Below are 63084 nucleotides of genomic sequence, written 5' to 3'. Positions count from 1 at the left end.
AACATCTCTTCCACCTGAGGGAAAAGCTTGTGCTCCTTCACACCCAAATGGCTGTTGGCCAAACTTTTGAAGGCGTTGAAATCGCAGAGAGGGAACTCCAGGTGAACATCTATCCTCCCGGGCCTCAGAATCGCGGGATCAACGTGATCCTTGCCGTTCACTGTGAATACCATCACGCGCTCCTCGCCGCAGCACGAGACTATGCCGTCCATGAAGTTGAGGATCCCGGACAAGCTCACCGCCGTTGATTTCCCCGTCAGATGGCGCTCCAGATCTTCCATCACGATTAGCGACTTGCTCGTCGTTTGCAGCAGCAGCGACCTCAAATCAGAGTCGCCCGATATTTTGGACAGGTCGACGTCGTAGACGTCGTAGGAGAGGAACTTGGCCATCGCAGCGATGAATGTGGACTTCCCGGTACCGGAGGGCCCGTAGAGGAGATAACTCCGCTTCCAAACCCGGCCTAATCGGTTATAATACTGTTTGGACTTGAGGAAGGATTCTAAATCCGACTTGACTTTGTTCTTCAAGTCCGAGTCCATCACGACCGAGTCAATCGTCGCCGGATGCGTGAAGGGAACCGACCTCCACCGTCCGTTTCTCTGCGGCTCGTCATCGACGTTGATGTAAAGTTTGACATCCTTTCGCTGTTCGAGTTCCTCGAAGACCGTATGGATATGCTGGAGGTAGGGGCGCAGAATTCTGCGCTTGTCGGACTTCCTGATCTTGAGAACCAGCGATTTCAACCCAGACCCGTCGCATTTCTGGTTAATCCAGAACAATCGAGCGCCGAGGAAATTGTCGAGGACGATCTGGTTGGGGTCGAGGACGAGGTTGATCTCGTTGGGTTTGGCACCGGAGAAGAGGTTGGTGAAGTCGGAGTCCTCGACGGCCGGGAGAGAACTGAGGTAGGTGTGAACTTTTCGGTAGAGTTGATTTTCCTGCATGTGGTCGTTGAATTGGGGAACTCTGTACAACTGGTACACGTAAAATTTGTCAGCCAAAGTCCGCCACCAATTGTTCGCGATATGCAGAATGGATGTTCTGGACAAGAATCTAAAGATTAAAAAGGGGACTACGATTATCAACAAGAATAAAATTGGATTTAGAAAAAACATGGTTGATGACGCGTATGATTTGTGCCTAACGATAATTACGAAGGAGAAGAAGAAAAAGAAGAGGAAAAAAAAAGGGGGGGTTGGGTTGTTATTGCCGGGAAATTAAAGACGAGCTAAAATGGAGAAAGTAAAGAAGGGTGAGAGCGACGGAGGAAGAGGGCAAACTCCTCATCTGCCAAACGATGGAGAAATGATGGTGCGGGAGCGACAGGGAAAAGGCATCATCATCCGGAAGATGATTTGATGATGATGAGAACAGGATAATAAACCACTAATAGCAGTAGCAGTATAGTATTATAAAGGAATACTAGCAGTGCTAATTATGAAGCTAGTAGCAGTACAAATGAGGGAGAGAGGGTTCCGGAGTTGGAGATTTTGGAGGAGGAAGGAATGAGAGGAAGAAGAACGTATCAGATTCATATATGGGGATGGAAGAAATTAGGGCCATCTTTAAATGGCGTGTTTGCTTGGTTTGAATTTCAGCTCCAGGAGACGGCTATTGCCGGCGCCCTTCCCCCGTTTAATTGGTCAAATCATAATACTAGTAGAATATACTTGTAGTGTGTATATATATATATATATATTGCGTGAGAAACAGAGAAGAAATGAACGAACGCATATATGTCCGCGTCTGAGGGAGGATTTGTGAGATCAGCTCTTACCTTGGACTCTTGCTGCTTTTTCTTTTGTTTTCTGTTTTTTTTTTTTTTTTTTTTTTGCTCTTTTTCCTCCCTTCTTTGTATTCTGTAGTACCCACCGAGCTCCAAATATTATAAAAAGTGCGTTTTATGACGCTAATTTTAGAGCGAGCAATGATTTTAAAATTTGCCTCGCAATAAACTCACCCTTTTTTTTTTTTTATTTCAGGCACCGATGTCACAAAATAGAAAGCCTTTTTTTTTTCCGCATTTGCTTGTAATTATGATTGCATACGGTCATTTGTTATTATGAAAATTTCGTGAGTGGCATGTAACAATCAGCTTATGATTTTTCTATCAAGTGCTTTTAGAAAATTCGTTAACACATTTAATATTTACATAACTTATTTCATATATATATATACTAACAATTAGTATTCTCTCTTACATTTATATATTTTTTTATTTAATCCGATCTACTTTTTTTTATACTTATATTTTTTTTTAATTAATCTTATATTTTTAAAAATATAACACCTCAACTATATGTTACCAAGTGTCTTATTATGGGCATCCGTATTAGACAAACCGTCCACTTATAGAGTACAAGTATCAATTCATGGACCCACTTTTAACGACAACATGTAACCAAATTCTCAGCTTTCACTTAGTTATTAGTTGGATAATAGTCTAATATACTGGTAAAGGCATGAGAACGCTTATTCTATTAATCTGGTGTTAAGCCTTTTCTTTCAATTTTATCTTATTCTATTTGTGGTCAATGATGCAGAACACTACTTTTTTTCAACCAAAAATAAAAAAAATAAAAAAAGAAAAACGAGTAGGAGAATAATTGGGGTGGGACTTTTCAACGGTCAAGAATCCATGGCCATGGATGGTATGCTTTTGATTATTCGACGGATGATACTTCAGTGGTCATTCAATTCAACAACGGAGCTTTGATTTGTTTTAAGTATGGGAACGTAAAAACTGGGGGGCTTCTCTCTTTGATCTTTCTCGCGGTCGCGGGGGCTGGGAATGGGATACCTCATAGCTGTTGGCCTTGGACTCGTTGAATCATTCCCTCCCTCTTTGCAGTTTTACATATGATATGGATGGGAGATTTGTCTGGCTTATACTTATAGTAGTGTATCTTACAAGGAAGCTGCCCTTGTGTATTTAAATACAACACTAACAAGATTGCTAACACAAATGCTACACTTTCTTTTTCTTTTTTTTTAAATTATATATATATATATATTTGCAGTTTACCAATGTGTAAAATGTGGATTTGGGTAAATTTTGAATTTAGTTTCTCTATATATATATATATATATATATATATATATATATATTACCATGAAAATTGATTGGCAAGACAACGGTAAATGATTCGCAGCTAAGGACTAGGTGGGACATCGCTCCGGCGGCCACGACAGTTTCTCCGCCTGAAAAAGTAGTCATATAGAGACAGATATATAAAGAAGAAGACTGGGGGCTCTCTTTTGCGTTTGTTTGCTTTCGGTTGGTTGGTTAGTAGGAGTTGGAAAGACAACTAACCAGTAGTAGTGTTTGTTTAGTGCCTAAATTACTTCCTGTCCAGGAGCTTGTTGGGACTTCGTCGACATCACCTATTCAAGTCCAACAGACTTTTCCATTTTCGACCGCTTAAAACTGTCTGTCGCGTGGATACACACAACCACGCCTCTCCCCATTTTGTTTTTCTTTCTAATAATCATTTTCCCGGATAATTGAAAACTCTCGTGAGATTGAAACCCGCTCTTCTCATGAATATCAGGAATAAGTGGTAAATCCACACCTTATATTAATATTGCGCCAGTTGACATCAAAATTACACAGCTTCCAGCCAAATCAATAGGCAGCTCTGCAGATTTCTTTTGTTCCTCCATTTATGGGCGCAACTATTTTTTCAATCGTATCTCGTATTACGTGATGATTTCTTCCACCAACCCCACAAAAAAAAAAAAAAAAAAGGAACCGGATTTGCACATAATTAATGATCCACCGATGGATTTTCAATAACTTGACCTTCAACAACGGAAGCCGTCAAAAAGCAGACGGTCAGAGTGGTTTTTAGTCCGCATGTTGTGCTGCGTTGTGTTGTGGCGTTTAATCGTCACTACAGCCGAGCTGACCAGATGCCATCGGAGAGTCAAATCAAATGGGGGCGACCGACCGCGTCCAATAACCATTTTTAGTTGTGTTACTTCCCCATTCATATCATAATATATGCCTCTCTCGTTCATGTGGATGTGGGCGGCGGACCATGAATATGTGCCTCTCGAATAACCATTTTAAGTGCTGCGTTGACGTCTCATTTTGGTTTCAAAGAAGCATTTTGCATGTTAATTTTGTGCAGATAAAAAAACATTCCCTGGAGTTGGAAGAGTGCAGAAAACAAGGCGGAAGAAAAAAAAAAATGAGACATCTAATGTAATCGATTACCTATATTTGACATGCACGCATTACCTTTCCTACATTTTCGTAATTGCACCTTTTATCCAAAAGTATGGAGCAAGGCAACTTCATCTGCCTGCCTACTGATAATTGCTTGATTTTCATTTCTGTCAGCCTGCAGAGGCGGTTATCCTTTGCAGCTACACCCATAATAATAATAATAATAAATTAAAAAATCGGCAAAAAAAAATAATAATAATTTCCGGGTGCTCTAATTTATTATGCATCGCCGTCGATCACATCTCATCACACAACTGACATTAATCCTCTTCTTCCAACAACGAGTATTAGACATGAAGGAAAGAAACGTTTTACTTGATGGAATGTTCAATACACAAGCAACAACGAGGACAAATATACTTCCATCGTGGATCATTGTCGCACGAATGATTAATCCTCAAAATAACCACGCCAAGTGACAAGATTCAGTACAATTATTGGAGAAAATACTACTAAATGAAAAGCCAACATTCCCTTCTTCCCTACGGAAAAGACATTTATGCCCGTCCCCCCTTCTTCCCTAAGCTGCCTTTCACTCAAGAACAACATCAACGACCAGATTAATGCCAAAAAAATCGGCCAAATCCCATCGCCATGAAACCTTCCAAATAATTATTCTATTTCTATATCTATACATGCTAAAAGACGCTTAATCGGGGAACACAAATATTTGTTAATGCTCGGCGGGTGTACATTAAGATTCAACCGATTAAACTAAACTTCTGCAAACATATCAAATTTGATTCTAAAAAAAAAAAAAAAATAGTATATAAAAACTATCTTTGGCGGAGTGTTATACAGAAGCAGAAAATCTCTTGCTGCCTCAGCTCAAATAAATGATTAAGGGTCTTCAGCATCATCTGGCTGGATGTTCAAAATCTGAGAAGTCACGAGTTTAGAAAGCTCGCTGATCGCAACTTGTACATAATCTGGATCACCATGCCTTGACCATCCGGATGATTGACAATTAAATCTGGTGTACTCAGTTGCAGCAACCTTCGTTTTTGTTGTTGTGGAAATTACTCTCTCTAAATCTGATTGTGACAATGGTCGAGGCTCCTGAAGAGGTACGCGAATCAGAAAATTAAAAGTACTCTAAACTCACACACGTTCTGCAGACGATCAAATACTGGAAGCAAACGTTACACCACTTTTTCTAGACCAAGTCTAATTTTCTAAATACACTAATTTATGTAAAAGATGCATGGCAAAAATATGGTTCATATATGTTTAATTCAAATACAACCTAAGCTTTAAACCGATGAAAAAAATCACTCATAGGAAGCAACCAGCAAAGACGAAGTTACCGAAGTTGAAAGGTAAGAGGAAGATACAGAATCAAAAGCATGAGGGTTCTTACTAATCCATATTGAGATTAACTGAACTTTTACGCAAGTCTAATATGAACTCATTCTTCTTAGTGAACTGCATCTTAAATAAACAGTGAAATGCTCGAATGACGGACAGAAGATGGACCAAATGTTCAGTGCAGAGCCTTAGAGCGTCTGAACAAGCTTAATGAAGCTAGTGGTAGAGTAATAATTGATGCAAGTTCGGAATAGTACACGAGCCCATGCATTCATATTTATTATTATGAAATCAGAGTGATTTCTTGTCATCACCACACAGACTGCAGTCAAAAGGAAAATGCAGGTGCAAACCAGATAATTGAGCAAGTAAAGGATAAAATCACAAACCAGAGAAGAACTTCCCCCCTTCTCTGCATCTAGTAGATCCCTGATAGGAAAATAGGCAGCTTTCTTACAGAGCTCAAGAAGATCTGAGCCAGTGTATCCATCACATAGACCAGCTATGCGATCAAAGTCAATGTTATCTTCAACCTTCTCACCCTTCAGAATCACCTTCAGTATTTCAGCTCTCTCTCGGCGATCAGGCATGCCAATCTCAAAGGCCTGAGGAAGGCGCCGAAGAATTGCTTCATCCAGCTCAGATGGACGGTTTGTAGCAGCAAGTACCATTACACGAGCATTATCTACAAAATAAGCCGCATGCTATTACAGGCAGAAGACTGATGCAAACAGAAACTGAGAACATCAATAATAAACATGAACAAAGCTATTGGTACAAGATAAAACATTTAAGATCTGGTTCAATTAGTAAACAATTCAAACTCACAACAAGACAGTGGTTGCTTTATCTACGGATGCAATTAATTCTCCCAATCCAAATTTAATTCATTCATCTACATGCAGAAGAATGAAATATTCTCAGGGGTATCCATTAATACCAACATGCCATGAGTTCAACAAAATATCAGCCATGAAAAGAAACAATTTCTTTTGAAATTCAATCAGTCAATTAATCAACTGTGGTAAGTCTTTTTCACAAGCCATACAGAGTTCCTGGGAAACTTTAACATGGACCTCAAGTTGAAATCTCAAACTTACGATCTGTGGTAAAACCATCCCATAAAGCCATAAATTCAGTCTTCATGTTTGTTAGTGCTTCATGGTCAGTAGTCTTGCGCTGACCCAAAAAACTATCCACCTCATCAATGAATATAATTGCTGGCTGGAGCTTATAGGCTAAGCTAAACACAGCAGCCACTGCAAAAGGAAATAGAATTGAAGTTCAATAAAGCAACATATAGAATCAACCACACTGTGACGAGTAAGACCAGTAAAAGTCTCTCAAAAATTAACAAGAAGAGCACTAAGTAGCAAAGTCCATGCTGTAAAATGAAAGTCGCACATGACATAGATGCCCATTTACAAACATTTTAGCAGACAGATAGGATGTAGGGAGAAGAAGAAAGAAAATCCCTTTAAGTGGGACGCTGATAAAGACGCACCAAGTTTTTGAGCATCACCAAACCATTTGCTCATCAGATTTGATATTTTCACATTGATAAAAACAGCACCAGACTCTTTTGCAATTGCTTTGGCAAGCATCGTCTTCCCAGTGCCGGGAGGTCCATACAGCAAGACACCTTTTTGTGGTCCAAGGAGCTTCCCACGAGCAAACAGTTCAGGCCTCCGTAACGGAAGAATGACCAATTCAAACAAGGCTTCCTTGATGGCTTCCAATCCACCAATAGAGTCAAATTCCACATCAATATGATTGGGGTTGATGACATCACAAGCTATCACATCCTACATGCCATTGAAACATACCATGAGTCAAGGGATAAACATAGTGACTGCATTTGATACTGAGGGCATGACAATGAACAAAATGTCACATTCCAAAAGCACATCAATGGGTCGAGGAGTAAGAAAGGAAACAACTTTTTATCAGGAGAAAACCTATCCCGTTCAAAAAGCTAAGGTTCTTACAAACTGCAGAGCAGCTATATAGTGAATGCTCAAAACGTACAAGCTTAATGCTGGTAATATACTGTTAGTGAACCACAGCAGCCAGCTGAGCTACAAAGCCTCTAATTCAGAGTCTATCACAGTTATCCTCGCACAAAAGCAAAGTGGAAAAAAAGTGGCTATCATTTCCTTTCAACTCCATGGCGTGGAAGTTCCTAATTACAAGTCTTGGAGTTGGAAGGAGGTTCAAAAAGAAGTCAGCTGTTGGATTCTTGACCTAAATAAAAAATGGACACATCAAGTTTATGTAACCTTTCGTAATTCATGTTAAACCCTGATGGCCAAAGGATTAAGGTACTATAGAATGGATAGAATTTCTAACTCGTGAAACCGTCCCAGCAAAAAGAATTTCTAACTACCGCAACCAACTGGTTAAATCTTTTACCTAAACCTTCTTCCTTGGGAAGGTTGGAACAATATTAACGTAGAAGAATCAGGAAAAGAGATAATGCTTTTTGGCTGGACTTTTCAAAACTGCACAATCGAAAACCACAGAAGGAGGGAGGAGAGGCTCTGAGCCTAGGAGGTTAATCTTTTGCCTTGTTTTCATTCTACTTTTTGCAGACTAATAATCACTCTCATAATGATCTTACCAAAAATGATAATAATAAAAAATAAAATCACTCTCGTACTGAAGGCCCTTTTTCTCAGCTGAAGGGCTCTCAAAATATATCAATCTCTACACCAGACGGAAGGAATATCATTGCCTAAGAAATCCAACCCAGGGTATTCCAACGATCAAAAGGCTCATTTCTTGTCGGGTACTCAAAATAAATTACTCCAACTCAATATCGATTCAATTTTCCCTAACATTAAAATTTTAAATTCTTCTTATACTTATCTCTCAATTGACCCTCTCTCCGTTTTATATATATTTATATATGGTGTTCAAAATAAACAATATTCATATAATATACGGTTTATGCAAAAGGAGGGAAAGAAAAGGGGGTAAAAAAAAGGACCTCGTAGGGATTTGTTTGAATAAGAGGGCGGCCCAAGCGCTTGGAGATTTCCTTCTTGTGTTCGAGGGCTTTCTTGGAGGCCTCCCGGTTCGGGTCGAGAAGTCGGAGCCCCGTGAATAAGACCAAGCAACTCAGAGCGGCGCTGGCAGCGTACAGTATCAGGTCTTGCACGAATTTCATCTCTGTTGAATTGCTCTTCATCTTTCTCTCCTTTCTTCTTTTTTTTTTTTTTGCTTCTACTTCTGTGTTATACTACTAGTAAATATTACTCCGGATTAGGGCAGCGGATTCACAGTAGAAAAAGACGCAGAAAAGCGCCCTCTCACTCGCTCAGCTGCACCAATCGGTAAACGATTTTCTTTATCTCTTTTGTTTTCCCACTTCGTGTGTAGTAATTTTTCTTGAAGACGAAGAAGGAAGGAGCAGCGAAGAGGAAATTTCGCGATGGGTCTCGGTTATCGAGAACGCCCTCCTCCCAAATTTCAAAATTACAAATCAAGTCTCCCAGTTATTGAGGGAAAAAAGAAGTTGGACCGTCCAGATGAAGTGGGCAGAGACATATGTGAACTTACATCAATGCCCATTGCGTTCCTATAGCGGCACCGGCTTTCAATCTACGGCCTTGTAGAGTGCACTGGATCAGGCGCATGTGAGGCTGAGTGTGGAGTACTATTCGAGCTGGATCCATCAGATGGTTGCTTATTTTCTTCTTGGATTCAGATTGCTAATGGGCCTCATTTATTTCCTTTTTTTGTTGCACATGTGATGTGAGGTGCCTTTAAGAGTGGTATTGTATACGGTGTGTGACTACCAAACTTATGTATAAAAAGCAACTATATAATCACCACATAAAATTGTTAAGAGACTACAAAAGAGCGGAAGCTGAATAATTGTTGGGTTTGTTTCATTTGTCACTAGGTTAACCAAACCATAGTTGGACACCGTTCCGATTTTGACTTTGGAGCAAGCATTTTCCCATCCTCCCTGGAGTGACCCTTACGTCCTTTTTTTCTACACATAAAACCTGAGTACGATTTGGTGTAACCAAAAAAAAAAAAAAAAAGTGTCATTATTTTATTTGATAAAATGTAACCTTTAATATTCACTATTATCTATTCATATCTTATGTACTAAACTTTCCACTCATACAACATGACTATATCGCTACAATAAACACCCATGTATAATATATATACACATATCCCAGAAAGAAATAATAAAACGAGACCAGTAGTCCCCTCAAAATGGAGGAAAAAAACAAGGGATAATTTCAGAAAACCTTAACTGAGGTTTCTAACTATTTCACTAACTTCTCTTCATATTTTAAAAATTACATCAATCGCCCTCAACCAGTAATTAAAAAAGTAATGTTAGGGGAGAAAAAAAATAGTATGATTTAGTTGCATGCCCCATGTATATTATATTAAAAAAATAGGGATAATATCAGAAACCTTTATTGAGGTTTCTCTTAATATCACTTGGCACCCCAAAGGTTTTAGATATATCACTTACCTCCTCTTATAATTGCAAAACGATTACATTAACCCTTACTTGATACATAATTCACAACATATCAAATAAATGAAGCTCAAAAAAAAAAAAAAAACCGGAAGTCACATTCTTCTTTTTCCCTTTTCTCCATCATTCTCTCTTACTCGTATTTTTTGGATGACTATGCAATATTTTATTGTAAATTATAATAAATTAAATTTTGTTTATCTTTTACTTTTTGTGATTGGGATAAAGTGGGGTATGATTTATTTGCTTATTTTGGGTTGATTTTTATAATGATTGGTATAGTTTAATGGTTTGAGTAAAGGGTCGAGAAAATGTTGGAAAAAAAATGTAAATTTATAGGAAATCGGTTTTGAGCATATAGAATTAAATTAATGCAAGTGTATTTCTTTTCAAATATTATTTTTATTTTTCAAATATATATTTTTATGGGGTATAGAATTGTGATGTAGTGGTACTACAAGAGATTACTTTTGAGGTGATGGTTTTCTTAAAGTGAACAAAGTGGTTTAGGAACATTTTTATTTAGCAAGTGAAATGGTAGTTTAAGGTTTTTAAAAATTTTGTTACACAAATAACAAAAGTAAGGGAGGTAAGTGATATTTTTAAAATATTAGGGGTGCCAGGTGACATTAAGAGAAACCTCAGGGGAGACCAGTCAAATAGCGCCAAACAACAACGTCAGGCGACGTTTCTGAAATTATCCCAAAAAACAAAAAGAAGTGATGAAAGCGGACCGTACAATATCCCAACTTGGGCGTCGACTTTACGCAGTAAAATGGACCGTCAAATCTGAAGTAATTACGAACAACGACGAAAGAAAGATTTTTTTTTTAAAAAAAAAAAGCATAAAAGGGAAATTATTCAGCGGGGGCTTTTGTCTCGAGTTGTGTGAGGATTAAGAAATTCATTTGTGGACTTCCATAATTTATTGTTTGCGTATGAGAGGACCCGAGACTGACACAAGCAACCGTATTCTATTTCTCTTTCTATTTCTATTTCTATATAATAGTACGAGTTTTCCTTTTCCACCACATTGACACACGCACGGCTAAGCCAAGCAACTGAATTTTCTTGTAAGTTTTGAGGACATTAAGGGGAACACGCAAGTCGGTAATTTACAAAGAAACAAATTAAGAAGATGCTTAGAACGTAATTGTCAAGTGGAATGAAAAGTTGCGACAACTTGCCAATAAATCAGAATGGGAAAGAAAATTAAGAAATGAGATGATTTTCCCCGTTCCCATATTTGGCATAAACCAATCTGCCAATGAATCAGGACAGCGCTCTAATATTTTTTGTGATTTGACGTGCACAAAGTTTCGAAAAAGTAAATGAAAAGATAAAGTTAATTTACAAATATTTTAAACACTTAATCAAAAAAAATTTTCTTAAGGCAACGAGCAGTCAAATTAAGCGATTGCCATGTAAGGGGCCCGCAAGCAGTCGACCACCGGACCGTAGAGGATCAACAGGGGTTGGGGGTGAGGGTTGGGGAGGGTGGAATTTTTCTCCTCCAGCATTAAATGGAGCCAGCGGCGGGGATCAAGTAGTGGGGAAGGGGCAGGGAAATTAAAATTAAGAATCCTTACATTGTGGGCCTTAATTTTAATCACTAAAATGCACGTGCACGGACATATATATATATATATATATATATATACATGGGCATATGTATATATATAATATAATCTTTCTTGTTAATTTATTATAGTTAAACAATAATTTTGTTGATTTAAAAAAAAACAACCTTAGTTGATTTAGATTTTATGTAAAATCAAATATTTCATAAGATAAAAATAATTTTTAAATTTTAATTTACGTTGAATTTTTTATTAATTTTTTAAAAAATATTAATTAGTAAATTCATTGTTAATATTGTATACATACAAAAAAAAAAAACTAAAAATAGTAGCAGAGCAGGACAAAGTACACCTGCAGAGTAGGGCAATGGTGGAAATAACAGAGAATGGGGAGCTTCTAGACGACGGGACAGGACTCAGGAGGCAAAGGGGGATTCTCCACCTCACACCCATCTATTGTCATCCCTACTCGCCCGCCCAAATTATTCCAACTTAGTGATTTATTTTATTCTTTTTTTTTCAAAAAGGAAAAATGCCCTTGTAATTCAGCAACACGTGGAAGAAAACTCATGCGGCCATATTTGGATTATGATTTTTTACAGAAAATTTTTTATACTTTTTATAAATATAATTTTTAATCATATTTTTATTTCATATGTATCAAATCGCTGCACTTATATCCGCCAAATCTTTGCCGATATTTTTTTTTATGAAAATTTCTAAAAATAACAATTCAAACTTCTTCATGCAGCGGCATTGGATTAAAGAGTTATTGGTTTCGTTGGCAACATCACAAGTTCAGTATAAACCATCAATTCAATTTCCCCTGACACCAAAAAGTTGTTTCGGTCGCCGCACCCCCAACGTCCATGTGGATACACCAGGAGCCTGAAAGTGAAAGAAAGGCAGCACTCTTTCCTCCCTCCCTTGTGCTTATATTACGCTTTCCCTTTCGTTTTTAACTTGCGGAGTGCGGACTATTTAGTCTATACTACAGCACCAAACCAAAAAAAAAAAAAAGAAATTCTCAAAGGAACTAACGCTAGCCATAACTGCTCCTGTTATCCTAGGACTAGTAATTGCTTCCATCCTAAATCCGAATCCATCATCAAAATCAAATCTTTTCATCCCCATTTTACGTGTGTCGACCGAGATATTGGACTCGGGGAACTTTTAGTCAACGGGAAGGCAACTCATTTCTAGCCTACCATTTGGCCTTACAAGTCCCATCCCATTATAATGGCAATCATACTGATGTAGTACTCCCCAGTAGTATTTGGAATTGTAGTCGCCATGTGTACTACCAATGTCTTTATGGTTTTTCTTTTTCATTTCTTGTACTACAAGAGCGCTAGATGTAGTACAAGGTCTTGCCCAGTCGGTTGGTGAGCTTTATTTGCTTCCCTCCCTGGCATCTCTGGATTCACTTCTTTAAATTCTAGTTATTACATTACAGCTGGTTCACTTCACCTGTGTGCTCCTCCTCTTTTCGAAAGAGCTACTAGTAGCATTCATCAAGCTAATGATTACGTATTGAATTGGATTCTCTTGCAGTAAAAGAGCCGAATCCATCTGGGATTTTTTTTTTCCTTTGGGATTTCTTGGTTTAAGTTTTATAGGTAATTGGGGATTAGCTGTCATATGTTTTTTGTTTTTCTGCGTTGTGGTTTAGCTCTTGGACGGTTAATTGATGATAACAGCATTCTGGTTGCCGGTCTAATTCTCTGACCAGCTGGACAAAGAATATTTTTTGATCCTCTTTTCAGGTAATCAATTAATACTCTTGCTTACCTCCTTGTTTATAATTTGTCATTAAGGATTTTTTTTGCTTTTCGTTGTTTTTTCCACGTTCATCAGATGCGCTTCCGCCTCATGTCTAATTATGTGCTTACGCGAGGTAATTCAAGATTTTAGTTATTCGGAATCTCGTACTGATGACTCTTCATTAATTTGGTCATGGATCGGAATTGGCAGGATGAGTGCAAGAATGGCTCGAGGGGGAAACGCAGACATTGAAGATTCGAAGGAGATTACAGGTGTAGTTGATGGGGAAGATGTAAGAGGAGGGGGTTTGGAGGAGGATGTGAAAAGAATTCCTCCGTGGACGAAGCAAATCACCTTTCGAGGAGTAATCGCGAGCATAGTGATTGGGATCGTATATAGCGTGATCGTGATGAAGCTCAATCTCACCACTGGGCTTGTTCCTAATCTCAATGTCTCAGCTGCACTTCTTGCCTTTGTCTTCATCCAGACCTGGACCAAGCTGCTTCAGAAGGCAAGTTTCGCCTCAGCTCCGTTCACCAGGCAAGAGAATACCATTATTCAGACTTGTGCTGTTGCATGCTATAGCATAGCCGTTGCAGGTACTAAAAAAAGCTTTTCTGTTGTAGCTGTGCAAATTTCTTGACAGAATTGCCCTGCTTGCTCGATCAAGCTTTTGGTGCTATCCTATTGGTCAATAAGTTAAGACCTTATTGATTGTGGTGTTTAGGTGGTTTTGGGTCTTATCTGCTCGGATTAAACAAGAGGACGTACGAACAAGCTGGAGTTGATACTGAGGGAAATGTGCCAGGGAGCTACAAGGAACCTGGCCTTGAATGGATGATCGGTTTCCTTTTTGTTGTCAGCTTTGTTGGCCTTTTGGCTTTGGTTCCTCTTAGAAAGGTACACCGTTCCTGCCAATTAGAACAGCTAGACGTTGTTTCTTTCTGGCAGTAGAACAACTCATCCCTGTTTTAGGACCAGTTCACAAATGTATTTTGACAATCTGCATCTCTAGTAGGCTTCACAAGCTACGCCAGCGCTTGGTTGGTTATTCATGCTTTTCCTGCTTTGCTTTATTCACAGATCATGATAATTGATTACAAGTTGACTTATCCTAGTGGAACTGCAACTGCAGTACTCATCAACGGTTTCCATACTCCCAAGGGGGACAAAAATGCCAAGTGAGCAAAGAATGATTATTGGAAATTTTACTGTGATATATATGTATTTAACATGGTATGGTGCAGATAAAAAGGAAGAAAACATTAAGTGGACAGGATATATCTTAAAACTTGATCTCCTTTTTACCTCTTCAGGAAACAGGTACAGGGGTTCATGAAATTCTTCTCAATTAGTTTCCTGTGGGGAATGTTTCAGTGGTTCTACTCTGGTGGAAGCCAATGCGGATTCGTCAACTTCCCCACATTTGGGCTGAAAGCCTGGAGACAAACGTCTATACTCTTACCCTTTTAGTTATTTGCTTTTTCTTTACAAGTTCTCAAGTCTTGTAATTGGAAAATTTTTTTCAACTGCAATTGATGTAATTAATTGAATTTTGCAGATTCTATTTTGATTTCAGTATGACATACATAGGAGCTGGAATGATTTGTTCTCATCTTGTCAATTTGTCTTTGCTCTTTGGAGCGGTTCTCTCTTGGGGCATAATGTGGCCACTAATACACGACCGCAAGGGGGATTGGTTCCCCAGAACGTTATCAGAAAGCAGTATGAAGAGTCTAAATGGTTACAAGGTTGGTAAATAACTGTTTTTAACTTCTTTTTTTTTTTTTTATATCAAGGGAAGAAGCTCCTTCTGAATGCCTTTTGCCTTCAGTCTCAAAACTTTTTTTTTTTAAACACTTTTTTTTTATTTCATGTCAAAGTTTCTCAACATCACCAGGATCCGTCCGCGGACGGATCCTTAGTACAAAAATCTTGGACATTTTAGACTCAGTCCGTTTGATGAATCCGGCTTGATCCACATAATCCGACGCAGGATTCATTGTTATTGTTCAGCTTCAAATTCATAACAAATCTCACCATTGTTTTCATTTACAAACTACACCAACATTTTTTTTCATTTTTCTCTTTTGCATGGCTGCAGGTCTTTATTTCTATTGCTCTTATTCTTGGGGACGGATTGTACAATTTTCTCAAGTCGCTCTTCTTCACCGGACTAAGTCTACATGCTGCATTGAAGAAGACTCGCAAATCAGGTAAGTAAGTAACTTGCACATGGGCTCCAAATTGCATAATGCTGCCCCTCTCTTTAGACCAAGAGTATTTCAACCAAAAAATGCGCTTTCAGCAGTAACATTTTTCTAGAGATCTTGCTAAATTATGTCTATTTGGTTACAGAAACCTCAGACAGTAGAACTCAGCCACTTGACGATCTTCAACGAAACGAAGTCTTCATGAGAGAGAGCATTCCTTTATGGGTAGCATGTGTTGGATATGTCTTGTTCTCCATTATATCCATAGCTGTAATTCCAAAAATGTTTCCACAGCTGAAGTGGTACTTTGTTCTCGTTGCCTACTTGCTTGCTCCATCACTAAGTTTCTGCAATGCTTATGGTGCTGGTCTGACCGACATGAACATGGCATACAATTATGGGAAGGTAGCCCTCTTTGTGCTTGCCGCCTTGGCTGGAAAAGATAATGGTGTAGTTGCAGGGCTTATTGGTTGTGGGCTTATAAAATCTATAGTTTCCATATCCTCTGACTTGATGCATGACTTCAAGACCGGTCATCTCACCCTAACATCCCCTCGGTCAATGCTGCTTGGCCAAGGCATTGGGACCGCCATTGGCTGCATAGTAGCCCCAATAACTTTCTTGCTTTTCTACAAGGCCTTTGATGTTGGAAATCCTGACGGCGAATATAAAGCTCCCTACGCACTGATATACAGAAATATGGCAATTCTGGGTGTTGAAGGCTTCTCTGCACTGCCACAGCATTGCTTGCAGCTGTGTTATGGGTTTTTTGCTTTTGCTTTTGTGGCCAACCTTTTTAGAGACATAACCCCCAAAAAGATTGGGAAATGGGTGCCGCTTCCGATGGCCATGGCGGTGCCATTCCTTGTAGGTGCTTATTTTGCAATCGATATGTGCGTGGGCAGTTTGGTCGTCTATGTATGGCACAAGCTCAATAGCAGGAAGGCCGCTTTGATGGTTCCTGCAGTTGCTTCCGGTATGATATGCGGAGATGGATTGTGGATTCTCCCCTCATCGATTCTAGCTTTATTCAAAGTTAACCCGCCAATCTGCATGAGCTTCTTGCCTACACCAAGGTCCTGAATAGCGTATTAGATGATTACTCAGGTCAAATAACAGGAATGGGTACTTTAGATAGTTAATATTATTATTCAGTTTTTAGATCCATATATAGAGCAGCAGAGAAATGACGACACAAGGAGCACAATAACTGGAGTAACAATTTCCGTAGTAGTGTAGTGCAGCTGTTGCGGAAGAATTGTTAGGTCGATCCAATAGTTAAATGGGCAAAAATAATAATTTTTGCTAATACACCATTGTACATCAAAAGGTTTTCCAATTGCCGGGCATTTGGTTACAATCTTGGATTATCAATATCAGACTAGAATGCGTCAAAAGTAGTAATAGAAGCAAAACAATTAATGCCTCATAAATTTGTAAGAAAGAGGGCCATGATCACTGTGAACTAAAAAATAATAAGCGCACCGAGGCGAGTCTCACGACTACTTTAGAGAAACAGAGGAGAGCCCCACAACATGATCAACTTTTTTTGTCAGAGATGGACAACAGCGGCAAGCCTTAGCTGACTTTTTAGTATGGTCCATACTCGTAGATTCTTCCCAATCTATTGAAAAGTAGGCGTCTGACTTGAATGTGGCTGTAATTTTCAAATCCGGCGGAACATATAATTGTTGCGTGAGCACCAGACTTTTGAAGGTGGACGAAAGCGAAAATTTTGCAATCGCTAGAATAGCCAATAAAGCGTTACCCAACGTGGCTCAGTGGTGTAGTCAGCGGTCATCACTTGTCACTCGAGGGATCTCAAAGAGAACGATGGTCAATCTCCACGTTCCCCAGTGTAAAGTACTTCTAAAGACTGACGTCCACTTCTTTGAGCCCATCATGACTCCATTTTGGTTGATCGAAGCAGATTCCCTCTCCACTTTCTTCCCATTCTCCTTCCATCCTTTCGAACAAACCATTTCAACCACAAACAAGAACAAACTCCTACGCAGAACATACACTGTTGCAGTGATCTAGTAAAACATGCAAACCGATATCAGTTATTGGCTTCTTGCACTTTTGGTGCAAACGATTATCATCTACTTCCCGGAAAGCACCAGATTCTTATCTAAAAGCTCTGGCCCTCTCAATTTGAGTTGGGAGATGGTACTGACTTTCGGACCACATCTACTAAGGATCAGCGCTATTCGTCCTAGCTACATCACTTTCAATGCCAGACGCCCAAGACCGCTCCTACAGCATTCATCCCATACCCAATACCCTCACTTATGTTCTGCCTTTCTGGTGTTCTTATGATTAGACCACCTTCTCCATATCCGTCTAATTCAGCTAACCTACAGACTTATGTGAAGCCTTTGCTCCTTGCAGCAGACTAAAGTCTACCCAAAAAAAAGAAAACATTAAAGCTTACTATAGTGAATCTTTAAAAAAGGCAATTACTGCAGATCTCCATCACGTTTCTGAACAGAGAAATGTTACAGGATTAAAGCTTACTATAGTGAGGAAGTAAATGGTAACAGAAGCATCAGCCTCAGTGAGGATAAATTCAGGCCTTGTCTCAGAGTTCCCCAGTTAAAATTAATAGTAGCTTTTATGTCATGAACGAGATGATGCAACATCTTGGCATCTTGCAGAAAGATGTGGAAATTATCTAGAGAGAAAGTAGGATTATGCAAATCTCTCCTCCAGTTTAGCTAAAACAAGTCACACCCATTGATCAGAATAGGAGAAGATAAGTTCAGCAAACACCAATAAATAGTCGAATTATGCCTTTAGTAGTTCCATTTTATATAATGTTTCTATCAGTAATAAATAAAATGTACAGTATTATAATTTGCAGGTGCAGCAACTAGTTAACTATGGTGGATCCTAAATAAATTCGCAGAGCTCATAGGCTCAAAACCGGGCATAGTTTCAGTCCTCTGGGGAAATATTAAACATGCAATGAAAGGTTTGAATTGAAACAACTAAACATGATCGGGTGCATCAGAAAACCTGCTGTCCTCTCCGTCCACAAGTACCCAATCAAATCTTTCCTTTAAGAAATGTTTCAAGTTCTGTTTTGGATGAATCTTTGTTGCACTAATAATAATGTCATTGTATACGCTAGCAGTTACATGTTGCTATGGATTCTTTCTACCAGCACAACGAAGAAAGAATGCTTGTATCGACATTCATATTATAAATGAGTTCTCTCTTGCGTAGAATCTTGGTCCTACCAACACATATATAAAAGGAGAGTTAAATTTAAATACCAGAATAGATAAAAAAGAGGGAAAATTCCATGCGGCCAATGTGAGAATTTATGGGGGAAGAAAAGGGGAGGGAAGGAGATGAACATTCATTAATGTCGACCGACAACTAAAACCGCCAGTATGTACAAGTTCAAAATTGGTTACTACAAAGCTTTTGTACAGCTTATTTCATCAACAAAATCTAGCTGCTTCCATTTTCCGAATCTAGATAAAGTAATCAAAGCATAAAGGCATAACAAAATTACAGAACTGAAGAGGAAATAGATAGATTTTGTTTTTTCTTTTTTTCCCTTATTTAAAAAAAAAAAAAAAATCGATTGAATGGAACTTGAAATGTTCAATCAATAAAACCTGTTTTCTGGAACACAGCGTTACGCACGCTCCGCAAGTCTCTTCCCTTGAGAGTCCGTCCAACGCCTTCGAAAACAGAGAATGTCACGTGAGATCTCGCGACGATCACGTGAGGCGGCACCATCTCCTCCTCATCCTCCTTTTCTCTCTCATTGTCTACCTCCTCCAACCGCTCTAAATTATCAAACTCACCCAATTTCTTCTTCTTCGGCCACACAGGGACGTTCACCGGAGCCGATTGGTGGAACCTTCCGGCGGAAATCAAATTAGAATTCTCAGATCGAACCACGGGCGGGACCATCCTGGCGGCCGAGGCTGCCGAGAGGGAGGGGTTGAGGGTGGATTTCCGGCAGACAAGAGGAGGGTGGTGGTCTTGGGAGAGGGCGGCGGAGAGCCCGTAATTGGGTGGGTTGACGTGGTTGCGATGACGGCGGAGATGGGTGGTCGGCGAATTGGAGGAGGGGAGAGGTGGGGAGTGGGATTCGGTGTCGGTAGAGTAGGCGGAGGAGGAGGACCAAACGACGTCGCTCTCGTCGAGCTCGAGAGGATTGTGGTGGCCGTTATGGGGGTCGGGCTCGGGTTGGTCTAGAAGGCTCAGAAAACGGACTGTTGGAGAGGGAGAGGCCATGGTCGTTGACTGTGACTGCCTCTGACTCGCGGGCCGTGGCGAAAGCCAAATTAAAAAGCTTCAATTATTTCTGTATTAATAGCGGAGGATTAAAACCCCAAAAAAAAAAAATTAGATTATCTTTTCCGATTTTTAGTTCTCATCCCTCAGGAGAAATGAATTATTTCTTCGTTGGCCGGTCCCCTCCTGAATTGAGGGGGAAAACAAAGAGTAAATTTTGTGAGTGACAAATTGGGAAGGTGACAGATCAGACTCAGAGCGGATGGCCGTGGTTAAATTGGAGAATAGATAGATTCACGTGTACTTGTATTTTTATTTTTTTTAACTTCTGATACGCTGCTGTGAACTTCATTTGGCCGGTCAAAATTGGCGCTGGAACTGTTTCTGGTTCCAGCATAATTGGCATTGTTGAGATAGAGTATTATTTGAAATAATTACTGTAATATTTTTTGTGATGTAATGTATGTGAGATAAAAAAATAATTAAAAATATAAAAAAATAAATTAAAAAATGTGTTTACGATACAAATAAAATATTATTTGAAATATTATTTGATATTAAATACGCTATGATTCAATAAAATTTTTAAATTGTGAATGAGGATCCTATTCTATTACTGGCAAATCGCGGATGGATGGCACAGATCTAGCAGTAGTAGTAGGATCACGGATTCACGATCGACTGTTCATACTGCAATGCGTTACGTCAACTTTTTATCTTCTGGGAATGATTTAGAATTCAATTAGATTTTTAGTTTCTAATACATAACATCTTAGGATATGTAAGCAATTTCTGTTTGTATGATATGATGTAATTGGACCTATAATTCTAAAAAGGGATATAATTTTACAAATCTCAAAAGAAGTTTTTGAAATTATTCCTAAAGTTTATTATAAATGATTGATATCTATATCATTTATACCAGATATAAAAAGGAGATGAGATTGTTTGGTGTAAAATATTTTTATCGCCCTTTTTTATTTTGTTGTAAAAAGTCAAATAATACCGACACATTCCTTAAAAGATAAAAGGAAAAATGCACTCACATCGATTGGTCAAAGAAACTTCAAATTACCGTCGACTACTTTTCTTTTTGCATAAAAGAAAAGAAAAACTCACATAAAATATAACAGAACTTTACGAAGAAGGTCGCTGTAATCAAGAAATCAAATCAATAGTAGCTCAATGGGTACCAGGCATTCAATCCAAAGACCTTTAAGGTCAAGGGTTCGAATCCTAGGGAGGCCCCTCCCGGTACCATCCCAACACCCTCTTGACCACCAGGGAGTCCAGGTCGTTCCTGCTCCCCAAGACGGTTGCCGAGGTGAGGGGTTGCCGCGGTGGACAAATCCACAATGGGTCTCTACGTACCCTAAAATAACATAAAAATAACAATTAAAACAAAAGAAGTAGAAGAAATAATAAAAAGATGGAAGAAATAGAGTAAATCAGCTTTAAGGATCCGAACAACCCCATTCCACTGCATATTTCAACTCAGCCCAAGTCAAAAAAGATTGCCATCCAGGCAATGACGGGGTAAAATTCTTTTTGTTTCCTCAATTGCCCATTGTACTTTCAGTTTCTTTTCACAGGCATATAATTAAGTGAGACTTTTAGATAATGGGGATAAGTTGAGTGGTATTGAAGAAATGAGTATAAGTGGAAAATTTTGAATTTGAAATTTTTTCTCACTAAAAAAAGTGAATATTTTTGTTAAAACTTTTAACTCTAATATTATTTTATTTACTAATATGTGGGGTTTGAATTTAGATTTGATATTGACCTTTGTTGCTGTTATTGTGCTAATTCATAGTATAAAAAATCTTGGGCTTTGCTTTATTTAAATTCTTGCCAAGATTCCAAATGGAATTTGCATATTATAAGAAGCTATGGCATAATAACGCATTGAGAAGGATGATGAAATTTTTAAAAGTTACAAAAGCAGACCTTCAATTTTCCCTCTTTTTTTTTTGGGTATTTTGTATTTTACTTCATTTACATTTGATTCCCCACAATCTAAATTGTCATTTAAAGTGATCCTATGTTTCATTTTTATATTTTTTTTATTCAGACTTTGGTTATGAATTGAAAATTGATCTACTTGAAGTGACAATTCTTTGCCACCAAAAGGAGCTTTTTGCCACTTAAGCTTTTAATGGAGAATGAATTAGTGATTCATTAATCACTTGCTTGGAGTTAATATTTTCATTTATTTTTTAGTTGACTAATGGTGTAAAGTGCCGATTAAAAATTGTAGAATGTAAGGTGCAATCGGTGTAATAACTCATGGAAGTTTTCTACATTTAACCCTAAAATTATACCTTTTCAAAATACACATTGGGAAACTCAAATTAAAATACTAAGAAAATTAAAGTACGCTTATGATTTATTAGTAACTAATACCCTATAAGTAGTTTGTCGCGGAACAAAATGCTGGCTTAGAAGCTAGGATACACGCCAAACCAGAGGAGGATTTGCTCTGTTCAAGAATCGGTTTGGATTGCTACTTTCTAAAATTTTTATAGAAAAATGTACTATAACAATGTGATGTAATGTGAAGTAAAAAAACGATTAAGAAATGTGTTTATGGAAAGCGATTTTTTTTTTTTTTTGAGAAAAATGACAATCCAAATTGCTAGTTTTCTAACAAATAAGCAAATAAATCATACCTCACTTTATCACAGTCACAAAAAGTAAAAGATAAACAAAATTTAATTTATTGTATATAATCATCTAAAAATATATGAATAAGAGAGAATGCTGGAGAAAAGGGAAATAGAAAAAAGTGACATTTATTTTTTTAAAATTTTTGAATTCTATTTATTTGATATGTTATGAATTATGTGTTAAGTGAGCGTTAATATAATCTTTTTACAATTACTCGAAAAAGTAAGTGATATTTCTAAAACTTTAAAGGTGTCAAGTGATATTAAGAGAAACACAAGGGGGTTATCCCTCTACAAAAACTCCGCGGCTCATAGATGGATAGTTAGGCAGCAGTTGTAGCAAAGCAGGAAGCTACCAACGACTTCACCAAGTAGATTCATTTTAGCATATGCATCAGCATTCGTAAATTCTCGTGCAGGAGGCGCGTGGTTACGTGCCACCGCTCCGGGGACAGTTCCGTAATTTTGAACCGTACCAACCCCGACCACCGTAAGATCTGTTTCTGTGTGTAGTTTATATACAATACCGCGGCCCTCAAGTTGTGGGTGTTGGACTTGCAGGCTGCTGCTGCTGCTGCTCTCGTACGCTCGAGCTCTGTATCTCTCTCTCTCGCTTGTTTCAAAGATTCTGTGTTGGTAGTTTGGCTAACGATCCGAGAAGGAGAAGGAAAGAGAGAGAAGGTAGGGAGAATCTATTCTTTCTATACATTTCACCGAAAATCCTTCTCTCTCCCGTAAGCTAATAATTCCTCTAGATTCTTCTTTTTCTTTCTTCTTGTTTGTTTGTTTCTTTTGTTACATCTCATGTACGGAATCTAAACACTCTGATTCCCTCACCTAACCTAACTGATATGATGAATATACTTATATAAGTTTTTGAAATTTTTTGGTATACGGGTGCGGGAGGGGTTTGACTTTTGATGTTCAGTATTTGCAGGAAACAATGGCATCAGATCAGAAGGTTCACACCTTTGACGAGGTTGTTCAGCACAACAAGACCAAGGATTGCTGGCTGATTATCAATGGAAAGGTCAAATCTTTGTTCCTTTCGCTTCATCTCTCTTCTCTTACTTTAAAAGTCTCTAGCTTCTACTAGGTTTTTAGGTTTTTCATGTTCGATCTTCATTGTTATACCCTTGCTGTTGATTTTTGAAATTTCTTGAATTTATCTCTCTCTCCCTCTCTCTCTCTCTAGATGAATTTCCCTTCTGATAACTTTTATGTCATTCTGTTGGCCCAGCAGAAGCTCCAGGAATTTTGTACTTTTGGATCCTCTGGGCCAATTAAGTTGTCTCTTCTTTTATGCTACTTGCCTGAAGTGCTTAAATATATGCTGATGCAGCTCACATCATTGTCACTTGCAAACAACTGTAATATTAAAAGCTGAATTGGGTCATATATGGCTCAGATCTTTTTGGTGATTCAATATGAGGTCCTAGGATCAACCGTTTCATTATTTGATGATAAGTTGTTTAGGCAAATAGGTATTGCAAAATTGTTGTCTCCCCCTAAATGGTATCATTCTGTTCTACAACAGACTGTTTTTATCCAGGAGAGTGGAAACTTGCCCTGTATACTGTTTCATACTCTTTCTGCTACTTGTACACCACTGCATCTTCAAACAATTACTCCAAACGCTATAGGTTTGTAATCAGTTGTTACGGGGCTACAGATGAAATGATGTAGCACTCTAGGAGAGTCGGCGTGTATAATCAGCTAAAAGCATCTGTAAGATGTTCAACAAATTTGTATTTGCAAAGGTGATGTTGAAAGATTTCTCTTAGGATGCAATCATAGTCTTTTGGCCTTCTTTTGGGTTTGAACATCTTTGCACATTTGTGAGTTTGGTGAAACAATGGCTTCTTTTAGTTCTGCAGTTGACGTATTAATTCAAACTTTACCAGTGCAAGGATTCTGAAACCAATTTGATGGGCTAAAGAAAACCTAGCACTCTTAGGTCTGATGGGCCCTTTGGAGATTATTTGTTTAAGCTGTTGGGCAAATGTTGTTATTATTGATGATTTTTTTTTCTCTGTTTTGAGCATTTCTGCTACTTTACATTCATTACAATTGCCGACTTCCTTTCAGGTGTATGATGTTACCCCATTCATGGAAGAACATCCTGGAGGTGATGAAGTTTTGCTTTCAGCAACTGGTAATGTTGTTAAATTCTCCTGCGCTGACGCTACACTTAATTCTTGACCTTTGGGCCTTGATTATGACTTTTGGAGGTCTGTTCTAATCATTATATGGAATGTTCAGGGAAAGATGCAACAAATGACTTTGAGGATGTTGGCCATAGTGACTCTGCTAGAGATATGATGGACCAATACTACATTGGGGAGATAGACAAGGCCACAGTTCCCCTGAAACGCATGTACATCCCACCACAGCAAGCCCAGTATAACCCTGACAAGACTCCAGAATTCGTGATCAAGATCTTACAGTTTCTTGTACCCCTCTTGATCATGGGTTTGGCCTTTGCTGTCCGACACTATACCAAGGAGAAGTAAACAATTACTATGCACTTGGCTCTGGTCCTATGATGACCTTTCCATTTACGTAGTGTTTGACTGTCACTACATTTTCTTAAAATAACTTTTGCTGCTGATTCTGGACTTGTATTCTCGAGTTAGCATCCGGTTTTGCATTATCCTCCATTAGACTTGCGCTTTTCTTCTCTTTATACTTGTTGTAATCAGGAGTCAGGACTCCAGTTGCGCTTGCATGGTCGAATTTTTAGCTTGTTTGGTGTTCTTCGAGTCTTTTTTTTTTGTTTAATTAAAAAATGCTATCTTCCAACTTTCGAAATGCTCTGCTAGTCCTCTCAAGCGGTAGTAGGTTAGAACCCCAGCTTGCTGCATGCATTTTTTACACTGGTTGGGGAGTCTGCCATTGTTCACCTAGTCACTGATACGTGTTATGACCCATCGAGCACCATTTTTTTGCAATTGTACCGTGCCTGTTCTTCAAATTTTGGTCTCACACTAAATATAAGACAACTATAATGCATGCATGTGACTAATAGTAGCGAACTTTTAAACGCCTAATTCAGCAACTGATTGGCATTTCATATCCAAATGCCACATCAGTTCAGTGGGATAGAATTGTTTGTTTATCATCTATAATCTTGATTGTAGAATATATTTTATTAAAAATGATACTGATACAAGGCCACCGGAGGCAATGTTTCCCCAAAAATGTTGGGGACCTTGAAACCATTTTGATAATATTTAACTAGCAGCAGCAAGCAGACTTCGCTGGCAATTTGAACAGATAACAAATCTAGCGCAGGATGTGAGGTGGGTTGGGATTCATAAGAAGGCCATCTATATGAAGAAGAACTAAGTTAGCAGCATAGCTTCACGTTGGTAGTGAATCTATTAAGTTGCAAACGTCAATTGAATGATTCCACGAACTTTGATCAGAAGCAGAGCATGGATACTCCAGAAATACACATCTCAGTGAGTATGTTTACCTGGCTGGCACATCTAAACCCTCCAAAAAACGTTCAAAGCCAGCAATATGATGAAATATGTCTTACTGCGCGCTTTCTGTTTAAAGGCCCTCACCGCCACCGGCTGAGATGAACAAATTAGTTAGTCATAAGCTCATAATTTTAATGACACCATCAAAAAGGGGTCTCTATCTTGTCATGCAGGGTCACAACCAAGTCATGTGCATCATTAAGGAGTTTCCACACGTCTAGATGCCCAGCCATGCTATTGCACTCCCTTAAAATCTCATCCATGCTGCTATACTTCTCTATGATTTGTTTCCTTCTTTGCAAGACTGAAGCAGCAATGGCATACAACAATAAATCTTCTGTTGGGGGTGCACGCAGCCTTATTCTGCTCCAAGCAGACTTCCAAATACCAGCTCTAATTGCAGCTTGATCTGCCCACATCACTTCCCACAGGCAAAGTGTTTGCTCAAAAGTTAATTCCCTCCTAAAGAGTACCACCACCATCCTGTATACAAAAAAGCAGTCCTCTGCCTGAAGCTTCTCCAAGTGTCTGTAGAGATGTGAATCCTTGAATTTTATAATTTTAGAAACAATATTCAGTTGCCTTCTGATTCCAACCTCATCGAGCCTAAAATTATGCCGAGCCTTCCTCATAAAACCAACAAAACACCAGAAAGCTTCATGGTCCTCAGTCATTACAGCAACGATTGGGGACAGCAAATCACTCATTCCCTGACAGTAGCCAATTTCAGGGTCATAAAGAGCATAGGCTTCAAGAATGGCAACTAGTCGAGCAGCATGGAAAATCCTGGAAGGTTCTAGGTGGTCATAGTCCTTCAACCCAACAGTTTCAGCAGAACGACGTGCTCTTTCATCTGGTACTGCAGCCTGAGTTGGGGAATACGATATCCACTCTCCATTTGCACGAACTGCATCAAGGCGAATAATCCGCTGCCATGAGGCAAAATCTTCTATATTTCGTGACTGGACTTCAGTCTTTGAAGGAGATGATTCATCCTTGGGGGACATACGAGGATCATTCTCCTCCCTACTTTCAGTCGATGGAAAAGTTTGACTGACTTCAGGGTCTTCTGAGGAATCTGAGTCTGAAGAATCAGAATCATAAATCACACTTGCATCTGTAAATCGTTTAGAATCAGCATTCCCATCCAACATTGATGCGGTTAGATGTTCTGAGTAGTTGATGGATGGGCTCCTTTCCTCACTGGAAAGGGATTCCCTAGCACTGACAGCATCTTCAGAATTTGGAGAATTACAGGCTACGAGGAGGAAGCTGCTTGTGCCACCAGCTTCGCTCAACTTAAAGATTTCATCATTATGTTTCAAAACTCGGCGGCACTGCTTTCGAAGCTTCTCATATTCCTTTCTGCATTCACCCATGTTGTACAACCGAAACTAGAAAATTTAGAAGAAGTTGAAACAAAACACACAAACTCACTGTGTGTGTGTGTGCATCTGCATGTGTGTGTGTGTGAGAGAGAGAGAGAGGAGACAAGGAAGGAACCTTGCATTGAGAGATAGAGAAGAGAAGATTTTTTTTTTGCTTTTGAGGGGGGGGGGACCATGCGCAATACCTTTTCTCAGTTCTTATAATATTCCTTTCCTCTTGTGTACTGCTCAAGTCATAACTGCAAATAAGAGTGGAAGTCATCAGGTAGTTGCTATGCTAAATATTCTTATTTAAAAAAAAAAATAGTAACTCAAACAGATACAGATAGTTGCTATCTGCAATTTATTTCCCAAGTCCTGTAACAGAAAAAGTATCAGCACAAGTGTTCATAATGTGAATTGGCAACAAGATACTCCAATTATTAAACCAACAAAGCAAAACGTCTAAATTAAGTACCATGTACACCATTTAGCTATGAAATCCTGTAAACTTACTCCCCTCCAGTAGCCTCTCCCTGAGTTCCCCCTTCCAGTTTTTTTTTTTTTTGGTTTTTTTTCTGGTTGGGGGGGGAGGGGGGTGCGCAGACGGGAGAGAGAGAAAGCAAACAATTCTAGCCTTCAGGAAAAGTTGTTCTATGGACCGAGGAAATAGTAAAGAGCATGTGTGCCAGTAACAAAACAATAAATAAATTCAGGAAAATGTGAAAAGGCTTACACTCCAAGAAGGAATGGCCAGACCTCCACCCTGATTCTTGGATCAACGCCCTATGAACAGAAAATGAAAGTTTTGAAGTTCAGCTCTATAATAACAGAAATACTTATTAATTAGTATATACAAAACAATGCATGAAACTCACCCCACTTCTAACTTTCTTCAGAAATTTGGCTCCACGATCACGAAGTTTTCCGTCTGGTGTAAACATACTTCTCCATTGTTGAGGTGACAAAGCATGTTTTCTCTTTCTTCGGGACCATGGAGATTTTAGACGGCCCCTGGAAATAAATAACAAATTAATTAGAAATACCACTAAATGGCCACATTAACACAGAACAACATGTAGCTGAAAGGATCAAGGAGGAAAGATTTTCCAGGCAACAACAAATATATAAACCAGGCACATTCATGGTCGAACTTCCCTAATTTCCAATATCTGAGGGCAGGAAAGAAATGCAAGTGAGGGCATTTGTACAAATCAAGTTAGAATTTAAACCAGATTATTGTTCTCCAGCAACAACAGACAGCTAAAATCTTCAGCTACAAGGATTTCAGCAGAACTTGATTTGTTGGAGTATTTAAATAGCAAATTGAGATGTGAAGTACAGGAAACAGAACAGGTCATAAGCATCACTTGGTTAACCAGCCTTGCTATGGATAAAACTTCCTTAGAAGGACATCATGCAAAATGAGTTGAAGTTAGGCTCTTTCTTAAGAAAGATCTGTCACAATACTATTTGATATCTTAAGGGCTATGCTCATTTAGACTCCAGAAAAGTTCTCTTCTACAAAAACATTTGCACATATGAAAACACACGAAATTTGTATGGAATATCAGCAACCGGAAAAGAAGAGAGAGTTTTCTAACTAAAGCACCCTAAACAATGGCAATTGCACAGCCAAGACAGAGCACCAGTCACACTTTAATTTTGCTTGACACACTATTGCAATGCATACTGGTCCAACATCAAGTACCCAACTTTATTTTAAAAAAAAAATAATAATAATAACAGTCTTATTCTCCAAACAAAAGGAAACGCTATCAATCAAATATAGAAAGGAACAATCAGTAATGTGGATGCAACATGTAGTACGTGAAACAGAATGAAATCCATTAACCAACGTTGACACCATTAAACTCTCAGCCACTTTTGATGCAAAATGGGAAAAGACAGAATGAAAAAAATACTTCACTGATTGAGGAAGTGAGACTATGGCGAGCTCGACACTGACTGACGACTACTCACTACTCAGAAATCTGAGATCTAAATTTACAGAACACTAGCATTTCTAGCTGTAGAATTGGAGAAGAAAAATTCATAGCGAGGTACATGGAAAAGAAGATCTAGAAACGGAGTAGATATTGATAGAGACTCACCGATCGGAAGAAGAACAAGAAGCTGGCGAAGAGGACGCTACTACGAATAGAACCGATCTCAAATAAATCCACGACGACGACGACGATGACGATGACGGTGAATTGGAATTGGAAGATGACGAAGTCTGACTTCGTCTGAGAGCTTTCATCTACTAACTTACAACACTTTAAAACCCCAAAAAAAAATCCCTTCTTCGGAGAAAGATAACTTACTCTACCAATGGACTTTGATTCCTAAGGTATGTCAAATTTCATTCTGTAGCAGTAATTTTCAGTTTTTTTTTTTTGAAAACTTTGGTTTTCGTGCTTCCAGTTTACCTAGTCTTGCAGAGAACGGCGGCGGCCAAGGCGAGACCGGCCAAGGCCGTGACAGCGAAAGCTACTCCGGCATTAGAAGCTGTTGTGTACTTCCAGAATCCACTGTCGTGCCCTTCGTCTCCACCGCCGCCGCCGCCGCCGATAAGGAAGATTCCAGTTAGCTTGTTGATAGTGTTACTGATTAGTTCAACAACAGGGGAAGGTCCACCAGCTGAGGCTGTAGAAGTAGTGAAGAAGAAGAGCAAGAGCATGGATGATGGATGTAAAGAGTAAAGGAGAGATGGAAGATTCCGGAATGACAGTTTTGCCCCTCAGCAGCAGCAGTTACCCTGCATCAAGCCTAGTGGATTTTCCACCATAACCAACCTAAAGATCACCAACTGCTTTTCTTCTCCCAATGTTTTTCTTTTTTCTTTTTCCTTTCTTTTTCTTTTTCACTTTACTTTTTTCCTCATCAGTCCCTTTCCTTGTCTCTTCTTTCTTCCCTTCTTCCGTTCTTCTTGTTTCTCTCTCTATAGACTCTCTAAGGCAGTCTACTCTACTCTCTAGGCTCAGTTCTGTATATTTTTGGTTGAGGGAAGTCCAGACTTTGGGCCGGTGGTCACCAACAAATAATTAAGCTTGGTGGTCACTAATCCTTACATCGCATCTTTTTTAAAAAAGAAGAGAAAAAAATCCTTACTTTCGGTCAATTTGTCATTATACATAACTATTTTTAGTTGCTTTCTCCGTGATTTAACTCCTATTAACTTCCTTTCCTCTTGAATTGGAGTAGATTGGATTATAGAAAATGAATTTCTCTGACAATGATTTAACTTCGGCTCCTCCTTCTCTTATATTAGAATAGATTAAATTATAAAATTATTCACGTTACGATAAAAATACAATAATATTTCAAACCCCGTGACTATCACATTTTTAATAATTCTTTAAGACTTTCAATGTTGAATTGTTGACTATTACAAAATTTTTAAACAGGAAAATCTCTACCCTGAATTGTTTCGGTTGGTGAGAAATCGTTTCCTCTGGGAACGGTTATAGGGTGGGATGCGAAGACAACTCTTCGACGAGTGCTCTTTGCGATTGTATTCTATGTGATTTGTCCTGTCATTATATGTGGTCAAATTTTTTATATATAAATATACTATAATATTATATTCCAAGTACAATAATATAACATAACTATACACCAAATATTACAAAATCTAATAACCAAACTGAATCGCATGGAACCCTAGTTTCACTGAATCCTTTCAACGGGAGGGGACTCAGTGACAATTATGATTTGTGTAATTTGATGCAATTGTTATATGTATTTGGATTTTTTTATGTACATCTACATTATAGTATAATATTGAATATACCTCGAGTATTTTATTTATGTACATCACTTTTTTTTTTATTGATATAACAATATAACGTAACTATATATCAAATAATGTAAAGAATACGACAATTGGATTCAATTGCATGAAACTCCAAATGCACTGAGTCCATTTCGCAACTCTCTCTCTCAGGTCCTCTACCCCTAGTTTGATGATTAGAGTGAACAAACATTATTATCATAATATTGCAAGCAAATTACCACAAAAAGTGAACAAATTGCAACCTACGAAGACTATATGCAAACAAATAAACCTCAAAGTATCCATAAATTGGTTCTTGTATTCTTTGTTTACGTGAGTGGGGGCGTTCCTAGTGAGAGGAAGGACCAATTCTTTTCAACATGGCATAAAAGTATTAACGTATGAGAAACTAGTGGCAACGCAAAAAGGGAAAAAAAAAATAAGAAGAAAAATAAGAGAGAGCAAAAAGGGAAATCAAAAGTGAAACAAAATACAAAATACAGTGATGCGAACATTTGAGATGAAGCTAGGACAAGCTCTTACTGAACTAGAGGTAAGGTCAAGTTCGTAGATATCAAGTTTAATGTTCATCGAGTTGAATTTGAATTAAAAATAAAAATAAGAGAATAATAAATCTCGGTCAACTTGTTTTTAGTTATTTTCATAAATTAATCTCACAAAACGTTATTATTAAACTAAAATCAAGTAGTAATTTAAAAGTTTTAGACCTATGATTTTCTTTGTTTCTATTTTGGTGCATACGTGCTAAATCGGAGGTTGCCCAATTACTGGGTGGTTTTCTAGTTAGGCTGAACTCGTGCAACTGGGCTTTATTTTTCGTTCTGTACAAAAAATAGTGCTCCTGTAGGAGGAGGAGGAGGAGTAGTAGTAGTAGTAGTAATCCGATTTAAGTGGCTTCGAATCTTTTGTCTGTAAATTAGTCTCTATCTCTTCTTTGTACAATTACCACGTGTCTTTAACTTTTTGATAACCCAAACTCAAACAAACCGATAATAATCAGTTGACAAGTTTATTCTAAATCAATTAAAACAGAAAACTCAAAACTTTTTTTGCCTTTGGATAAATCAAACGGTTCCAATAACTCAAAACTATTTTTTTCTTCGGATAAATCAAGCGATAGTTACCTATCAGAATTTCTTCAACTCTAGTTTACATGAAGAAGAAGATTGCAAGTTTTGGTTTTGAGTAAACTTGTCAATTAGTTATTATTCATTTGTTTGAATTTGGATTATCAAAGAGTTAGAGACACGTGTCAATTGTATAAAGAAGGAACAGAGGAGATATAGACTAATTTGGGGACAGAAGATTCGAAACCGATTTAAGTCCACTTAGCAATTTCCATATTGGGGTTTTTCAAATTTTTCTTTGGTTTCGGGTGCTACCATCATCTGTTTATTCTGTCTTAGAACGATTTCCATTTTTAATACGTAGCTTGTGTCTAATAAAAAAAGAAATGGTCATAATAATAATATAAAACAGCGTTTAGCAAGAATTTTCACAAACTACACCTAAGAGAATTGCACAAGTACAACCAAAAAGCAATTGCTGATTTTTGGCTGCACCCATGGAACTTAAATGGAACTCACGCACACTCTAACTAACCTATGTGGGACTCAGGACAAGGGAGCAGGGAACCTCTACTAAGTGCTAAATAACACTCATCCACTCTGGTCTTTAAACCTCACCAACAGGTTAATTTTCTTTTAGCAAGAATTTTCTTTTATAATAATAATATAAACAGCTTGCTCTCGGATAAAAGTAACAAGAACGAATAATCTTTTAGTGTCAGCAACATCGAGAATAGGCTACCCTACGGTGTAGCAAATGAACCCGTGACCAAATTCCATTCGTTCTTTACAAGCAAGAGTTGTACGTCCAATTTTTCACACCAGATTCTTCTTTATTCTTGGTCTGATCCTTTGTAATAATAATGAATGTTAATCTGTGTCTGCTTTTTCTTTGCGGTCGATGCATTTTTATGTTAAAAGCCACTGAAACTGCTTCACGAGCAATGGCTATGATTATGTTTGTTGGTGTTACTGCATCCTTTTCAGGCAGGCGCATCTCTAATGACTTCAATTTTTTGAGTGATTAACTCGCGAGAGTGATGATTAATTTATTACTATCTGAACCCCCGCTTCCTTAATGGTTTTTATCGGTGGACTAGACATTAGACAAGGGGAAGAAAAAAAATGGGTGCAAATTATACCTTAATTTGGCGTTCTGCCCCTTTCTTGAACGAATACAAAAGGCACAGATGCAACAGGCGATACCAAGGGCTTTGATCTGTTGGCAGCTCTTTTAGTTTCGGGACATAATTGACTGTCGCACAACCAGAAAAGAAAAAGATGCGTTCTTTTGACTCTTTTTGATGGTCATCATAACATCTAAACTGAGACTAGGGCAAGAAAGAAATCAGCACTGCCCAGCAAAGTAAGTTTGATTTTGTTCTTCCTGCCGTTAAATTGTACTCCTGTTTGATCTAACCAATCTTGTTTGGATTGCATTTTTTCTGAATTTTTTTTAAAAAAAAATTACTGTAACAATTTGATACATGTGAAATTAAAAGTTAATTAAAAAATATATTTATAAAAAACGTAACAACTTTTCAAATTTTTTCTTTAAAAAAATTGCAATCCAAACACACAAGAGTCTTCGGCCTTTACCGACTTGGTTCTCGTACAAGTTAACTTCAATCGCACCAACTATTCAGACAACCCAGATGGCAAATTAATATCTGCGTAGAAAATATTAGAGGAATTTATGGCATTCATGAATCTGAGGGATGGATGACTATTCCTATTCCTCTTGCTAATTAAAAGTCATCTTCTTTGGGGGCCGTATAAAGACAAATAGGCATTGCTCCGAAGAAAGAAGACTTGCTTTGAGGACTCGCATGATGCGTAGTTAATGGACTTGGTCCGACAAGGAATTCAACGGACCGGGTCAATGGAGCCCTCGTTTAATAGGTGGATCATTGGTTGAATTGATACGTTGCAAAAGTAATACGTACTATCTATAAGTACACAAAATACTAATTTTACTATACGTAAAATATTTAATGAAATGTATTTAGATACTAATTATTGTATTTAAAAAGATATATAACGGAAATATAAATAGTCATAGAAGACTTAATTTCATTTTATTGTACTTTTACACAAATAAATTATATAGTCAAATATAAAACAAGATTATATCACTTATTTTCAAGGATATAGTATAGTTTTTATTGTTTTATTTTTTTTTGTTTAAAGAATAATTTTCTAACTACTCAAATATTATAATATGATGATAACGTTTTTAGTTTGAAAGTTAAAAAGGATTAATTATATAATAAAAAGTGAAAACAAGTTTTTTAAAAAATAACTAGTTATCAAATAAAAACTAATACAAGTGAAAAAATCTTTCACACATTTAAATGAAAATTCAATGTTCAAATCTTGTCATATACATATGTTTAATAGGCACACACATTAACACACTTAAATCTCATCCAACCTGTCAATTATATATACATAGTAATAATTACTATTCTCCTTTACATATATATATATAAATTAATTTTATCTTTTCGAAGATCTTAACACCGTGCATCTTAGTGAGTGCCCCCCGTTAGGCACTTGTTAGATAGATCCATATTAAAAATCGGATAAATTCTTACTTAAATCAACGAGTGAAATGGGTTTGACCAAATCACGCTTATTCAAACCAGAACTAGAGGCCTAACTTGTTCATTAGGCGGAACGGTTCAACTCTTTACTCTGGATTAGACCAAGTTTAATCTCTATGGTTTGACAACTATGCTCGCATGCAGGTTAGAAATTCAAACCACCTCGCATGGACCAAAAAATATATGATTGCGCCAGTTTATAATAGTAGTTGTTAAGTTCCACTATCAAAAAAGGAGCCAGAGAAAGAAAAAGAACATTTTCTGGCAGTCCCACTGAGCATCATTTTTGTTTTGGAAGGCAGACCATCATCAATTTGATGCGGATGCGGAGATTATATTTTCATAAACGGACAAATCCCTAGTGATCATACACACGATAAAAAGTTAATCCCTGTATCATCCAAACTACTGGGGCCTAGACTTCCTCGTCAGCACGTTCTAAAAAACACTTGGATAACATGATGCTGATGCGCGTTAATTAGGATGAGGATGCACTTGAGAAAGCCACCATCATAGAAAAATTTCTTCCTTCTCCTGTCTGGATTCTTAGACAGAGACCTAAACGAGAAATTCCAGTCGGAAGAAGACATGCCCAAAAAGCTTATATATCCTCTGATATCTCAAGCCCACAATGCAGGAAGACCAAAGTTTGTCTCAACGTGCTAAGCTTGATCAACAGTGCTTTAGATTAACTAATTTACTGTTTCCAACATGAAAAAAATTGCTGCAAAAGAAAAAATAAAGTGGGTGGTTGGCTTGTAATATGAAAATTCTAGTTTGCCAAGTCGAAGATTTGTCTACCGCAAAAATTGGACCATATCTGATATCTCAAGCCCATATAATGCAGGAACGAAACAAAGCCTTTCTTTTTGTCAAAGCATTCGGCTGCAGAGTTTCGGCGATCTTAACCAAAAAAAAAAAAACGATGCAGCCTATGATGAAGAGGTCGACCTTGCCATGCCTCTCAGGCGAGTGCTAAAAATATGATAAGACCACAGAACTAAGTACTCCTCAATGCCTCGGTAGATTGAGACTTGGAATATCCTTGTTACAGTTGTACTGCGTTGAGAAGCTGAGACTTTTTCTCTTATGATGATTGGTATGGGGCAGCAGGCCCAAGGGAAAGAATTTAAAGTTTAGATTTCCTCATGTGGTACCTTTAACTTGCTCCCCATCGTAACTCCCAGCCGGATGAAGTTAGAGCCGATAATATCCGCAACTCCTTGCTTTGCAGCCCCGGTTTCTAGTACTTGGGATCCTTCTTTCAAGAAACCAATCAGATTGCTAGCTTTTCAGCTCTCTAGTACCAACAGAAGTACGCGAATATAGAGATCTCCTATTGCAATGTTAACAGTGGGAAAGGAAACAAGACAGTCAGCATGATTCATCAGTCTCTTAACTAATAGTGTCGGAAACAGAGCAGGATTCAGGCAACAAGATTTAATACATCGTTCTTAGACAAAGCATAAGGCTTCAAGTAATTTGGCCTACTTCCAACCTCCAGGTAGCCAATATTTATTTGTCACGTAGCACTCTGATTTTATTAGCTGAAAAGAGTGAGGGACACTCCCTGGTGCTTCAAAGTTTTGAAGCAGCATCCTTGTCCAAAAACCAGGTGAGAAGTCCCTGGGGGGAAACTTCAGCGGCAGGCAAATTCGAGTTGGGATTCCCCAGCACATCTTTCACTGCAGTGGCTAACTCGGCGCCAGTTACCACCATTGCAATTTCTGACGAAGAGTTGATCACAGGAAAGGTGTACGTGATTCTTGGTGGAGGTGGTTTTGGCGAGTTTGTAATAAAGGTCACCCAACGCTCCTTCTCATTTCGCTGAGGATGGTTAGGGAATAAAGAAGCCACATGCCCATCTGGTCCCATGCCGAGAAGCATGAGATCGAATTTGGGGAAACCAGTAGCATCTGACAAAGGTAGGATCTTTCTCTCGACCAAATCCCGGTGAAGGGCCTCGTAATCTTCAGCTGCACCCTCAGGTGACTTTTTGTCATTGATGGGAAAACTTCGACCACCTGGAATTGATACCTGAAACAAAGAAAGCACTTGATTGATGCCTTCCGATATGGCAAGGCCAACAACCGAGCTGTGAAGAGGCAGCAGATACAAGCACAACAGAGAAACAATAATGGCTTCTTGTTTGAGACTTCACATTCGATCCTTCAAATTAGTGGGAAGTCCATTACATCAAATTCTACAGTGTTCGTTTCAAGGCGTGGGTTCAAAATTATATGATTTTGGCCATTTTCTCATTTCAGATACATTTTTATAACGGTTGACGTACGTTCCCAGTTCCTCTTTGGTATTTCCAGCTCAATAAAAAGGATTATAGAAAAAGATCAGTCATCTTATTCTGGGTTAAGCATCGTGAACAGAATTCACAAAGTAACGGCCGTATAAACTTTTCAACTTTCGGAATTCACTCAGCTGTGAAAAGTCAATTTCAAATCGAGATTCTAGAGTATAGATTTTGGCATATAAAGTAGTAATAAAGAACAGACAACTAGCGTCAATACCACCAGAGGCCGCAGATGTATCTGCTCCATCAATCTAGCTAGCTATGGCTACAAAGTCAAGCCCCTTCCGTTGGGAAAATGTTCACCCGATGCTGGTGCAAGTAAAATAGCTACAGAGCTCCCCAAACACGTCTTATTAAATAGTAATAAGAAGACTGGTAGACCCTCAGCCCGTTCGTCTTGGCATCTCTTTTTGCTGAGAGTTCTTTGTTTTCATCCCAATATTTGTAGATAGCTAGATTAGAATCCGAGACTGTGCCGTGCCATATAGCTAAATTGAAAATTTAGAACTCACTCCACTTGCAAATTAGACGCACGCTCGAAAACATAATACACCATTGTGCCTGAGTAAGAAATTAAATTAGAAATGACAGCAGAAATAACAAAGAAGTCACCTTTGAAAGAAATCCATCGTAGGCAAGTTTGTAATTGCTATCCTTGTGATCCAGGGGAACCACCCTCTCATCCAACCAAAATATGCTCCATTTTGACCAATCCACTGATTCCTTGTGAGGGGCCTGAGTTAGATACCTGAAATATGGATGGATATTAACGTTAATCATGGGATCAATATGTGAGGTTGAATCATAGTAATCTGCTCCATTAAACCCAAATCGATTTTGGAGCATTAACTTTTTCCTTGCACGCTTTGTTGAATTTTATTAAATGATGTTTTTCATTTAAAAAATAAAACCAAAAAAACAAAAGAAAAGAAAAGAAAAGGAGAACATCGTACTGTTGATTATATAGTAGTACCTCATAGTGTCGATTAGGGTACCTCCCGAGAGGACGACGTTGAAAGAACCTTTCTCTTGGATAAATCTTTGGGAGAGATCGGCGGTGTATTTGGCCAGAGCCACCGCGACATCATCCTCGGTGTCGAATTTCAGGATGGTCTTCTTCGCTTTTTCGCTAGCCATCCTCCTCCTCCGGTTTAATTCGAGATTTTTTGTCGTTTGGCCTTCTGAAAAATTCGGATGAAGATTGCAACTTGCTGCTCAATTTCCCTCTGAGCGGGGCACCACCATACTTATATATAGTGCGAAAATATTCTTCTGTAGTGGGCAGTCCAGTCAGTCCAGTCGGGCCTCGGATTCGTATAAGATTCGTCGTACAGTTTCCACTCGCGAAAAGAGATGGCTCTGCAATTGAACCGCGATTGATGTGACTTTTAATTAAATCTGGGCTGCTAATTACCAAATCTAAAGTTTTTAAGCAAAACCAATTCTTTGCGATTCAAATTATATGGAGACAACAACTCTCTTAAGGTCAAATAATACTGATGCGTATGGACAAAGTGAAGGAACCTTTCTCTGTGATTGATGATGAATCACTGGAACTGCGACACATAAGCAAGCAATAATGTGCAAAACTTGGGCAGATGGGAGAGCCCCAAATATGAAGACGGTCTTGGTTGCTGGTTGCTTTTGTCACTAGTCGAGTGGTCTGACTTTACTTGAACTTGCCAGATTAACTACAGAACTGGATTAGCTTTGCGATTAAGTGCAGTCTTCTTGGTTTGAGAACTCATCAGTGAAACATGTTTACCAAGAAAAACAAAGAAGATTCTGGCATACACAGTGAGGCTACCTTAGATCGACTTCTTCGTAGTCTTGCCAAAATGAGAGGGAGGCATTCCACAGCTGAAAACACATCATGATTTCGATACGTGGAAATCCGTGTTGCCACCAATTTCGCTATGCAATGGTAGGGGTGGTGCCTCTGTTTATTTGATACTTTCAGAATTAGCACTCAAAACTCAACTTATCCTTCTCTTTTCTAATTTTTTTTCTTACCATTTTGGTGCCAAAAGTTTGAATCCATGATCTGCAGCCAATCTGGTGGCCAGTTCACCTAATACAAGTTGGTTAAAAAGGCTCACAACTTTTTCAATCTGCAACAACACGAGGACGTAAATTGAGCAGGCCTCGCCAGCCCTGGTGCAACGGAAGGAGCTCATGCCCCATCCAACGGAAGGGGGAACAGCACGCAAGTTAAAATAAATACTAGTTTTTGAGGACACCAAAAGTAGTTACCCTATGATTAAACATAAACCCTGGGCTGTCTTCAATTGTTAGATAACTTAATACAAGGACTTAACATCACAAAAAGAAGACAGACGCCCAAGTATCCTTATTCCCCAGCACTGAAACCCAAAATTTCCATGAATCCTTACCACAGATAATTTGAAAGGAAAAAAATCACCATAAGGCATTCAAGCATCGGGAATATTCAATTCTTGCCTGCTGCTAATCTGAGTAAACAGAAACACCAGTACCTTACATAATAATGATAATCTTACAAAACCATCAAGCACATCCACAAGGTAAGACATAAAGACCAAGGGATATTTACCGAGCAAGATCAACTGATGTTGTTATAGGCAAGTGTGCACCCTACAGCTTTGAAGCCGCACCCTTGTCCAAGAACCAATTCAACTTGCCGTCAGGTGAAACCATTTGCACGGGAAGCAAATCGGTGTCCTGATCACTACCCAGTGTTGAACGAACAGCATCGGCTTTACCAGCTCCTACTACAACAAGTGCAATATGTGCGGAAGCATTTATTACAGGGAATGTCAACGTTATCCTCTCCGGAGGAGGTTTTGGCGAGTCCTTGATGAAAGTAACCCACTTCTTGTTCTCTTTCACAAGTGGATGCCCATGAAAAAGAGAGGCAACATGCCCATCTGGTCCCATTCCCAAAAGCATGAGATCAAATTTTGGAAAACCATTGATCTCTGATACTTCTATCGTCCTGTTCTTAACCAAGTGCTTGAGACAGGTCTCATAGTCATCTGCAGCACCTTCAGCAGACAATGCATCATTTATGGCATACACGTTGCCAACAGGAATTGGAATCTGGCAGACAAAGGAATAACAAATTACACAAGTTCAGAAACTTTCAGGTAATTCATTCATGGAGGGGAATAGGATGGCTACAAAACAAATTTGGTTCATCTAATCTGCAAGTAAAAACAAGTATCACAGCCACAATAAAGTGAAGGTAACACAAAACAACAGGGCAGGAGACAAGAAGATAAACTGCAATAAACAAATATAGACTACCAAGCACATGTATAAATCTCCTACAACAAGATAGTTAACGAATCATGCCATACTTTGTTTTTGGACTATCATTAAGTTCACACATAATAGAAAATCTACTTCCCTTGCCTTGCAAGTAACTTCAAATACAAGAGCAACATTCCTTATTAAGCTCAATTAATAACAACTCTATTGTTTGAAACAACATTCAGTGGCTTTCATCAAATGACAACTATTCCACCAACGCATGGGAACTTTGAAGGCCTCTGGCAAAGCCATAAATGCAGAACAAGAAGTAACTGAATGAAAGAACATATGGGATAAATGTGAGGCAAAAAACGAAGCACAATGGGAAAATGATGCCAAATAAAGGAGAATTATTGCTAACCTATCACGTTCAAGTTGTTCATAAATAAAATATGTTTTCTTTATGCAGAGGTATTGCACTAGCACTTTAGTCAGCACTTCTGCTCATTACGAAGAGATCAATGATTTAAACTTGAAAACTAACTTGCCCATGACTGATGACAAACCAAGGAATTTTGTTTCATGATAGTGAAGGTTACAACAATATAGATGAAAGAGGCAAAGTCTAAATTTCTCCAACATTAATCCCAGGGGACAAAACTCTATTTTTCATAGGGATTTTTTAGAAAATCTAAGTTTTATTATGGGAAGAGCTTTAATTTATTAGATATCAGGGGATCCCAGAACCATCAACACCAATTACTCTTTGAGTAGTACATCAGAATGCTGTCAACATCAAGCACAGGGCGATCTATGAATGTAGAAATTGCTAGAAAAAGCCTATACTTTCAAATGACAATCTGAGCTTCATGTATTAACACCATGTCAAGCGCTTGTTCAGATGACCGATTTCCATTAACTCATCCACCATAGGGAGGAACACAGCTGCTAGTGAGGTCATCTGTTCCTTGTGCTCTTATTTTAGCCCAAACTCATCACATTTTCTATTACACCATCTTCAAGCTTCCAAGAGTATGTAGACACAAAAGTTTTAGTGTGTGAGAGAGAGAGAGAGAGAGAGGGGGGGGGGGGGAGAAACCTGAATCACTAGCGAAAACAACAAATCTTTCTTTTGCCATCTAGTGTAAATGTACAAAATGCGGCATGCACGAGGCATAATTATATAGGTCAAATTAACATTCCACTGAAAAACTTGACCGCAATGTTGAAGGAACTAAGCTTAACTAATAAGCTTAAAATCCCAGATCATATGTTTACAAGCTATAACCAAGTATCCATCCACGAATTGGATTAAAGATGCAACAGATTAGCAGAATGCGATCAAATGATAAGCAAGGATTAGAAGGATAAGCTCATATCACTCGTGGGGTAGTATTTTAAATCCCAAGATAAAAAGAGAATTTGTAAAGCCAATGGTCATGCTTCTTCTTAACCTTGGATAGAAAGCCGTTATAGGCCAGAAAATAATTGCTATCGGGATGATCCTTTGGAACAACTCTTTCATCCGCCCAGAAAACGTGCCATTTGGACCAATCCACCAAATCAATGTAGGGAGGCTCTACTAATTTCCTGCGATCCCCAGCATCCCAAATCAATAGAACGGAGAGATAGATATTAGAAAGGAGGAGGATATCGCATATCACTGACCTGAGAGACTTGACAAGAGAACCCCCGGATAAAACAACGGTGAAGGCACCCCTTGTTTTGGCGAATTGATCAGATAGATGGGCGACATACTCAGCCAAGTCCACAGCCAGGTCTTCCTCCGACTCAAATACTTGTTTATTTTTCTCGGTTGATGAGGCCTCTGCCATTGACGTCTTTGGAGTCTTAAAAGAATTGGAATTGGTGGGATTGAACAACAATGAGAGTTGCCGTTTGAACCTGAGGGAGCAGAAAACGGAATCGGGCGATCAGGATCGAAAAGCCAAGGGAATGGAGTGGCGTGACAGGAGTGGTTGAAGTAGTAGAAGTAGCAAGGGAGTTCGGGTTGGGGAGGAGAGTCGGGAAAGAAGTACAAGAAGTACAAGAAAGAACAGGGGAGCAAGAGGCCATATGCAGAATCAAGAATGGAGCAGAGCAGGTGTCGACGTGTCATATTTTAAAATTTAAAAAAAAAAAAAAAAAAAACTAGTACGTGTTGGCAAATGGAGATTGGAGACTGAGTGAAGAGAGGACAAGGAGGTAGTAGTAGAAGGGCAGAAGAGTATGGGCCACCGGCACCTGTAAGGACAAGGCAGGGTGAATGAAGCGGATTATGGCGGTTGCTTGGCAGGTGGTGGCGTGGCGGCTACGAAGGGAAGGTGGAAATAGAATTGATATTTAACATGGGATAATTTCAAAAACCTCCCTCGAGGGTTTTGCCAATCTCATTTAATATCTCTAAAATTTTAAAAATTACACTTATCTCCCTTATCCACTTGAAAAAAACAATACTAACCTTAACATTCTATTGAAACTCTCTTGTTTGCCATGCTCATACAAAGGATGGGTTTTATAATCATTTTCCCTTCTTATTCATTTCTCTTATATTTTTATCACACAATATGAAAAACTATCAATATTGTCCTCAACCTCTATGTTGATCAAATGTCAAACTAGTAACTTTTTTTTTTTTTATAACATTTGATACCATCCAATTTTTTCTGCTCCTTTTTTTTTTAAAATTTTTGTATCAAAATCAAGAATAAATCGATAATAACAATGCTCAAAATTACTACCAAACTATGATAGTTCCATCATTGAACTAGTCCAAAAAGTTTTTAAAAAATTAAAATGACACTTTCTTCTCTATCTTAAAATTGATACGTATTTTCACTAAAGCACTAAAAAAAGGCTATTATAGCTATAGATTTATTGTTATAATTGATTATCAAACAATATAAAAAACTTGATGCTCATTCCTTTTATAATTACGCAAAATTACTCTATAATTATTTAGAATAATAAATAAAACTTTATGAGATAAGGGTATTTTAGAGAATTCATTGAATTTTTAACCCTTTTTTAAGGTTTGGTTACCAAAAATGTCACATTAATGATGGTAAGTGCAATTTTTAAAACTTCAAAAGAGTTAAGAGAAATAGCAGGAAATCTCAAGGAAAATTTTTGAAATTATCCACAACCGTTTGGGTTGGGTAGCAGGACTACGACACGACGGGACACGAATCACACCTGGGCTTCTGTCATTTGTACTCACGTAACTCATACCAGGCGCAGGTGGAAGGAGCCAAAAATCCAAACGGCAGATATTAACATCCTCATCTTTAGTTTCACTGATTAATAATTCCCGTGAAGATTTTGAATAATCCTCACAAAATGTAACAATAATAATAATAATGGAAAATTTGAAAGACAAAGCGGATGGAATTCTCTACGTACTGATTTAGGGTCTGTTTGTTTGGAAGGAAAATATTTTCCAGAAAATGTTTTCCCGATTTTCTATTGTTTGGTTGGGTTATTGCTTTGGGAAAATTTTTTCCTACTGAAAATATTTTACATCAGATGATGTAAAATGACTTCCCATATAAATGAACTGAAGTTATTTTCCATATCCATCTCGTAAATCGTAAGACTATCCATTCATGCTCCCCCACCAGCCTTAAGATTCAGAACAAAACCTACCACTTGTGCAATACCCCACTAAAGATTTGTAGTCTTCATCTCCTCCCAAACATTGGAAAAAACATGTAGAAATTAACTATTTTCCTAGATAAAATTTTCTATAGAAGACATTTTCCGTTGAAAATATTTTACATTGAATCAAACGAAGCCTTAGTGTACTGATTTTTTCCGGTCATTCACCCCACAATTATACATTTCAAATAACAAATGGGATATTCTACAGCAACGTACTTGTATTACACTGGACGGCAACTGAAGATTTAGCATACAAAGCCCAATTTGCTTATCACTAGCCGTCGAGGGATCGGTACTGGATTCTTAGAAAGAGTGTCCCTGCTTTCAGAACTCAAAATGTTCACCCCCTTGCAAGGAAGCAAATGAGAGGTCGAAAGGCAAAAATAAAAATAAAAATAAACAGCCCAAGGAAACAGAATACGGAAAAACACGATCAGGAGGGAAAGATCGGGCCAATGGGGACTCGAGGCACATAACAAGAGTAGCAAGATCGTAGCCTGAAATTCGACATATCGCATAATCATTCGCGACAGTTACTTAGCTGGTCTGAAAAATGTTTTGAATCATTTTGCTGGGAGATTCAAGGGCACCATATTCTAATTGAGATAACTCGTCTGCAGAGAGTTGCCAACCAAGGGCACCTAAATTCTCCTCGGCCTGTTTGACTGACTTGACTCCCGGAATTGGAATTGTTCCTTTGCAGATGCACCAGTTTATAGCAACCTATGTGGACAACAATGCAATTAAAGTCCTAACATAAAAAGTTACTACTATCCTAGCACAAGTGTCATTACTTGCCTAACTTTTTTGCTTTGTTCACATTCCTCAGCCTTTCCCCATTTGAATTTTCAATACTGCTCGGATCTCTATTTAAATTCACTAGAACATAGGAGATTAGGAGGTAAGAACGCTCCAAAGCTTGATAGTTAGGTGGTCTCAGAATAGTGATTATCTACTGTTTAAGTCCTAACATTCTAACATGTGACGAGCACAATGCAACTTCAAAGTCAAGGGATAGATACCTGTGACATAGTTTTCCGTCTTTTCTCGGCAATTTCTTTTAATGAACTTAGTAAGGGCTCCAATCCGGGCAGGATTTGTCTAAATAGTAGGCCCCTACATGAGTTGCAGCAAAATACCATGAGGCAAAGCATGAGAGAGCTGCCCGGTATGTAATATTTGGAGATCAAGGCACATGCAGCTTTTAACAAGTGGAAGAATGTGAAAGTTCATTTACCTAGGTCCCTGAGGAAGATTAGAAGGGCTGTATTTCCCGGTTAGCATCCCAAGCCCCAAAGGACTATACGAAATCAATCTAATACCCAAAGAATCACATAACTTCTTGATCTCCATTTGGTCCCTTCCCATGCTAAGCAGTGAAAACTGAACCTGAACATTGGCAAACCCTGAACACAAAATTATCAATCACAACAAAAACAGAAAGCTATTGAAATGCTAAATAAAAAGGTGTTATTGTCAGCATCCTGAAACTGCCAAATGACTTCTGGGCTCCTAAATGATCAATGCAAAATATTTAAACCCCTGCCACTCGACACATCTTGCAACCAACACATGTTGTAGGCCTCAAAATCTGATTAAGGACTCAGTAAAGGTCACCATCATGTATGCTCCACAGACATTCCAACAGATCTACTTGTATGTATCCTTTTCACTCGACTTATAAAGCATGTCTGTGTACTATGATTTAAGACGGGATGCAACAAACTCAAAAAAAAAAAAATTAAAAAGTGGAAGTGTAATTATTTTTATCTATTATTGCCAGGCATTCAACTATGATTTCACAAAAACAGGTTAATATTCAGACTAGTATTGATTTCACTCAGAAGCCACAAAGAGAATAGCACCTGTGCAGAGCATAAAGGAACTCCCCTGGCTTTAAGGTAATCATGTATTTTCAGAAGTTGTTTTGGCCCATAATTGCTCACACCAACTGCCCGAACTAAACCCTGCATTCCAAGATTTCCATAATGTAGTCACAAATCTTTGTAATGAACCAAAACAAAACTAAGGACATTGTGCTATTAATTATCCAGGTATCATGTCAATTTGTATAAAAGCCAAATGATAACAATCATCATGAGCATGGAACCAAGTAATGGCTGCGATTATTGAATAAATGCCTACAAGATTACACCTTCTCATGCATTGCAACCAAACCATCCCAAAGAGCTCGCTCTTGAAGAGGAGCATAATTGGCAGTTGACCAGTGCAGCTGTCCAATTCCTATTTGTTCAATTTGCATCCGATGCAGAGAAGACCTTGGAAAAAATTGTGCATGATCATTTATCCAATCAAGAAAACTAGAAAAAACTGACATTAGGCTCTCAAAGATATCCTGTCCTGGCTCCTTGTGGAATCTCATTTACTTGGAATGGATTATTATCTCAATGTCCCTCACTTTTAATTGGAAGAGAGCTCAGATCTTGTTTCACTTAGAACTCAAAAAACACTAAACATCAATTAAAATAAAGAATTAGTAGCACACTTGCAAGCGTTGACAAATTGTCCAGGTGTTAGACGCCATGGATATGCAGCAAACTTTGTTGCAATGACAATATCATCTTGGAATGCCTTTCTTCCTGACCAAAAAAAAAAAGGCTGGTCTATTAGCGGTCTTGACAAAAACCAGACTTGTAAAAGACCAAAAGATATTAGTCTCTATAAGCTTTAGTAGAAAGAAAAAAAACTGAGATGCAGAAGTGAAAGGCAAAGCGGACAGGACTTCATCCATTGCCAATGACACTTAAGACAGCATCATACACTCCGACAAGAAACACGCCAAAACAAACAGCAAAAGACATATGGAGAACCAGTTGATTCCTAACGCATTCCTTTACTGACTAGCAAACTTAAGTACTAAAATTCCTTTTTAAAAAAAAAATAGTATATCAGTAACTTTTTGCAAGCATTGCAAAAAGGCAATTAGGTAAGATAAGAGCTCAAATACCCTGCTACGTATGTCATAAATGGTCACTGAACATCCATAAATGGAGGTTAGGCCATAGGTGACAAGATAAAAATAGCAGTGGTAGACTATTGCAATCCCAAACCAAGAAATCAATCATCCATCCACCAAACTTCTGACGGAATCAGTTTCCTCAAGAATATTACCACAAAAAAAAAGTAATAGCAGTGGCAGCAGCAGTAGCAGATGATAATATCACCAAAAAAGGTGAAACAAAAGAAGCGGACCTTGAAACTCGCGGATGAATTTGCCAAGAAGTCTCTCGCTTTGTCCATTCAACTTCCCAGTTCCATAAGAATCAGCAGTATCAAAGAAATTAATCCCATTCTCCAGGGCAAGATTGAAAGTGTCCTGAAGCTGAGAGTCCATTGATTCCTGATAACCCCACAGAAGCTGGTTCCCCCATGCCCAAGTCCCAAACCCCATGGGTGACACTGTCAGAGGACCAATCTTTACCTGCCAATATTCCCAAGAAATGAAAATCCCGATCTATCAAATACTACTGGTACACAGCATATTAGTTTATTTACTTCATAATGTATGTACTGGCAGTGTATAACACAATTTCACTTGGTACCTATCTGTTCCTTGATGGGATTCATCAATTAAAGACTTACTAGCTAGTACTTAAATAATACCTTTTGCCAAGGCCAGAAACGAGGGAATTTGAGGGTCTTCAGGGAATTTAAGAGTGATGATGGGATAATGGAGTCTGCTGTTGAAGCTTTAGCTCCGCTGCATTTAACATACCACGTGGGTGGTGCTGAGATTGATATTGATGCGGGCATCCAGACTGAGAGAGCCATTGCTCTCACCTCCCTATATTGTTGAAGCTTTAGCTCCGCTTTGCTGACTGTTTTCTGTGGAGGACAGACAACGCGTATATACATGTGTGCGGTAAAAATTAAAAAAATGAACGCTGAAAACCATTTGAAGTTTATTTTGATACACAGAATTGAACCAGATACATACAGTAGTACTCTTTAATTCAGTGGCATTCGATTATGAAATCACGAAGCGAAAGCGGGAAGGAGCGGCTCTATCTAAAATTAGCAAAACAAATCCATAACTGGCAACAAAAATTTCAGCCATTTATTCAATTCGAAGGCTAAATGGGGGAAAGAAAAGAACAGTAGCAAGTAGCAACCGCTGTTGAAGAATGAGTAAAAAGAATGTTTGTTCTAGGGATAATTCCAAAAACCTCCCTTGAGGTTTTTCACAATTTCATTTAGCTCCTGGAGGTTTTTAAAATTACACATGCCTCCCTTATCATTTAAAATGACAACACTACTCTAAAATATTTTAATGAAATTCCCTCGTTTGATATCTATAATGACTTTTAAAATTATTTTTTTATTTTTTTCCTTCGTATTCCTTTTTAGTTTAATTTTTTGCTAATAAAACTGTAAAACTACCACTATTACCTTTAGTTTCTACTATAATCAAATGTCGAACTACTGATTTTTTTTATGAGTTAACTTTATTTGTAATCAAATATTTTTTGCTAATATTTTTTTCTATTTTTTGGTATTAAAATTAACAATAAATCAAAAAGAAATGGCCCAAAACCATTACTAAATTATGATAATCTCACTACTCGAAAAATTCATAAACTCTAAATTAATTATTTCAACATTTTCTTTTCTACCTTATAAATCTAAATCCATAATAAAATACCATCAAAAGTATTCTATTATAGTAATAAATTTATTATTATATTTGTTTATCAAATAGTATGTATGGGCATAAAAATTTTGGCACATTTTTCCTTATAATGACACTACATAATCTTATATTTGTATAGAGAAATAAATTAAAACTCATTACACAAGGGCATTTTTTATATTTATTTAAAAATATTACCAAGTCAATATTATTTTAAGATCTTATTATTTGTATAGAGGTAAATGTAATTTTTCAAATCTCATGAGAGCTGAGTGAAATTGTTAGAGAGATTTTTGAAATTAACACATTTGTTCTATGGGATAATTTCAAAAACCTCCCTTAAATTTTTTGACATTTTCACCCCAGTTTTAAAAATGTTTTTGACAATTTCACACATGTTTAAAAATTATATATACCTATCTTGAATTTATCATTTTGGTAACAATAATCATTCAATGTTCAAAATTTTTGAATAAATAACCCAAAATGCCCTCGTGAAATTGTGAAGTACATTTTATCTTTTTATAAAATTCTTTAAAAAAATATATAGAACATGCATAAAATTTCAAGTCTACTTTCAACCATCATCTTTACTATGTTAAATCTTTCATATTCCAATATTTCAAATTAGTACAATTATCACCATGATCATCACACCATCAATCCCTAATTTCTAAAATCTTAATCTAAATTAAAAAAGCAACAATTAGTATTATTAAACTTAAAAAAAATTCACCAACTGCATTAGTATAACATCTCATCCCCTAAATGTTGGAGTAAAAACACTAGTCCCATCAATTTTAAACCACCTTACATTTTCTTCTATTCATTTTCAGATCCTCCAATCAAAACTAAAATTAATTTGTAATACATTAAAATTATGTTTAGGACATAATTGGTTATTTCACGTAGGGTTGCAAACGAATCGAGCGGCTCGAGTCAAGCTCGACTCGAGCTGGTTCGAAAGTCGAAATCGAGTTCGAAATCGAGTTCAAGATATTAAGCTCGTTAGCTCGCGAGCTCGAATATATATATATATATTTTTTATTTTAAGTATATATATATTTTTTTAAATTTTAAGTATATATATTCTTTATTTTAATAATAAAATTACATATATATTCTTAATATTTTATTATTTATTAAGAAAATTATTATTTTATTTATTTTTTAAAAAATAAAAATAATTATTTTTTATTTTTTTTTTCAAGTTCGAGTTCACTAAAATTATTCAAAGTTCGACTCGATTAGGTCAAAACTTGAGCTGGGCTCGTTTGCCGCCCTAATTTCACGGGTGAAATCTTATTTTTGTTTTCATTGAATGTTATTAAAAACGTCAAGATTACTAGGTAAAACAACAAAGAAGTTATTTTTGTTTTCATTGAATGTTATTAAAAACCTCAAGATTACTAGGTAAAACAACCAAGAAGTTTATGACGGCTGTGGGATTTGAACCCACGCCCTTCCGGACCAGAGCCTAAATCTGGCGCCTTAGACCACTCGGCCAAACCGTCGTGATTGGTGTTAATGTAGTACAGCTTCCTCTTTTTTGAATTTGAACATCTTCTTGAATCAGTCCTAGTCACATACATGTCCAGTTCTTTTTCTCCTATTCTGAGTTGAATATGTTGATGATGGCATAAATAGTGATCTTCTTTGTTTTGTTTTGAGGTCTGCTTTCAGCAGGTCATTAAAAGTTGATTTTTTTTTAAATTTTAATTTTTGGGGAATCCGTAATCCTCATCATAGTGTAGTAATTCGATTTTTCCAGTTGTCATGATCTGCGCATGTCTCCCTATTCCTCCTTTTCACTGACCGGTCGTACAATTCTTTCTCTGTTTTCATAAAAATTTTGTCCTCCTTCTTTTTCTCGCTTTTATTAAACCGGGGATGATCGAAGCTTTCGACTGAAAAGGAAGATGGATAGACTGGTTTGGTTGTTGGGAGCTATCGTTTAGCGGTATCCTGGCATTATATTCGGTCAGCAACAGTTACTAAATGCCTAGTAGTAGTTCTCTGATAAATCATGTCAAAATTACAGAGGGGAAGAAAAACAAAACAAAAAAGGAAAGGGAGATTCAATTTGGGTTTCCCTTATTCTGCATATGTACTGCTGGCTTGTTCTACACATGTACTGTTGAGCGTCGATCATTCATTCACATTGTTTTAAAGATTCAAGAAAACCTCGAGGAGGGGAGAAGATGGTAGAAATGGGTTTGGGTATCCGGGCTCATACTGATCTCGATAAACCGAATTGTCTCCAAGCCATTCCAGTACACTTTTTCTCCTTCCGGCTGTCTCTTTCTCATGGAATTCTACCAAACCAACTTTGAGGATGGATAGCGAGATACTGATCAGGCTAAGCCCCGAAAATTCTTTTCCATGGCAAGTGCCAGATACCTTAGGCTTTTAAAGTTCTGGAGGCATATGCACCGGATTTTCTGGTATCTCCATTCTGTCTTCTTTCATTATTAGCAAAGGCCATCTGAGAAATCCCACCAACTTGAAGGGCAACATGATTCATCCAAGAGCCCATCTGAGACAAGATTGCACCATGGCTTTCGTGATGCAGATGTACTCTCTCCTTGTTCAGTCAAGATATCAAAATTTGCTTGGTCTTCCTTTCCAAAGTGTTCATTTACGCCTACCCCATCAACATTCACCTTTGTTGTCCTCTCATCATCTTCTCTGCGCTCAGGATGCTGGTCTCTTTTTGGTGGAGCTGTATGCTCTGCATTTTCATTTGAATCCTTGCTACTGCTCTGCTTCTTATTGGAGTTTTCCAGCAGACCATTTAGTGTGTGCAACTGTAAGAGAGCAGGAACAAGAAAGTAAAGGAACAAGAAATAGAATAGATAACATTGAAGTAACGACTCTTAAATTAAGGAGAACCGGTTGTAGATACTTAGATACCTGCTCAAGCAAAGACTCATTTTCTTTCTTCAAGGCTTCAAATTGGTGGCATAGAGCATCGAAATTCGCTTTTAGTACTCTATATTCTTGCTCTAGTTTCTTTGATTTCCATCTCGCCCTTTTGTTCTGAAACCAGATTGATACCTGGCGCGGCTGCAGGCCTAGATCTTTTGCCAGCTGCATCTTGTTCATTGGTTCAAGCTTTGCCTCCCGATTAAACATGGACTCAAGTGACTTCACTTGTTCATCACTGAACCTCTTAGCATTGTTGCGCCTCTTTCTCTTCGGAATTGGGAAAGGGCTGTGCTTGTTGGAAGGCTTCCAGCGCTCTTGTTCAAAATAGCCTGTTTGTTCCATCGCGTTGTTGATTTCTGAGTCTAAACTCCTTTATTTAACTCCTTTTGTCGGCTTGAGGGGCAATAGACTACACTCTATGTTCTAGCCTACGCCTGCTGCTCTTCCGAAGCTGTTGCAGATGTGGGCTTTTGATATATAATCCTGCATGTAGAAAAGCCGGAATGAGGTGGGTAGGATAGAGGTGTGATGCAATTGACTGAAGTTTTTTTTTTTTCATTCTAGTAGGTGACGGGTGAAATTTAAAAAGCGAAAATGACATCAAAAATTTTTTTTTTGAATTCAAACCCTCTAATTTTTAGAATTCCAATCTGCTGATTGCGATTGTTGTATTTCTTCAAGATTTAGGGGGCTCTTATCTACGCCATTGTTTCCATAGATTAAGTTAGTGTACCTTTGTGCTCGAATAAAATTCATGTGTGCAACGTTTGTAATTGCAAAATAATCATGTAAGAAATACAACCACAGTAAAACTGCATGAAAACCCCCTAAACATGCTTAACCCGTGTCTTGAGAAACGCCTAGACCTACCGTGGTTGCTTTCAAAGTCATCAGCTTGATGGATGAGTTCATGTATGTGATTTTATCCTTTTCACAGTCTCCACATCTCTATATTGGCTTTATAATTTTGCCTTGTTTGGCTATTATTTGTTTCTAATAATTTGGTGGCCATGTTTTGGTGAGATAAGGGGAGAAAGGTTTTTCTGTCCGAATTTGACCGCTCATCTTCATGAATGCGTGGATGTAGCAATTTTGATTTAAACTTGTGCTAGTGTGAGGCTCTTGATTACCAAAGTGCTCGTCAGTTGTTTGTTACTAATCAGGTACAGAATTTTGCGATTGTTGGTGATTACTTGTACTAATTCGTAGCTCTTGTTTGATGCTTTGCCTTCTTCTTCTTCTTCTTCTTTTTTTCTTGTTTTTTACTTCTGATTTTCATTTTCCTGACAGCAAATTTCTCCCCGGAAATAACTTAGGCGCTAAAAGACAGATGTGTGCTACCCTTGTATGCCTCATGTTTCTTTCATGCCATCTTTTTCTTTGTATTTTCCTGTTCTCTTGTTTTCAAGTAGAGTTAGCCATCATTTAAAGTAGGCTGTTGTAGTCTTCAGCATAGTCAATAGCGGCAAGAATTTGTCCTGAATGGCTGCGTCTCAAGCTGATAAACTCTTCATCTTATGTGAATGTGAATGTTGCTGACTTATTTAGACTCACAAAGCCAGGCGGAGGTGTAGAGTGCTCTGTTATGCATTTCTGTACAAGTGCCGGAATATTGTACTAGCAGTACTAGGTAATTTTGCTCTGCTTCTCGAGTATTGCTGCTACTATTGCATTGTAATTCATGGTCACCTGAGAGAGAGGGCGATGGTCTTATCAGGAGAAAGACTGTGGAGTGTCGCTGCCTGATAAGGCCCAAAAAAAAAAAAAAAAAAAAAAAAGTTGAGGCTGTATATAAATCATGCGTGAGAAGAAGAAAATAGACCCTTGAACAAATCAAATTATTTCAGTTTTGTCTGAAGATTAAACCCTTTTGATTTTGCGTACAGATAGGTGTGTCGTGTTTCACAATCAAACCTTGTCAAACAGAACTTTTCTTCTTGACGTTTAAGTCGAAGGAAGTGCCGTCTGGACTATTGGGCATGTCCTGTCCACGGTAGGCGGTATGGAATTCAAGGGCCTATTGCATTCTTCACATCACAGGTGTCATCACCTCCCTTGGGAGTTTGTTTAATATCTCCAAGGCAAATATGACCCACCCAATGGTTCAAAGTCATTCCATACAAGGAGGTGGAAGTACCCCAGTGGCTTATCCAAAAGTATGTTACGCATCGGACTGAGGGTGAAGGTTAATCTAATCAATCTTAAAGTTTCTCTAAAATAAAGAATGGTTTTGGACCACTCAGACTAGTTTTTTTTTTTGTTTAACTTGGGAACTTGCTGATCTGGTCTTTGGTATTCAAGCATTTTTTTTTCCTCCCAAAACCCATAAAATAAAGAAACACAAGAAACACGAGGATCTCCCACCCAAAAAAAAAAAAAATATATATCACTTATCTCCCGTCCATCATATGACATATCCTCAGAGATTCGGTGTGGTGCTGGTTTCTTCTATTCTTTCGTAGCATTTTGTTTTTTTCTGAACCCTTCTCACTAGATCTTTTGTTTGTCCCGTAAGTGAATCCTCATCTTAAACTTGCAAAAAATAATTTTCAAAGCCCTATCAGACTCAACGTCAAAAGGTGCATCTTAGATTTTTGTTCAATTTCTTTTTGCACCCTGCAACGCTGGAGTGAGTGAACTCTCAACTTTCCCTCCCTCCCCTCCCTCGCAAAAGAAAATATCACGGGCGTTGTCAAAAGGTGTCTAATGAAAAATGAGTAGCCGCAAGTTTCTGGAGTTGGTAACATTTATTTATGCTTGGTTGAAGGATGAACAATGACACGTCCACATCAGGGCCCAACTTTGCGAAGAAATTGCGATCTATTCCTCTCTCACTGACTAACACCTTCGTGAAAATGACCCGAGAGAGCCCCAAAAATAGCCAGATGTGGAGGGATGATGATTGCTGAGAGTTTGCATGGACGACCCGCATTGGGCGAAGAATGGGTGGGAAGAGATGCGTATTGGAGCCGTCGGATCTCTGATGATGCATGGGACAGGTGTTCAGAGCGGACTGGTGCCACAAATCAATGCGTCTGGATGATGGAAGATACATAAATTCTGTGTTCGCTTTCACAGGCTAGAGGGGGCAGCCGATGGTGTTTCGTTTCGTGTACAGAATTGTTAGCTAGTTTTTTGTGGGTGGGGGGATGGATTTGGAAATTGATGATTCCATCATCGGTCATCATTATGGAGATGATGTACAATAATTAATATGCACCATGGACACTGTATTGGATGAGATTGGTATTTTGCTAATATGTCAAAGGTTGATTGCCACTTGCATCTACAGATACTGGACAAGATGTTTGGAAGTTGTACTAGTCTATCTTCTTCGTTTTTTTGGATAAATGTCCGTGTATCTCAACTCTGAAGATCGGTGGGTATTTTGTGCTAGTGAGATGATTGGATTACTATTTTTAGAAATTCTGTGGAAAGATATTCTGTACGTACGCTATAGTGGTTTGATATATATAAAATAAAAATATGATTAAAAAGATGTGTTTAAGAAAAAAATATAAATTCTTGCGGAGTATTACTTGTTGATTAGGGCTTTGCTTCTTCATATATGTATTGGATTAAAATTGCTGCTGCCATCCCTTTGTACGTTATCAAGATTAGAGGCGTTACTACTTACTAGTGTGGTGGCGCCCATTCTCCTGCTCCTCTCCTCGTTGTCTGAATTTAATTTCTTCTAAAAGAATACGAGTATCTTGAAATGTGAAAGGTGATTAGGATTTTTATTTTTGTAAAATATAATCTTTCATAGTTTCTTCGTTCCATTTTGATAGTTTCAATATTTTTTTTTTTGCACATGGTTTAAGAAAATTAGCTATCTTTATTAAAAAAGTAAATCTAAGCCACTGTTTTTCTAAAATATCTTTACATTAATATTAGTAGTATAATTAATCATTATATTTTTACATTAATTGCAACAACAATACTGATGAAAAGTGACACTATTTAAGGTATGAATCAAAGCAATCAATAAATAGAGTAGGTTATATTCATTGATGACAAAGTACATTAAACAAGGGCATTTTAGAAAAAGTTAAAAATTAACTATGTATTCTATTATTAGAAAGTAGACTATAATTTGAGATAACTAAAAAAAGAAAAATAAGACTATTAAAATGGGACAAAGGGGGTATAATTAAAACTCTCTCTACTCTTCTCGTTGTTGTTATTATTATAATTATTATTTCCTTTCTTTTTCCTCACTTTCCACCATATTTGTGTACTCCATGCCATAAAATGAAAAACTACACACATTCGGATGTAAATTAACGGACATATAAATCCTACAAAATGAAAAAAGGATCTGATAGATCTAATAGTATATACTACTTCTTGCGTCACTTTTGTGTTTCTTGTTTTTGGGTTGAGAAGTACCTTTTAGTCCTTTAGATTAGAGGTCAATGGTAAACACCTTCCGGACTTTGGAGTTTGTGAGTTCAGATTTGTGTGCTCCGGCTCGGTCCAACCGTGCTGTAATTGCGTCGAAAGTGACTAAGGGAGTTGGACTTTGTTTGAAAGCTGACTGGACTCGGGCTATTCTGATGTCAGTTTAGTACATGTTTGGGCTAGACGAACTTAAGAAGCCCAAAGGACTTTTACCATTATTTGCAATGCAGAAATTGCCAATAGCAGCTGTTGTATATTTTTTACTCATGAGCCGGACGTGCAATACCTTAGCAGAGTTGTGGTACGTGTTTTGTAGATTCTGTATTACCCGTAATTTTCTGTAAATTAAGTGTCAAAATATTACCCGTAATTTTATTTTTTTTTTATAAATCTACATAAAGGCACTACCCGTAATGAATCTGGGTATCGTGGACTATGCTGAAGGACCGACTGAAATTTCTCTGGGGCCTATTTCCGGTCAACAGCTGGACTCTAGTTGTGGCTTGCAAATGGCGGCAAATTTCACTTACATTACAGCTATTGATTGATTGGGCTCAAGTCCAAGCAGCCAACCCACGGGCCACACACTGCACGGCCTTTGGTTGATTGGCTTTTGGACTTCGCAGTTTAATTGCAATGCATTGTTGTTATTTCGTGGTCGATAGACATTCTCTTTGTTACCGCCAAAAAACTAAAAGGAAGGACAGATGTGTCGTCCACTGATCCCTTCGCAGGTAACTTTAAACATAGAAAGAGTTAATATATAAAAAGCAAGTGAAAATCGCCGTATATCTAAACGATAAAAAACAAATATAAAAATTCTTAAAATCAAAATGAGGGGATCATTGTTCAGTTTGTCTCTGTCATGAGTCGTATATTGTTTAGAATAGGATTTTTCTTAAACATTCTTTGTTTAGGGTAGTGGTGCTTTTGCTAAAAAAAAATATATTTTTAGAAGACAAAAGTACTTTTAATGTATCTAATGAGCATCATTTCTTCAATTCAGGGGTTGAGTTTTTGACCAATAAGTCATTTTTTGGCATATGTTTAAAATTGGTGCTTTTAGAGCGATTTTTGTATTTCAAAAAAAAAAAATAACTTTAGCAATTTTATTATAAATTTTAAACTAAATAAAGAGATAAGTATTGTTTTAGGAATTTAAAATTGCACATTATCAAATAGAAAAGGTACTTATACTAGTATACATCCAAACAAAATGATTAACCACTTAATAAGTACTTCAATAAAAAAAACTCTACTAATTAAGTGTCTTTTAATAAGTTATCGCAACCCTAAATAGGCCTTTATACCTCAGCCTTGGCACAAGTTATCGCATATAGATTGTATATAGTCTCTAGTTTGCCAATATTTAATGTTTCTTATTTTTTTATTTTTTACAGCAATAAATTTAAATGCATGACACAAAATATGGAATTAATTTTAAAAATCTCTTTTTACACATATGATATGCATCTAAACCTTTAAACTTTAAAAAGGGAAAATAAAAGAAAAACTTTATAATGATAGTACAAGTAACATCAATACTCTCCTAAATGATATGATACGCAAGTAATTTCCCCTTCCTTTGTAGGCAATAACTTACTTCTATGTATGCATCAGTGCGTCTTAAAGGTTATAAATTATTTCATCTAATAGATTATTTATTTGTTTTTTTTTTTAGAAGAAAAGCTGAAGATTAGGATGACTGAATCTCTAGCACAAAACAATTTTGAAACAATATACAATAGCTTCAATGTTTTGGATAATACAAAAGTACAATTGACAGCATTCTTTTTTTCTATTCAAGTTGGATGTGTTGTATTGTGGTATTTATTTATTTTTATTACTCTTCCGTCTCTTTTCTAATTGTCAGGTATAAGATTCAAATTCTAAATTTAGTAGCAAGAAAAATCATTGAACCAACCTTAGTGATTTGGTATCTACTTAATACCATAGAATTGAGTTTAAGTGTGCATAATAGATAGGCCAAGGCCTTACTCAATTATGAATCTATCCCTAAAATCTACAATTACAAGTAGCTTAGAACAATCGGGTGCAAATCGATTGTTGCTCAAAACATTAGGCTTCATGTTTATTTTTTTCATTTCTTTCTTTGAAAGCTTATTTTCTTATTATGACTAAACTATTCAATTTGATTTTGTTACATTTCTTGCATAATTGCGATTTTCTCCTGAGGAGGTGATTTGAAAGAGAGAGAGATATAATTATTGAAGTTGAGCTAAGTCCCGATTTCGGTGATTGGCCAATCAATTTGCAGTCGTAACCCTCCTCTTTATCCGAAAACAAGGAATCTACGTTTTCGTACTTCTAATTAGAATGGAAACACCGATTTTTTATTTTTTTAAAATTTTTTTGAAGATTTGAAATGGAAACACCAATTTTAAAAATTCGGTATTGAAATTTTTGTTAACCTTCTAATTCCAATTATTAAAATTGTTCTTCCAACTAAATTGAACACTTTTTTTTGTTTTTTTGTTTTGTAATTTCAGGTACTTAAACTAGCTTATAGAAGGAGAAAAATGTTCACATCTAGATTAAAAAACACAAGCCAAAAAATAAAGTTATAACGATGAAAGGAAAAGGAACATATTACTATTACGAAATTTTACCAAACTTATCTATACTTGCTAGTAACGCAGTTGTGTTGCGCAACCGGAGCTGTTGACCGGTTGAATCTTTACGGTGTCTTACTTCTTTTGTTTCATGTAAATGTCATACTTTTCATTTTAAAATATTTCAAAGCATTTGTTACGTTGAAAAAATTAAAATACATTTTAATATTTTTTTTCAATATAACTCTTCTTTTTAATCATATGCATGTTATTATTTAAATTAAAATTTTGAATTTATAGAGATAAATTTAGAAAAAAGAACATAAATATCACAGTCAAATCACTATTTTTTTTTTTAAATTGAATTCTTTAAACATGACTAAATAGTTGAGACGAAGGGAATAATATTTAAGAAAAGCAGAAGAAGAATATTAGCAAAAAGACATGAGGTGTAGAAATGATGGTCACAAATGAATGGCCGGGGACATGGTTCTTGGTGACGCAGGAAGCGAAATGATCACGCTATGTTTCCTTTTCCTTTTCCTCCTTTTCCTAAAGGAAGAAAAGAAAAAGATGCGGAGCAAAATTCGGTGGGAACCGGGCCCTGTGGAGCGTGATTGCTTGCGGCCCCAATTCCCGTGTATTTTTAATTTTACGGAATCGTACTATGTTGGCATGCAACCCAAACCTAATCATCGTTCTCGGCCTTTTAAAACTTTTTTTTTTTTTTTTAAAAAAAAAGAGTTTTGACAGACATTTGAAGGGAAAATGGAGCATCAGCTGGAGGTCACGTGACGCATCCTTTTTAGCGAGCGTGGGAATTTGTGACGTCATCATGACACGTACCAGACGAGATTTGGTAATGGCTGTTGCTGTACATTTGCCACCGTGTGCCGACTACTTGACATCCCTACTCCTATGACTTTTATTTTGTTTTTACTTTCTCAAATTAGGATTTGGGGCAGGGACGGTCATCAGTACGACCGTCCCTGCACGGTTCATGGTCCAGATTGGACCTCAAAAAAATGTGCGGCTCAGATAACAAGTGGTAACTCCATTTTCGCGCCAAGTGTGAGGCTCACCACTATCTGTTGTGAAAATACAACCTGTGGAAAAAAAGTTACACGGTGAACAAAAGAAGTTACGCGCTGTTGATGAAGAGGTGCAACCGTCCCTGCCCCGAGTCCCTCAAATTATATGAATCGCAAAACCCCCTAGTCCTAGGACTTTGTCGGCCGGTAGGCTAATTGCCCGTGGACCCCATTTTCGCCGGAGTGGCTCATCCAGGGTCGCTCGTTAGCCTGGCCACTAAGGTGCCGTGTAACCTAATCTGCGAAGCAACACCTAAACAACATCCAGACTACAATAATAAACTCTATAAATAATTTTAAAAATAACTTCACAAATTCTAAAAATGCCCCCAAAAAAAATCTTTCAAAAACATCTACCACAAAATATCCCCCAAAACACTCCAAAATATAACTACTACAAAAGTTTTCATATGTACAGTTACATACATAGTCTGTCTTGTTTGGATTGTAATTTTCTACAAAAAAAATAATTACGTTTTTTATAAATACATTTTTTAATCACTTATTTACTTTATATATATCAAATCGTTACAGTACATTTTCTTACAAAAAAACCTAAAAATAGCAATCCCAATAGGAAGTTTTTGAAAAACACTACTATTTGAAAACAATTAATCCAAAAAAAGTAAAAATAGAAACTTCAAAGAAGAATACTTTTGAGATGAAGGAATAATTGGCTTATTTTGTAGACAATGAAAATTATGCACTCAAGTAACAGGAAATACTTAAAGTGCCTTATTAACATGATTTAGAGTGCAATACAGTTGTTGACAATACTATATACTACATATATTTATAGTGTTGCTAGCTACTTTTTTTTTTTTTTTTTTTTTGCTAAATAACTAGTACTTAAATAACGTGTACCTGTTAGTTATCCTATTACAAATTCAATAAACTATGGGTTGACCTACACTGCATTTTGAAGAGCATAATATTTTAGAGTAATATAATACGTATTATAGGTGTATCGGTCCCTATGCGGATGGTTACATAAGAAATATCATAGGTTAATATATTTTCTCAAAATTAAAATGCTGTATTTTTCTTTTAGTTTTAGAAAATTTGACTTTTCTTATGCACATAATTACGTTTCTTTCTTGCACATATACTCCCACGCTTTTCTCCACAGTACCCCACTTTCTATACATCCCAATGTCATATGTCTATCCAGTTTTGCAAGTCATGGCATAATGTTGATTTGATCTTGGGTAGAAAGCAAACAGAATACGTTAACCATATGAAATATTCCAAATTAGATAGGTTCCTCACGAGTTCACTTCTTTTCGCATTTTTTGTGTTTTTCAAAAGCAATTCTTTAAAAAAAATCCCAGTAGAAAAATGATGGGATTTAAGAAATGGGGAAGGGAGACTACAATCAAAGACCAAATCACGTTAGATAACAAATCTTTTCCTTTTTTTTTTTAAAAAAAAAATTATTAAAGAAATGGTGGGATTTAAAGAACTAGAAACCCAAGAGCTCTAAGTTCTGGAACATCAATTTTAAATATTAAATTAAGACATGATCGGCAAGTTAAATAACAAGTTATTAATTTAAAAAGTCTATAATTTGTCAAACTAAATTAAGGTTTAGTAAAAAGTACTTAAGGTAAGGTTGAAAAGAATAATTGGTCATCCTAAAGTCTCGTTTGAATTGTGATTTACTGTAGAAACTTTTTTACCTTTTTTCATGAATATATTATTTTAAATCATATTTTTTTCATATGTATCAAATTGATGCACTATATTTTATACAAAAATTTCTAAAAATAGCAATTTAAACGGACCTAAGTCTCATCAAAACAAATTTTATTCAATATAAAACTTGTCACATCATGAGTACATCATGAGTCCATCAAGATGGGAAAGGAAATTAATTTCCACATTACCGGTCCATAGGAAGCGATCCACTGGTGATGGAAAATCGGCGATATATATCATTTTTTAAAAATATTTTATTTATGATATCATTGCAATGATGGATAAGTAATAAAGATATCTTGTTTGTTTGAACTAAGATATGCAAAAGAGTGTGGTTTTGGTTGGAGAGTTCGTAGGGAAATCCCCACAGAATAAATGCCAGACACGTGAGTAAAACCCCAAAAAACCCACCCCAGCCAGGACCGTTTCAGCTTTTCCGTTCCGTTCCGTCTTCTCTGGAATGTACGCTTGCGCCTTGACTATTCACGCCAGTTATCTCTGTTTGTGTATAAATGAAGAAATCCCCACCTCCCCCAAGTAACCTCTTCCCTTCCTTCCTCGCCTTAGCAATTAGCATACGCCAGCCAGCAGTAGTATATAAATACGATCCCAATCTTCACATCTCAAAAACCCTCTTCTCATCTTAAATAGGAAAAAGAAAAGAAAGGAAGGTCTCGTATGCTTATCTTTTGCACAAGGAATACTGATTAATATATCATGAGCAACGTTCCAAGGTCTTTAACAGACTGTTCGTTAACCCTTTTCAAACTCGCCATTTCGGCCTCCGATCCTTGGCCTTTTTCTCTTGTTTTCTTGTAACGTTTGGTATATACTGCTTCAGCAAAAGCCAAGAAAAGCGAAGAAAACTACAGCAGGAAAAGCTCGCCGGGCCGGTGAAGTTGATCGCCTTGGTTGGTTTATTGCAAGTATGGTTGGTGGAGATAAGAATCATCCGCATCTGAATTTTCATATTCATGTGCCACACATCCATTTTCACCACCACGGGAGGAAAGATCTGAGAGACATACCGAAGGGGTGCTTAGCAATTTTGGTGGGCCACGAAGGAGAGGAGCAGCAGAGGTTCATCATACCGGTGATCTACATCAACCACCCGCTCTTCATGCAGTTGTTGAAAGAAGCCGAGGAAGAGTACGGTTTTGACCACAAAGGCCCTCTCAATATTCCTTGTCATGTTGAGGAATTCCGTCATGTTCAGGGTATTATCGACAAGGAAAGCTCCCACCACCACCACCACCACCACCACAACCAGCACTGGTGTTTCAAGGCTTGAATTATGGATCTTTGCTACGCATTTTATTTTATTTATTGACTAGGTTCTCCGAACAAAAGAGTAAAAGAATGTTGACGTGTCGGTGTAAATTTCTGGTTTTGAATTTTGTTTGTCATTTTTTTCTTAAAAAAATTTGGTCCCGCTTTTATTTGTCTAGTCATTTGCCATTTTTCCCATCCACAACACTGTAGACGATGGAGGACAGAAGTCGGATGATATAGCAGAGTTGTTGTGTAAATTCAAACTGCTCACAATTTTTCTTGCATCGTAGAAGAAGTAGTAATAGCTGTTGTTTATTGAGTCCTGGCGGTTTAACAGGTGGTTAAATCAAATGTATCATTTGTGGGTAGCTTTGTTAGGTAACTTGTAACAGGGAACAACGCTCCTAAATTA

General features: G+C 37.4%; 11 protein-coding genes and 1 non-coding gene across 17 annotated transcripts in view; 3 read left to right on the top strand and 9 right to left on the bottom strand.

Annotated features, from left to right (window-relative positions):
* Positions 1-1698, bottom strand: part of LOC113753672 (AAA-ATPase At2g46620) — a 2328-nt gene extending 630 nt beyond the window's left edge. Inside the window, exon 1 of the mRNA XM_027297894.1 lies at positions 1-1698. This exon is cut by the window's left edge and continues 630 nt beyond it. Within this exon, the coding sequence (XP_027153695.1) occupies positions 1-1118 (1118 nt within the window). The 5' untranslated portion in view covers positions 1119-1698.
* A 2869-nt stretch (positions 1699-4567) lies between these two features.
* On the bottom strand, positions 4568-9022 carry LOC113762374 (ATPase family AAA domain-containing protein 1-B). The gene is made up of 5 exons (XM_027305803.1): positions 8532-9022; positions 7047-7347; positions 6643-6801; positions 5932-6227; positions 4568-5293 (listed from the first exon to the last, which is right to left on the bottom strand). The coding sequence occupies exons 1-5, from the start codon at positions 8730-8732 to the stop codon at positions 5075-5077; spliced, it is 1176 nt and encodes a 391-aa protein (XP_027161604.1). The 5' UTR covers positions 8733-9022; the 3' UTR covers positions 4568-5074.
* Positions 9023-12715: 3693 nt separating this feature from the next.
* LOC113764085 (metal-nicotianamine transporter YSL2-like) lies at positions 12716-16980 on the top strand. The gene is made up of 8 exons (XM_027308134.1): positions 12716-13395; positions 13604-13992; positions 14121-14293; positions 14477-14574; positions 14710-14844; positions 14955-15144; positions 15498-15609; positions 15752-16980. The coding sequence occupies exons 2-8, from the start codon at positions 13605-13607 to the stop codon at positions 16687-16689; spliced, it is 2034 nt and encodes a 677-aa protein (XP_027163935.1). The 5' UTR covers positions 12716-13395; position 13604; the 3' UTR covers positions 16690-16980.
* Positions 16981-18950: 1970 nt separating this feature from the next.
* LOC113764086 lies at positions 18951-19995 on the bottom strand. The gene has a single exon (XM_027308135.1). The coding sequence runs from the start codon at positions 19861-19863 to the stop codon at positions 19222-19224; it is 642 nt and encodes a 213-aa protein (XP_027163936.1). The 5' UTR covers positions 19864-19995; the 3' UTR covers positions 18951-19221.
* Positions 19996-22861: 2866 nt separating this feature from the next.
* On the top strand, positions 22862-25286 carry LOC113764087 (cytochrome b5-like). 5 transcript variants are annotated; one of them, XM_027308137.1, is made up of 5 exons: positions 22863-23019; positions 23091-23210; positions 23458-23559; positions 24618-24684; positions 24792-25286. In XM_027308137.1, the coding sequence occupies exons 3-5, from the start codon at positions 23473-23475 to the stop codon at positions 25040-25042; spliced, it is 405 nt and encodes a 134-aa protein (XP_027163938.1). In that variant the 5' UTR covers positions 22863-23019; positions 23091-23210; positions 23458-23472; the 3' UTR covers positions 25043-25286. The 5 variants fall into 5 exon arrangements, with proteins under 5 accessions (XP_027163940.1, XP_027163938.1, XP_027163939.1 ...); XM_027308141.1 differs by having other exon boundaries at positions 22916-23019; positions 23091-23263; XM_027308139.1 differs by having other exon boundaries at positions 22862-23263; positions 23467-23559.
* Positions 25287-25904: 618 nt separating this feature from the next.
* On the bottom strand, positions 25905-30252 carry LOC113762310 (GTPase-activating protein gyp7-like). 2 transcript variants are annotated; one of them, XM_027305699.1, is made up of 5 exons: positions 29817-30252; positions 28263-28398; positions 28121-28170; positions 27591-27644; positions 25905-27382 (listed from the first exon to the last, which is right to left on the bottom strand). In XM_027305699.1, the coding sequence occupies exons 1-5, from the start codon at positions 30065-30067 to the stop codon at positions 26161-26163; spliced, it is 1713 nt and encodes a 570-aa protein (XP_027161500.1). In that variant the 5' UTR covers positions 30068-30252; the 3' UTR covers positions 25905-26160. The 2 variants fall into 2 exon arrangements, with proteins under 2 accessions (XP_027161500.1, XP_027161501.1); XM_027305700.1 differs by having other exon boundaries at positions 29499-29909.
* A 5724-nt stretch (positions 30253-35976) lies between these two features.
* On the bottom strand, positions 35977-38918 carry LOC113761373 (probable 6-phosphogluconolactonase 4, chloroplastic). The gene is made up of 4 exons (XM_027304331.1): positions 38689-38918; positions 38138-38523; positions 37777-37912; positions 35977-36893 (listed from the first exon to the last, which is right to left on the bottom strand). The coding sequence occupies exons 2-4, from the start codon at positions 38299-38301 to the stop codon at positions 36435-36437; spliced, it is 759 nt and encodes a 252-aa protein (XP_027160132.1). The 5' UTR covers positions 38302-38523; positions 38689-38918; the 3' UTR covers positions 35977-36434.
* A 439-nt stretch (positions 38919-39357) lies between these two features.
* LOC113761372 (probable 6-phosphogluconolactonase 4, chloroplastic) lies at positions 39358-42498 on the bottom strand. The gene is made up of 3 exons (XM_027304330.1): positions 42064-42498; positions 41850-41985; positions 39358-40242 (listed from the first exon to the last, which is right to left on the bottom strand). Exons 1-3 carry the CDS (start codon positions 42228-42230, stop codon positions 39778-39780), a joined length of 768 nt encoding a protein of 255 aa, XP_027160131.1. The 5' UTR covers positions 42231-42498; the 3' UTR covers positions 39358-39777.
* Positions 42499-44215: 1717 nt separating this feature from the next.
* Positions 44216-48114, bottom strand: LOC113763854 (pyridoxal reductase, chloroplastic-like). The gene is made up of 9 exons (XM_027307823.1): positions 48014-48114; positions 47680-47901; positions 47269-47497; positions 46562-46655; positions 46211-46334; positions 45921-46022; positions 45293-45444; positions 45078-45171; positions 44216-44778 (listed from the first exon to the last, which is right to left on the bottom strand). Exons 2-9 carry the CDS (start codon positions 47845-47847, stop codon positions 44593-44595), a joined length of 1149 nt encoding a protein of 382 aa, XP_027163624.1. The 5' UTR covers positions 47848-47901; positions 48014-48114; the 3' UTR covers positions 44216-44592.
* A 2026-nt stretch (positions 48115-50140) lies between these two features.
* TRNAL-UAG lies at positions 50141-50220 on the bottom strand. The gene has a single exon. It is a non-coding gene; the product is annotated as a tRNA-Leu (tRNA).
* Positions 50221-50697: 477 nt separating this feature from the next.
* LOC113763219 (homeobox-leucine zipper protein ATHB-12-like) lies at positions 50698-52172 on the bottom strand. Its single transcript, XM_027306966.1, has 2 exons — positions 51620-52172; positions 50698-51513 (listed from the first exon to the last, which is right to left on the bottom strand). Exons 1-2 carry the CDS (start codon positions 51974-51976, stop codon positions 51178-51180), a joined length of 693 nt encoding a protein of 230 aa, XP_027162767.1. The 5' UTR covers positions 51977-52172; the 3' UTR covers positions 50698-51177.
* A 9665-nt stretch (positions 52173-61837) lies between these two features.
* On the top strand, positions 61838-62956 carry LOC113761277 (auxin-responsive protein SAUR32-like). Its single transcript, XM_027304188.1, has one exon. The coding sequence runs from the start codon at positions 62329-62331 to the stop codon at positions 62689-62691; it is 363 nt and encodes a 120-aa protein (XP_027159989.1). The 5' UTR covers positions 61838-62328; the 3' UTR covers positions 62692-62956.
* The last annotated feature ends 128 nt before the right edge of the window (positions 62957-63084 follow it).

The sequence above is a fragment of the Coffea eugenioides genome, chromosome 2, assembly GCF_003713205.1.
Source record: "Coffea eugenioides isolate CCC68of chromosome 2, Ceug_1.0, whole genome shotgun sequence".
Lineage (NCBI taxonomy): Eukaryota > Viridiplantae > Streptophyta > Magnoliopsida > Gentianales > Rubiaceae > Coffea > Coffea eugenioides.
This window is presented reverse-complemented; position numbering and strand designations above follow the sequence as displayed.

Coding starts and splice junctions, on each gene's coding strand:
- LOC113761373 (XM_027304331.1), bottom strand. CDS start 38,301: ATGGCTAGCGAAAAAGCGAAGAAGACCATCCTGAAATTCGACACCGAG. Junction 37,913..38,137: donor ACCCTAATCGACACTATGAG/GTACTACTATAT, acceptor TCCATATTTCAG/GTATCTAACTCAGGCCCCTC. Junction 36,894..37,776: donor ACGATGGATTTCTTTCAAAG/GTGACTTCTTTG, acceptor TCTTTGTTTCAG/GTATCAATTCCAGGTGGTCG.
- LOC113761372 (XM_027304330.1), bottom strand. CDS start 42,230: ATGGCAGAGGCCTCATCAACCGAGAAAAATAAACAAGTATTTGAGTCG. Junction 41,986..42,063: donor TCTCTTGTCAAGTCTCTCAG/GTCAGTGATATG, acceptor TGGGGATCGCAG/GAAATTAGTAGAGCCTCCCT. Junction 40,243..41,849: donor ATAACGGCTTTCTATCCAAG/GTTAAGAAGAAG, acceptor TTTGTCTGCCAG/ATTCCAATTCCTGTTGGCAA.
- LOC113763219 (XM_027306966.1), bottom strand. CDS start 51,976: ATGGAACAAACAGGCTATTTTGAACAAGAGCGCTGGAAGCCTTCCAAC. Junction 51,514..51,619: donor ATGAGTCTTTGCTTGAGCAG/GTATCTAAGTAT, acceptor GCTCTCTTACAG/TTGCACACACTAAATGGTCT.
- LOC113761277 (XM_027304188.1), top strand. CDS start 62,329: ATGGTTGGTGGAGATAAGAATCATCCGCATCTGAATTTTCATATTCAT.
- LOC113764085 (XM_027308134.1), top strand. CDS start 13,605: ATGAGTGCAAGAATGGCTCGAGGGGGAAACGCAGACATTGAAGATTCG. Junction 14,294..14,476: donor CTTTGGTTCCTCTTAGAAAG/GTACACCGTTCC, acceptor CTTTATTCACAG/ATCATGATAATTGATTACAA. Junction 15,145..15,497: donor AGAGTCTAAATGGTTACAAG/GTTGGTAAATAA, acceptor GCATGGCTGCAG/GTCTTTATTTCTATTGCTCT.
- LOC113762310 (XM_027305699.1), bottom strand. CDS start 30,067: ATGCTCTTGCTCTTCTTCTTCACTACTTCTACAGCCTCAGCTGGTGGA. Junction 27,645..28,120: donor TGGCCATTCCTTCTTGGAGT/GTAAGCCTTTTC, acceptor TCTTATTTGCAG/TTATGACTTGAGCAGTACAC. Junction 27,383..27,590: donor ATTATAAGAACTGAGAAAAG/GTATTGCGCATG, acceptor GGGTGAATGCAG/AAAGGAATATGAGAAGCTTC.
- LOC113764087 (XM_027308139.1), top strand. CDS start 23,473: ATGGCATCAGATCAGAAGGTTCACACCTTTGACGAGGTTGTTCAGCAC. Junction 23,560..24,617: donor GGCTGATTATCAATGGAAAG/GTCAAATCTTTG, acceptor ACTTCCTTTCAG/GTGTATGATGTTACCCCATT. Junction 24,685..24,791: donor AGTTTTGCTTTCAGCAACTG/GTAATGTTGTTA, acceptor TGGAATGTTCAG/GGAAAGATGCAACAAATGAC.
- LOC113763854 (XM_027307823.1), bottom strand. CDS start 47,847: ATGGCTCTCTCAGTCTGGATGCCCGCATCAATATCAATCTCAGCACCA. Junction 46,023..46,210: donor TGGTTGCAATGCATGAGAAG/GTGTAATCTTGT, acceptor CTTGGAATGCAG/GGTTTAGTTCGGGCAGTTGG. Junction 45,445..45,920: donor TTCCTTTATGCTCTGCACAG/GTGCTATTCTCT, acceptor GCCAATGTTCAG/GTTCAGTTTTCACTGCTTAG.
- LOC113764086 (XM_027308135.1), bottom strand. CDS start 19,863: ATGGCCTCTCCCTCTCCAACAGTCCGTTTTCTGAGCCTTCTAGACCAA.
- LOC113762374 (XM_027305803.1), bottom strand. CDS start 8,732: ATGAAGAGCAATTCAACAGAGATGAAATTCGTGCAAGACCTGATACTG. Junction 6,802..7,046: donor TGGTGATGCTCAAAAACTTG/GTGCGTCTTTAT, acceptor TTCCTTTTGCAG/TGGCTGCTGTGTTTAGCTTA. Junction 5,294..5,931: donor AGGGGGGAAGTTCTTCTCTG/GTTTGTGATTTT, acceptor GTACCTCTTCAG/GAGCCTCGACCATTGTCACA.